The sequence below is a fragment of the Bombina bombina genome, chromosome 2, assembly GCF_027579735.1.
Source record: "Bombina bombina isolate aBomBom1 chromosome 2, aBomBom1.pri, whole genome shotgun sequence".
Lineage (NCBI taxonomy): Eukaryota > Metazoa > Chordata > Amphibia > Anura > Bombinatoridae > Bombina > Bombina bombina.
Genome location: NC_069500.1, coordinates 569,799,818 through 569,871,906, shown reverse-complemented (window position 1 = coordinate 569,871,906; position 72,089 = coordinate 569,799,818). Strand labels below are relative to the sequence as shown.

At 38.6% G+C, this 72,089-nt stretch overlaps 1 protein-coding gene across 1 annotated transcript; it reads left to right on the top strand.

The window, feature by feature from the left end:
- The first annotated feature begins 21,059 nt into the window (after window positions 1-21,059).
- Window positions 21,060-52,379, top strand: LOC128647182 (tigger transposable element-derived protein 1-like). The gene is made up of 2 exons (XM_053699967.1): window positions 21,060-22,355; window positions 52,227-52,379. The coding sequence occupies exons 1-2, from the start codon at window positions 21,060-21,062 to the stop codon at window positions 52,377-52,379; spliced, it is 1,449 nt and encodes a 482-aa protein (XP_053555942.1).
- The last annotated feature ends 19,710 nt before the right edge of the window (window positions 52,380-72,089 follow it).

Here is a 72,089-nt window from a genome sequence, read left to right as displayed (position 1 = left end):
GCAAATGTTTTTGTTCATTTAACTTAGTTTAATTATATATTCTGTGTTGTTGGATTATTTTATTAGGTTTATAATGCTGTTTAGCATTTAAAGTCTTCATTTCAAAGCTTTAAAAATAATGTATTAGGTGTTACTTATGACAATTTTGAGAGGGGCCTGGAACCTATCTCCCTTACTTCCCATTGACTTACATTATAAACTGGGTTTCAATTTACAACCATTCCTTCTGGAACCTAACCCCGGCGTAAACTGAGGGCTACCTGTATATATATACATACATACATACTGTATATATATATATATATATATATATATATATATATATATATATATATATACTGTATATATATATATATATATATATATATATATATATATATATATATATATATATATATATATATATATATATATATATATATATAGCTAGCATATATATATATATATATATATATATATATATATAGCATATATATATATATAGCTAGTATATATAAATATATATATATATATATATATATATATATATATATATATATATATATATATATGATATACAGGTAGCCCTCAGTATATATATATAAAAAGAAAACCAGGGCATTAAATAGTGCATTTACTTATTTACTGCAGAATAAACTGTTAAAAAAAAAAAGTTTAAATTTTTTTACAGAGCAGCACAAAATATTAAAGAAAAACTTATAAACACACTATTCAGGCCCCTTAAGTACCAGAGAGAGTTGCACATCTGCTACAGCCCTATCAAGCGCTTAGTGGGTTAAACAGTGTGTTTAATTAGACTAAAGCTAAATGAAAGTAAAAAAATATTTATGGCTTACAAGTTACAGATCACAGGGCATGGAGGTTTAGATAATCCTCACCTCTCTTCTGCCTGTGTGTAGGGAGAACGACACTGCACACTCCCACAGACTCCTCTCTGCGTGTTGCCCCTCCTCCACAGCAAACGGAGACCTGTGAATTGTAACAGGTCTCTGAAAGGGGGAGGGTTGTGCCGATCGTATCTCCCTCTTGTCAACCCCACGCAGAGAACTTAAAGAAAGCATGCAGTTCTTCACTTGCCCTGGTCAAAGTATAAGTAAATGCTACTGTAGGGGGCTATTTAAAATGTCCGGTTTTTCAATAAAAAAATTACCGGGCAGCTGGTTGAAAAAACGGACTGTCCGGTCAAATACCGGACACCTGGCAACCCTAGTACAACAAAAGCAATTAATTACATCTGCTTATAGATATAATGTCTATCTAACATTGATTTGTAAATCTGACTGAGGATAAAATCCATTTGAAAAAAATGTCAGTCTATAGTTGCCAACATTTAAAAAAAAAAATCCAGGGACACTTTGCAGCAGAGCTCAGCAAGCATGCAGGTTACTGGAGTATTGACAACCTACTGTTCAACTGCTCCACCCATTCAGTTCTGCAATCAAAACACACCCAGTAATAGTATAATTTAGACTTATCCATAGTTTATTATACAGATTACAACACCAAACTCTTACACCTACCCAGTCTCTGGAACACATTCTGGGCATATGGTTATTTTTATAACACAGCAGTAAAATTAGGCAGACAAATAATATGTGAACCCATTCAATAATAATAACACTATTGCATTAGGAATTAATTATATTTAAATAATAAACTACATCTATCTATATATGTATATGTGTGTATATACTGTATATATATATATATATATATATATATATATATATATATATATATATATATATATATATATATATTCCGGAAAAATAGTCGCACTCTCAGGTCTTTTAGTGAAAATCGTAGATAATTTTAATGAAACGTTTTCGGGGTATTCCTCCCCATCATCGGCATAAACATACAGTGCATCAAACAAACTTAAATAGAAGCATATTGCTCATCAAACAAATACGAAATACCTGTGTGTGAAAATTTTCTCAGTGTGGTGACGCCAAACAGTGTGTGTGTGGACCGCATATTCTGCGTTCCACTGTGAGGACCGGAAGTGTTAAGTGCAGTATTATATCCGGTATCCTCAGTTTTACAGAAAAAACTTATAATATTGTTTTACGCAAACAAACTTGCGGTGTTCATTTATAGTTAAGTTACTAAGTGTGCCGTAGTGCTTCATTGTCTGTGCCATTATTGACAGTGCATCACGTTCTTTGTGAATTATTCCAATTACGTGAATTTATTTTACTGATGCATTGTCCATTACTCATAAACTCTTATATGTGCACATTGTTCCCTATTATCTTAAATTACATCTCCCTTACTGAAGTATTACTAGTGTCCGTTTCGATCATCTCTATGACTGGTTCTATAGGACTCGCTGTCATATTCTGGTTGTCATAGAAACCGTTTGTTATGCCGGTTCTACTTGGGCGGATTGATCTATTAATTTACCTTTATCAGATTTAACTCTATCATATAACCAGTATAGGCTACCTTCGTGCCTTGCTATTAACATGGTTTTATGGACTTCATTCATTTATGTATCTCTTTTGCTTGTCCTAGAACATGCCTATTAGAGGTATATATAGGGGCTAAAGAGTATTCTCTGGCACTTGTTATGTGTACTATCTATGTATCATCCCGGTTATCGTTAGTGTACTTCTAAGATGTCAATGTGGATTGTGTGTTTGATCCACACAAATAGACCTAGATTACAGTGAAAAAAATAAAAGCATCAAACAATCTAACACAAATAAAAAATGAAAAGCAACCTAAACGCTGTTGCTACATTATACACTTAGCATTAGTAATGTATAATTGGTTTCGATTTTGTTCTAAATTATATCTATCCCTCTTATGCCTGTATACACTTTACGTATAATATACACATCTTAGCTCTCTTATTGTATATTAGAGAAAGCTATTATTGCCCTATTAGTCCATATAGTTATTCTGTGTCACATTGCTATATAGTAACTTCCATCCGTGATTCAATCTTTGGTTTCATCATAGTTAGATAGTCCTAGTACAGTGTCCCTAGTTTTTGGTGTTAGCACAACCTGACCCTGGGGTGTATGGGGTGTCTTCCTCAATTTAGTGGTTAATGTCATCTCTGACATGGTTGTATGTCCATGGTTCCTAGATCTGTGGCTTTTTTGGTGTTCCAGTTGGTTAATTTCTACACGTTGAGATTATCACCTTGGATTGGTGCAGATGGATGATCTCTATGTAATTGCTATGTATTTAAAGGAGGCTCAGTATTTTAAGACTGCATGAGAACTTGTTGGCAATTGGCATTAATAGACCGAGTGCTGCTGCATTGGAGGGAATCATTACCATGACTCCCCCAACAACAGGTAGTGCGCCCTGCACTAAATAGTCTATCCCCCAAGAGGCCTGACCCTCAGTGCATTGTCACATACTACTCGAGGTGTATTTGCCATGCCCCAGTGTGTGTCTCTGCTTAAATGAGCGCTTTAAAGTCTGGAGGTGAGTTTAACCCTCCTGGGGCTACAGTGCCCAATCTGTATATCCATTCAGCCTCTCTTCTAAGCAGGGCCTTGTTTCTATCACCACCCCTGTCAAGGGGGGGGATGTGATCTATCAGGATATACCTGATAGTGGACACCTGGTGTCTCATGTTGGCACAATGTCTAGCCACTGGTTGATCCGATCCTCCTTGATCCAATGCCAGCCGTATTGCCCGTCTATGGTTAGCCATCCTGTCGCGGAGTGTTCCGCTCGTCTTGCCCACATAGAACCGGGCACATGGACAGAATAACAGATAGACTACAAATGTTGTGGTGCACGATATTGAGTGCTTGATCTTGAATACTTTATTCGTGTGAGGATGGTGAAAGTTCTTAGTTGTCATGAGACCATTACATGTTGTGCACCCTAGGCACCTGTATGAGCCTTTGATGTTAATATGGGCAGTGTCCATGTAGCTTGATTTAGGGTCTGTGCGTACCAGGCTGTCCTTAAGGTTAGTTCCCCTCCGGTATGCTATCATTGGTGTCAGGTTGTGCGTAAAGGTCAATTTAGGGTCAGACTGTACTATTGGCCAGTGTTCTCTTAGTATGTTACCAGCTTGTGTTGTGTTAGGTGAAAACGTTGTTGCCATTATCAATTTGTTCGGTTTCTCTGTCAGAGTCCCCTTATATATCAGACTGTCCTGGGTGTGTGGAAGGACTTCTCTTAGGGTACTATCAAGTATCTGTTGCTTGTATCCCCGCTGCAAGAATTTGTCCCGCATGAGCTGCAACTGTGAGACCCCTGTAGCTTTGTTGGAATTATTGCGCACAACTCTAGTCATCTGTGATTTGACTATCCCTTTTAGTAAGGCTGGGGGGTGGCAGCTTGTTGCACTTAAAATGGAATTTTTATCAGTAGGCTTACTGTAGAGTGTGGTGCCTAAGGTATTTCCCTCTATGTAAATATTGAGGTCTAGAAATTGTATCTCCTTGTGATGGTGCGTGATCTTAAATCTCACTGGTGTAGGGGTATTGTTCCATTTCATAAACCACTCTAACAGTGCCTGTTGTCCGCCACGCCACACCATGAACACATCATCGATGTATCTTGCGTAGAAAACAACCGGCGATGTGTCAGTGCTCCATAGGAATTGGTTTTCAAATTGAGACATATATATGTTGGCATACGATGGGGCCATATTTGACCCCATCGCAGTGCCCGTAAGTTGCAAATAAAAAGATGTCTCAAAGCGAAAGTAGTTCCTAGTGAGGCAGTATTCCATTAGTGTCAAAAAGTAGTCAATAGGGGGTCCCTCATATAGTGTGCTGTCTATGAGGTGTTGTTTGGTAGCCATGAGTCCTGTATCATGAGGGATGATAGTGTAGAGACTGTTGACATCCAGGGTGACCAGGATGTCCCCAGTCTCCACACGCACATCCCTCATCTTCCTAATTAGGTCATTGGTGTCTGAAATAAATGATCTGGTGTGCACATATAAGAGTTTACGAGTAATGGACAATGCATCAGTAAAATAAATTCACGTAATTGGAATAATTCACAAAGAACGTGATGCACTGTCAATAATGTCACAGACAATGAAGCACTATGGCACACTTAGTAACTTAACTATAAATGAACACCGCAAGTTTGTTTGCGTAAAACAATATTATAAGTTTTTTCTGTAAAACTGAGGATACCGGATATAATACTGCACTTAACACTTCCGGTCCTCACAGTGGAACGCAGAATATGCGGTCCACACACACACTGTTTGGCGTCACCACACTGAGAAAATTTTCACACACAGGTATTTCGTATTTGTTTGATGAGCAATATGCCTCTATTTAAGTTTGTTTGATGCACTGTATGTTTATGCTGATGATGGGGAGGAATACCCCGAAAACGTTTCATTAAAATTATATACGATTTTCACTAAAAGACCTGAGAGTGCGATTATTTTTCCGGAATATTAATTGCATGTTGGCACCCGGGCAGATGACCATTGGAGGGTAACACTGTACAACTGATGGGATTTGATATTTATATACAAGTGTACCCCCTCAGCCTGATTTTTTCACTCAGTGAACTATAGTTTTGGAATTGGTTTTGAATTTCCCTGTCAGTGCATACACTAAAATATATTGGGATTTACGCTGTGCACTTCTATAACTAACAGCAAGCACAGGTATGGAGCCAGTATCTCTTACTCCTTTGACCCTTCCTCCTATTGGGACAACTACCATTGAACAAGATCCGGATGCAGGAGCACAAGCCCGCGGGGCCCAGATCGGCACAGTCACATACACCCCAGACGATGCGGCAAGGATCCTGTTCGCCCCTATCAATAGAGCAACGACTGGTGAGACCCCTGTTAATATATACCATAACCTATTAAAACTTAAAAAGCGAGAGATAGACCTAACACTACACGGTAGCTATCTCTCAGAATATCACAGATTGAATCATATCCCTAGGGGTTTTAGGGTAAAAAACATCCCTACAATAGGTCGAGATAACCCTGAATTTAGAAGGAAGTGGTGTCATATATTAAATAAGTGCTCCCTAGATCTGATCTTACTAGTAATAGAGGAGGTCACTACAGTACTTAATAAGGTCAAAAATGAGATAGTGGCATTTGAACAAATACATAATGAGACACTTGTAACAGATCAGCAAGAGAATTGGCTCACCAAACTACAGCAACAAGTTGACAAATATAAAACTGAACTAGCAGTATTTAAAAACAGAAAATTGGAGTCAGTGAAAGCAGACTACACTAATGGTAGAGTTTACAAGTGGTTAACTAATTCACTAGAAGGTAGAGCTAGGAGACCCTTCCGACCTAGGAGAGTACAATTTACAACAGTTGACACCAGCGGTGCTGATTCGTCAGAAACAGACACTAGCATTACAAGACACACACCCACATCACCAAATACATACCAAACTCAACCTCCATACCATCCCCCATATACACATAGGGGACAATCCACCCCAGATCATCATTTTTTAGGGGTTACCACGAGGTCACGCAGAGGAGGGGGAGGCACTCTAGACCACACATCAGGAGGGCAAGGGGGCAGGTACAGACCCACACGCCGCAACAGACGGAGGATATAGTGATCAACCTTAGTAAGCATGTTCTTACAACAGCAGAGAGCTCCATGTTGAATAAAGGTCTATCATTTATACCTAGTCACAATACTAATGAAATGGACCTTAAGTTAGACTTGCATAAGTTGAACCGCACAATGAAAATTAAAGAATATTTTCAAAACGCCCCAATAAGACCAGAACTTACTAATCCTATCTATAAGTGCAAAAAGCCTAGTACATTTGAGCCAACAAACAGTAGTGCTAGCACTAAGACCTTTATAAGGCTAGTAGCACAAGACATGGAAACACATAGAAAGTCCAACAAATGGAGACATAACCTCACATACACAGAAAGAGCAGCAATTAAAACCCTACAAAACGACCATGCTCTGGTCATCCGCCCAGCGGATAAAGGCGGGGCAATAGTCCTAATGGACTATGAGGATTATAAAGAAGATATACTTATGCAATTGACTGACAACAACACCTATAGAAAGCTACTAGGTGACCCTACGGTCAAATACAAAAAAGAACTGGATGGTATCCTTAAACTAGGATTTGAACAAGGATACCTAACGGAACAACTCTTTGAGTACTGCACCACAACACACCCAAGAATCCCAATACTATACACCACCCCAAAAATACACAAAACCCTACACCACCCACCAGGGCGGCCCATAGTCTCCGCAGTACAGTCACTCACACAGCCAGTGGCACAAGTAATAGATATTTTCCTTCAACCCATTGTCAAGACAGTCAGATCATTTATTTCAGACACCAATGACCTAATTAGGAAGATGAGGGATGTGCGTGTGGAGACTGGGGACATCCTGGTCACCCTGGATGTCAACAGTCTCTACACTATCATCCCTCATGATACAGGACTCATGGCTACCAAACAACACCTCATAGACAGCACACTATATGAGGGACCCCCTATTGACTACTTTTTGACACTAATGGAATACTGCCTCACTAGGAACTACTTTCGCTTTGAGACATCTTTTTATTTGCAACTTACGGGCACTGCGATGGGGTCAAATATGGCCCCATCGTATGCCAACATATATATGTCTCAATTTGAAAACCAATTCCTATGGAGCACTGACACATCGCCGGTTGTTTTCTACGCAAGATACATCGATGATGTGTTCATGGTGTGGCGTGGCGGACAACAGGCACTGTTAGAGTGGTTTATGAAATGGAACAATACCCCTACACCAGTGAGATTTAAGATCACGCACCATCACAAGGAGATACAATTTCTAGACCTCAATATTTACATAGAGGGAAATACCTTAGGCACCACACTCTACAGTAAGCCTACTGATAAAAATTCCATTTTAAGTGCAACAAGCTGCCACCCCCCCAGCCTTACTAAAAGGGATAGTCAAATCACAGATGACTAGAGTTGTGCGCAATAATTCCAACAAAGCTACAGGGGTCTCACAGTTGCAGCTCATGCGGGACAAATTCTTGCAGCGGGGATACAAGCAACAGATACTTGATAGTACCCTAAGAGAAGTCCTTCCACACACCCAGGACAGTCTGATATATAAGGGGACTCTGACAGAGAAACCGAACAAATTGATAATGGCAACAACGTTTTCACCTAACACAACACAAGCTGGTAACATACTAAGAGAACACTGGCCAATAGTACAGTCTGACCCTAAATTGACCTTTACGCACAACCTGACACCAATGATAGCATACCGGAGGGGAACTAACCTTAAGGACAGCCTGGTACGCACAGACCCTAAATCAAGCTACATGGACACTGCCCATATTAACATCAAAGGCTCATACAGGTGCCTAGGTTGCACAACATGTAATGGTCTCATGACAACTAAGAACTTTCACCATCCTCACACGAATAAAGTATTCAAGATCAAGCACTCAATATCGTGCACCACAACATTTGTAGTCTATCTGTTATTCTGTCCATGTGCCCGGTTCTATGTGGGCAAGACGAGCGGAACACTCCGCGACAGGATGGCTAACCATAGACGGGCAATACGGCTGGCATTGGATCAAGGAGGATCGGATCAACCAGTGGCTAGACATTGTGCCAACATGAGACACCAGGTGTCCACTATCAGGTATATCCTGATAGATCACATCCCCCCCCTTGACAGGGGTGGTGATAGAAACAAGGCCCTGCTTAGAAGAGAGGCTGAATGGATATACAGATTGGGCACTGTAGCCCCAGGAGGGTTAAACTCACCTCCAGACTTTAAAGCGCTCATTTAAGCAGAGACACACACTGGGGCATGGCAAATACACCTCGAGTAGTATGTGACAATGCACTGAGGGTCAGGCCTCTTGGGGGGTAGACTATTTAGTGCAGGGCGCACTACCTGTTGTTGGGGGAGTCATGGTAATGATTCCCTCCAATGCAGCAGCACTCGGTCTATTAATGCCAATTGCCAACAAGTTCTCATGCAGTCTTAAAATACTGAGCCTCCTTTAAATACATAGCAATTACATAGAGATCATCCATCTGCACCAATCCAAGGTGATAATCTCAACGTGTAGAAATTAACCAACTGGAACACCAAAAAAGCCACAGATCTAGGAACCATGGACATACAACCATGTCAGAGATGACATTAACCACTAAATTGAGGAAGACACCCCATACACCCCAGGGTCAGGTTGTGCTAACACCAAAAACTAGGGACACTGTACTAGGACTATCTAACTATGATGAAACCAAAGATTGAATCACGGATGGAAGTTACTATATAGCAATGTGACACAGAATAACTATATGGACTAATAGGGCAATAATAGCTTTCTCTAATATACAATAAGAGAGCTAAGATGTGTATATTATACGTAAAGTGTATACAGGCATAAGAGGGATAGATATAATTTAGAACAAAATCGAAACCAATTATACATTACTAATGCTAAGTGTATAATGTAGCAACAGCGTTTAGGTTGCTTTTCATTTTTTATTTGTGTTAGATTGTTTGATGCTTTTATTTTTTTCACTGTAATCTAGGTCTATTTGTGTGGATCAAACACACAATCCACATTGACAGCTTAGAAGTACACTAACGATAACCGGGATGATACATAGATAGTACACATAACAAGTGCCAGAGAATACTCTTTAGCCCCTATATATACCTCTAACAGGCATGTTCTAGGACAAGCAAAAGAGATACATAAATGAATGAAGTCCATAAAACCATGTTAATAGCAAGGCACGAAGGTAGCCTATACTGGTTATATGATAGAGTTAAATCTGATAAAGGTAAATTAATAGATCAATCCGCCCAAGTAGAACCGGCATAACAAACGGTTTCTATGACAACCAGAATATGACAGCGAGTCCTATAGAACCAGTCATAGAGATGATCGAAATGGACACTAGTAATACTTCAGTAAGGGAGATGTAATTTAAGATAATAGGGAACAATGTGCACATATAAGAGTTTACGAGTAATGGACAATGCATCAGTAAAATAAATTCACGTAATTGGAATAATTCACAAAGAACGTGATGCACTGTCAATAATGGCACAGACAATGAAGCACTATGGCACACTTAGTAACTTAACTATAAATGAACACCGCAAGTTTGTTTGCGTAAAACAATATTATAAGTTTTTTCTGTAAAACTGAGGATACCGGATATAATACTGCACTTAACACTTCCGGTCCTCACAGTGGAACGCAGAATATGCGGTCCACACACACACTGTTTGGCGTCACCACACTGAGAAAATTTTCACACACAGGTATTTCGTATTTGTTTGATGAGCAATATGCCTCTATTTAAGTTTGTTTGATGCACTGTATGTTTATGCTGATGATGGGGAGGAATACCCCGAAAACGTTTAATTAAAATTATCTACGATTTTCACTAAAAGACCTGAGAGTGCGACTATTTTTCCGGAATATTAATTGCATGTTGGCACCCGGGCAGATGACCATTGGAGGGTAACACTGTACAACTGATGGGATTTTATATATATATATATATATATATATATATATATATATATATATATATATATATACATACACCAAATGTTGGGCAAAAGAGGTAGCATTTCCAGTCACATTTCCAGGGACAAAAAAAATCCAGGGACATACAGCAAAATCCAGGGACTGTCCCTGGAAATCAGGGACTGTTGGCAACTATGTCAGTCTAGTAACTAGTTCATTAGAGTCTTTACAAGAGGCCTACTCTTGTGTTTTAGCAGAGTTGTTAGACTTGAGACCTTTCCTTCCAATCCTTTTGTATATTTTTTCATACAACAATAAAACGTCCATTGTAAAAAAGGGGATTAATGTATCCAACATCCAAAAGTGGAAAGAAAGGGAGAAAAAAACCAAAAAAAACCAAACCAATAACAATAATACATGAGTTATAGCTAAGACTTTTGTAAACATGGGATCTTCATAACAAACCCTTGGGGGTGTGGGTAAAAGCCGGATCCTACCAGATCCATGTCTAATTTAGACAGAGATACACAAATTTAACTGTTTTTCACACAAACACATCCATTCACTTTTGGATCCACCAATTTTTTACACAAAAACATCTGGGTCCTTTCAGAACCAACACTTTTTTTTTTACAGAAAAACAGCCGGATCCTGCCGGATCCATATCTAGTTTAGACAGAGATACACAAATGTAACTGTTTCCACACAAACACATCCAGTCACTTCTGGATCTACCAATTTTTTGCACAAAAAAAAATCTGGGTCCTTTCAGAACCAACACTTTTTTACAGAAAAACAGCCAGATTCTGACGGATCCATGGCTAGTTTAGATAGACATACACAAATTTAAGTGTTTTCCCCACAAACACATCCAGACACTTTTGGATTCACCAATTTTTTACACAAAAACATCTGGGTCCTTTCAGAACCAACACTTTTTTTACAGAAAATAGCCAAATTCTGACGGATCCATGTCTAATTTAGACAGATATACACAAATGTAAGTATTTTCCACACAAACACATCTAGACACTTCTTGCTCCACCAATTTTTTACACAAAAACATCTGGGTCCTTTCAGAATCAACACTTTTTTTTACAGAAAAACAGCCGGATCCTGCCAAATCCATGTCTAATTTAGACAGATACACACAAATTTAAGTGTTTTCCACACAAACACATCCAGACACTTCTGGATCCAACAATATTTCTGGATCCTTTCAGAAGCAACACTTTTTATAAAATGAACAGTCGGATCCTGCCAGATCCATGTCTAATTTAGAGGATCCATGTTTAATTTAGACGGATACACAAAAATGTAACTGTTTTCCAGACAAACACATCCAGACACTTCTGGATCCAACAATATTTTATACAAAAACATCTGGGTACTTTCAGAACCAACTCTTTTTTTTACACAAAGTCCAGCAAAGTCTAGATGAGTTTGTATGGAAAACATTTGGATTTTGTATGTCAGTCTAAATTAGATATGGATCAGGCAGGGTCTGTCTATTTTTCTGTAAAAAGAGTTGGTTCTGAGAGGATAAGATGTTTTTGTCTAAAATAGCATTAGTTCAGACAGTGTCTGGATGTTTTTGTGTGCAAAGCACTTACATTTATATGTGTCTGTCTAAATTAGACATGGATAAAGCTGGTTGCGGCTATTTTTCTGTAATAAAAATGTCAGTTCTAGTAGGATCTATTTGTTGTTGTTTTTTTAATAGCATTAGATCCAGTAGAGTCTAGATATGTTTGTGTTGAAAACATTTAAATATGTGTGTGTCTGTATATGTTATCCATGGATCCGGCAGGATCCAGCTGTTTATCTGTTAAAAAGAGATGGTGCTAGTAGAATCCAGATTGTTTTTGTCAAAAATAGTGATGGATCCACCAGTGTATAGATGTGTTTGCATGGAAAACACTAAATTAGAGATGGATCCAGCAGAATGCAGCATTTTTTTTCTTCGTTAAATAGAGACGGTTCTGGAAGTTACCAGATGTATTTGTATAAAATAGCATTAGATTCAACAGTGTCTGGATGTATTTGTTTGGAAAATTCCTGAATTTGTGTGTGTGTCTGTTTTAATAGGACATGGATCCAACTGTTTTTCAGTAAAAAAAAAAAGTCTGGTTCTGGTAGGATCCAGATGTTTTTGTGCAAAATATTATTGGATTCGGAAGTGTCTGGAAGTGTTTGTGTGGAAAACACATACATTTGTCTGTATCTGTCTAAATTAGACATGGAACCAACAGGATCCGGCTTTTTTTTGTAAAAAAAGTGTTGGTTCTGAATGGACCCAGATGTTTTTGTGTAAAACATTGATGGATCCAGAAGTGTCTGGATGTGTTTGTGTGGGAAACATTTACATTTGTGGGTTACTGTCTAAATTAGACATGTATCTGGCAGGATCTGGCTTTTTTTCTATAAAAAAAAGTGTTGGTTGTGAAAGGACCCAGATGTTTTTGTGTAAAACATTGATGGATCCAGAAGTGTCTGGATGTGTTTGTGTGGGAAACATTTACATTTGTAGGTATCTGTCTAAATTAGACATGTATCCGGCAGGATCTGGCTTTTTTTCTATAAAAAAGTGTTGGTTGTGAAAGGACCCAGATGTTTTTTGGTGAAAATAATTGGTGGATCCAGAAGTGTCTGGATGTGTTTGTGTGGAAAACACTTACATTTGTCTGTATCTGTCTAAATTAAACATGGATTTGGCAGGATCTGGCTGTTTTTCTGTAAAAAAGTGTTGGTTCTGAAAGGACCCAGATGTTTTTGTGTAAAAAAATTGCGGATCCAGAAGTGTCTGGATGTGTTTGTGTGGAAAACAGTTACATTTGTGTATCTCTGTCTAAACTAGACATAGATTCGGTAGGATCTGGCTGTTTTTCTGTAAAAAAAAAGTGTTGGTTCTGAAAGGACCCAGATGTTTTTGTGTAAAAAATTGGTGGATCCAGAAGTGTCTAGATGTGTTTGTGTGGAAAACATTTAAATTTGTGTATATCTGTCTAAATTAGACATGGATCCGACAGGATCCGGCTGTTTTTCTGTAAAAAGTGTTGGTTCTGAAAGAACCCAGATGTTTTTGTGTAAAAAATTGGAGGATCCAGAAGTGTCTGGATGTGTTTCTGTGAAAAACACTTAGGTCTAGATTTGGAGTTTGGCGGTAGCCGTGAAAACCAGCGTTAGAGGCTCCTAACGCTGGTTTTGGGCTACCGCCGGTATTTGGAGTCAGTCAAAAAAGGGTCTAACGCTCACTTTTCAGCCGCGACTTTTCCATACCGCAGATCCCCTTACGTCAATTGCGTATCCTATATTTTCAATGGGATCTTCCTAACTCCGGTATTTAGAGTCGTGTCTGAAGTGAGCGTTAGAAATCTAACGACAAAACTCCAGCCGCAGAAAAAAGTCAGTAGTTAAGAGCTTTCTGGGCTAACGCCGGTTCATAAAGCTCTTAACTACTGTGCCCTAAAGTACACTAACACCCATAAACTACCTATGTACCGCTAAACCGAGGCCCCCACCACATCGCCTACACTCGATTACATTTTTTTAACCCCTAATCTGCCGACCGCCACCTACGTTATCCTTATGTACCCCTAATCTGCTGCCCCTAACACCGCCGACCCCTATATTATATTTATTAACCCCTAACCTGCCCCCCTTAACGTCGCCGCCAGCTACCTACACCTATTAACCCCTAATCTGCCGAGCGGATCTCACCGCTACTATAATAAAGTTATTAACCCCTAATCCGCCTCACTCCCGCCTCAATAACCCTATAATAAATAGTATTAACCCCTAATCTGCCCTCCCTAACATCACCGACACCTAACTTCAATTATTAACCCCTAATCTGCCGACCGAATCTCGCCGCTATTCTAATAAATGGATTAACCCCTAAAGCTAAGTCTAACCCTAACACTAACACCCCCCTAAGTTAAATATAATTTAAATCTAACGAAATAAATTAACTCTTATTAAATAAATTATTCCTATTTAAAGCTAAATACTTACCTGTAAAATAAATCCTAATATAGCTACAATATAAATTATAATTATATTATAGCTATTTTAGGATTAATATTTATTTTACAGGTAACTTTGTAATTATTTTAACCAGGTACAATAGCTATTAAATAGTTAAGAACTATTTAATAGCTAAAATAGTTAAAATAATTCCAAAATTACCTGTAAAATAAATCCTAACCTAAATTACAATTAAACCTAACACTACACTATCAATAAATTAATTAAATAAAATACCTACAATTACCTACAATTAAACCTAACACTACACTATCAATAAATTAATTAAATAAAATACCTACAATTACCTACAATTAAACCTAACACTACACTATCAATAAATTAATTAAATACAATATCTACAAATAAATACAATGAAATAAACTAACTAAAGTACAAAAAATAAAAAAGAACTAAGTTACAAAAAATAAAAAAATATTTACAAACATCAGAAAAATATTACAAAAATTTTAAACTAATTACACCTACTCTAAGCCCCCTAATAAAATAACAAAGACCCCCAAAATAAAAAAAATGCCCTACCATATTCTAAATTACTAAAGTTCAAAGCTCTTTTACCTTACCAGCCCTGAACAGGGCCCTGTAAAAAAAACACATACAATACCCCCCCCAACATTACAACCCACCACCCACATACCCCTAATCTAACCCAAACCCCCCTTAAATAAACCTAACACTAAGCCCCTGAAGATCTTCCTACCTTGTCTTCACCATGCCAGGTATGACCGTCCGTTCCAGGCTCCGAAATCTTCATCTAAGCCCAAGCGGGGGCTAGACATCCATCATCCGACGGCTGAAGAAGTCCAGAAGAGGCTCCGAAGTCTTCATCCTATCCGGGAAGAAGAGTAGATCCGGACCGGCAACCATCTTCTTCCAAGCGGCATCTTCTATCTTCATCCGATGAGGACCGGCTCCATCTTGAAGACCTCCACCGCGGACCCATCTTCTTCCGACGACGACTTCCCGACGAATGACGGTTCCTTTAAGGGACGTCATCCAAGATGGCGTCCCTCAAATTCCAATTGGCTGATAGGATTCTATCAGCCAATCGGAATTAAGGTAGGAAAATTCTGATTGGCTGATGGAATCAGCCAATCAGAATCAAGTTCAATCCGATTGGCTGATCCGATCAGCCAATCAGATTGAGCTCGCATTCTATTGGCTGAACGGAACAGCCAATAGAATGCAAGCTCATTCTGATTGGCTGATTGAATCAGCCAATCGGATTGAACTTGATTCTGATTGGCTGATTCCATCAGCCAATCAGAATTTTCCTACGTTAATTCCGATTGGCTGATAGAATCCTATCAGCCAATCGGAATTCGAGGGACGCCATCTTGGATGACGTCCCTTAAAGGAACCGTCATTCGTCGGGAAGTCGTCGTTGGAAGAAGATGGGTCCGCGGTGGAGGTTTTCAAGATGGAGCCGGTCCTCATGGGATGAAGATAGAAGATGCCGCTTGGAAGAAGATGGTTGCCGGTCCGGATCTACTCTTCTTCCCGGATAGGATGAAGACTTTGGAGCCTCTTCTGGACTTCTTCAGCCGTCGGATGATGGATGTCTAGCCCCCGCTTGGGCTTAGATGAAGATATCGGAGCCAGGACGGATCGGATTGATACCCGGTGAGGTGAAGACAAGGTAGGAAGATCTTCAGGGGCTTAGTGTTAGGTTTATTTAAGGGGGGTTTGGGTTAGATTAGGGGTATGTTAGTGGTGGGTTGTAATGTTGGGGGGGGTATTGTATGTGTTTTTTTACAGGAAAAAGAGCTGAATTTCTTGGGGCATGCCCCGCAAAGGGCCCTGTTCAGGGCTGGTAAGGTAAAAGAGCTTTGAACTTTTGTAATTTAGAATAGGGTAGGGCATTTTTTATTTTGGGGGGCTTTGTTATTTTATTAGGGGGCTTAGAGTATGTGTAATTAGTTTAACCCCTTAATGACCGAGGACGTGCAGGGTACGTCCTCAGAAAAAAGGCAGTTAATGCCTGAGAACGTACCCTGCACGTCCTCGGTGTGGAAAGCAGCTGGAAGCGATCCTGCTCGCTTCCAGCTGCTTTCCGGTTATTGCAGTGATGCCTCGATATGGAGGCATCCTGCAATAACCTTAGATGGCCATCCGATGCAGAGAGAGCCACTCTGTGGCCCTCTCTGCACCGGACATCGATGGCCGGTATCGTTGGTGGGTGGGAGCCGGTGTGGGAGGTGGGTGGCGGCCATCGATGGCCCTTGTCATGTGGAGGGGGGCGGGATCGTGGGCGTGCAAGTCCGGGCGCGCGCGGGGGGGCGCGCACGTGCACGAGGGGGCGCGCGCGGGGGCGCGCCGGGGCAGGGACCGGGTGGGGACCGCTGCACTACAGAAAAAAATGTGTCCCAAAATAAAAGTGGGACGAGTAATTTTAAAAAAAAAACACCTTATTTGGTATTTAGGTGGTGGGGGTTGGTCCGGGGGGGGGGGGGGGGAAATAACAAAAATAAAAATTAAATAAATATTTGATTGTGCAAAATGGGTACTGGCAGACAGCTGCCAGTACCCAAAATGGCCCCCAATAAGGCAGAGGGGGAGGCTTAGAGAGCTGTTAAGGGGGGATCCTAAACACAGCATATGTAAATATGCTTTTTTTTTTTTTTCTTTTTTTAAAAAAAAAAATCTTTTATTTTAGTACTGGCAGACTTTCTGCCAGTACTTAAGATGGCGGGGACAATAGTGGGGTGGGGGAGGGAAGGGAGCTGTTTGGGAGGGATCAGGGGGTGGGATGTGTCAGGTGGGAGGCTGAACTCTACACTAAAGCTAAAATTAACCCTGCAAGCTCCCTACACACTACCTAATTAACCCCTTCACTGCTAGCCATAATACACGTGTGATGCGCAGCAGCATTTAGCGACTTTCTAATTACCAAAAAGCAACGCCAAAGTCATATATGTCTGCTATTTCTGAACAAAGGGCATCCCAGAGAAGCATTTACAACCATTTGTGCCATAATTGCACAAGCTGTTTGTAAATAATTTCAGTGAGAAACCTAAAATTGTGAAAAAATTAACGTTTTTTTTAATTTGATCGCATTTGGCGGTGAAATGGTGGCATGAAATATACCAAAATGGGCCTATATCAATACTTGGGGTTGTCTACTACACTACACTAAAGCTAAAATTAACCCTAGAAGCTCCCTACATGCTCCCTAATTAACCCCTTCACTGCTGGGCATAATACGCGTATTTTGCGCAGGGGCATTTAGCAGCCTTCTAATTACCAAAAAGCAAAGCCAAAGCCATATATGTCTGCTATTTCTGAACAAAGGGGATCCCAGAGAAGCATTTACAACCATTTATGCTATAATTGCATAAGTTGTTTGTAAATAATTTCAGTGAGAAACCTAAAGTTTGTGAAAATATTTGTGAAAAAGTGAAAAAAAAATTTTATTTGATCGCATTTGGCGGTGAAATGGTGGCATGAAATATACCAAAATGGGCCTAGATCAATACTTTGGGATGTCTTCTAAAAAAAATATATACATGTCAATGGATATTCAGGGATTCCTGAAAGATATTAGTGTTCCAATGTAACTAGCGCTAATTTTGAAAAAAAGTGGTTTGGAAATAGCAAAGTGCTACTTGTATTTATGGCCCTATAACTTGCAAAAAAAGCAAAGAACATGTAAACATTGGATATTTCTAAACTCAGGACAAAATTTAGAAACTATTTAGCATGGGTGTTTTTTGGTGGTTGTAGATGTGTAACAGATTTTGGGGGTCAAAGTTAGAAAAAATGTGTTTTTTTCCATTTTTTCCTCATATTTTATAATGTTTTTTATAGTAAATTATAAGATATGATGAAAATTATGGTATCTTTTGAAAGTCAATTTAATGGCGAGAAAAACGGTATATAATATGTGTGGGTACAGTAAATGAGTAAGAGGAAAATTACAGCTAAACACAAACACCGCAAAAATGTAAAAATAGCCTTGGTCCCAAACGGACAGAAAATGGAAAAGTGCTGCGGTCATTAAGGGGTTAAAATTGTTGTAATATTTTTCTTATGTTTGTAAATATTTTTTTATTTTTTGTAACTTAGTTCTTTTTTATTTTTTGTACTTTAGTTAGTTTATTTCATTGTAGTTATTTGTAGATTGTATTTAATTAATTTATTGATAGTGTAGTGTTAGGTTTAATTGTAGGTAATTGTAGGTATTTTATTTAATTAATTTATTGATAGTGTAGTGTTAGGTTTAATTGTAACTTAGGTTAGGATTTATTTTACAGGTAATTTTGTAATTATTTTAACTATTTTAGCTATTAAATAGTTCTTAACTATTTAATAGCTATTGTACCTGGTTAAAATAAATACAAAGTTACCTGTAAAATAAATATTAATCCTAAAATAGCTATAATATAATTATAATTTATATTGTAGCTATATTAGGATTTATTTTACAGGTATTTAGCTTTAAATAGGAATAATTTATTTAATAAGAGTTAATTAATTTCGTTAGATTTAAATTATATTTAAGTTAGGGGGGTGTTAGTGTTAGGGTTAGACTTTAGAGGTTAATACATTTATTAGAATAACGGTGAGCTCCAGTCGGCAGATTAGGGGTTAATGTTTGAAGTTAGGTGTCGGCGATGTTAGGGAGGGCAGATTAGGGGTTAATACTATTTATTATAGGGTTAGTGAGGCGGATTAGGGGTTAATAACTTTATTATAATAGCGGTGCGGTCCGCTCGGCAGATTAGGGGTTAATAAGTGTAGGTAGGTGGAGGCGACGTTGTGGGGGGCAGATTAGGGGTTAATAAATATAATATAGGGGTCGGCGATGTTAGGGCAGCAGATTAGGGGTACATAGGGATAATGTAAGTAGCGGCGGTTTACGGAGCGGCAGATTAGGGGTTAATAATAATATGCAGGGGTCAGCGATAGCGGGGGCGGCAGATTAGGGGTTAATAAGTGTAATGCTAGGGGTGTTTAGACTCGGGGTACATGTTAGAGTGTTAGGTGCAGACGTAGGAAGTGTTTCCCCATAGAAAACAATGGGGCTGCGTTAGGAGCTGAACGCGGCTTTTTTGCAGGTGTTAGGTTTTTTTCCAGCTCAAACAGCCCCATTGTTTCTTATGGGGGAATCATGCACGAGCATGTTTTTTAAGCTGGCCGCTTCCGTAATCAACTCTGGTATCGAGAGTTGCAGTTGCGTTAAATATGCTCTACGCTCCTTTTTTGGAGCCTAACGCAGCCATTCTGTGGACTCTCAATACCAGAGTTATTTTAAAGGTGCGGCCAGAAAAAAGCCAGCGTTAGCTACGCGGGTCGTTACCGACAAAACTCTAAATCTAGCCGTTAAATTGTTGTATATCTGTCTAAATTGGGGATGGATCTGGCAGGATCCTGCTTTTACGCACACCCCAAACCCAAACAACAACATAAATAACCGAAAAATAAGGAAAATTAAACCTGGATGCCAATGACTAATTGTGGTATTAGGGTGTGATTTATAAATCTCATCTTTGTTTTATTGACTTCTATTAATCAATCATGAATAGTGAAATAATTCTAGCTCTCAGAATTTTGTTTCATGTTATTGTTTTCTAGATCCCTCCTTTAGAATCCACTTTAAAGGGATATTAAACAATAAATAAATGCTAGATAGAATAATGCATTCAAGGAAAAGATTAGTCTGAGAATAACATGCAAAAGTTTCATTAGCTGTAAAGCTTTAGTGTCTATAAAACAATGGGAGCTGCCATGTTGTAACTTAGGTTACCTTCTCTACTGTGGCCAATTAGGAGCATGTTATCAATAGGTCACTATGAGTGTGCAGCCAATGGCAGTGTGGAATATAACAGTGTTCTGCACTTCCTTTTCTAACAGGAACTGAAAAGCACACAATTGCAGAATGGAATTATAGGAAAAGGGGACAAAAGAAATAATGAAAGAATATTGCAGCGTTTGTTTATATCTATTTATATATACAGGCATACCCCGCTTTACGGACCTTCACTTTACGGACACTCGCGAGTACGTACACAGCTATTACGGACCCTCTCTTTACGGACACTCGCGAGAACGGACAAAACCCGCCCCTGCGCACATGAAACAGTTAGTCTCTATGGTTCAGGAAGAGGTTGCCGCGCGCCAAGAAGATGTTGCTGCGCACCAGGAAGAGGTGGGGTTTCCGCTCACTGTGTAGAAGCCGCGCACAAACGACTTTGCAAGTTAAAAAGTGAAGTTAAAAAGTGAATCGTGTATAGAAGATTCCTACACCCAAATTGGTATTTTATTCCATACTGCCCTGTACAACTACATAGAACTTTGGGGAACATATACTGTATACAGTACTGATTGTAACACGCTTGGCACACACTGTGTATAGAAGATTCCTGCACCCAAATTGCTATTTTATTCCTGCCATAATACTGCACTGTACCACTACTTGTACATAGAACTTTGGGGAACATATACTGTATACAGTACACGTACAGTACTGATTGTAACACGCTTGGCACACAGTACAAATGTACCTTTACCTAGAGCTGATAATGGCAGATAAAAAGAAATGCCGTAAATCTATTACCTTGGATATGAAGCTTAAAATTATTAGATTGTATGATGAAGATGTAATTCAAGCTGAAATAGGCCGAAAGCTAGGCTTCACTAGGACCACAATTAACACAGTCATGAAAAACAGAGAAAAAATTGTTGCAGAAGTTAAAAGTGCTACACCTTTTAACACCACAACGATTCGAAAAAGGGATAGCATTGTTGCAGACATGGAGAGACTCCTAATACTTTGGATAGAAAATCAGACAACACGCCATGTTCCTGTAAACCAGGCAATTATACAAAGTAAAGCCTTAAGCTTATTCAATGACCTGAAGGCTAAGAAAGGTGAAGCAGCAAAGGATACTGAATTTGTTGCAAGCCGTGGATGGTTTGATAGGTTTAAGAAGAGGTCTAATCTACATAACATCAAAGTGCAAGGAGAGGCAGCTGCTGCAGATACTGAGGCTGCAGAAAGCTATCCAAGTGAATTTGCAAAAATTATTGAAGATGGAGGCTACTCTATGGATCAAATTTTTTATGTGGATGAGACTGGTCTATTCTGGAAGAAGATGCCTGCAAGAACCTTCATTGCAAGACAGGAAAAATCAATGCCAGACTACAAGCCAGCTAAAGATAGAATAACCCTTCTGTTAGGTGGCAATGCTTCTGGTACCTTAAAGCTAAAGCCTTTGTTTATTTACCGTTTTCAAAATCCAAGAGCTTTGAAGAACTACGTTAAAACTAGACTTCCAGTGCATTGGAGGGCAAATAAAAAAGCATGGGTAACTGCAGCCCTTTTTGAGGATTGGTTTGACACCTGCTTTGTTCCAGAGGTGAAAGCTTATTGCAAGGACAATAATATCCCTTTCAATATTTTGCTGCTTGTTGATAATGCTCCTGGACACCCTCGAACGCTAGATGAGCTCAACCCTAACATTAGAGTGGAATTCCTACCACCAAATACCACCTCATTACTGCAGCCCATGAATCAATGTGTCATAGCTGCCTTCAAGTTAAACTACTTAAAAAGAACAATCATTAAGTGTATTGCAGCAATAGACAAAGAAGAAGGTGCAGGGCAAGAAGTCCTATCGAAATTCTGGAAAAGCTACAACATCTTGGATTGCATTAAAACTGTAAGAGATGCTTGGAATGACATAAAGAATACCACAATGAAAAGGGCCTGGAAAAAATTATGCCCACAGTTAGCTGATGATTCTGAAGGTGTTGATGATTCTGTAGCTAATGTTACTGAAAATATTGTAGAGATGGCAAGACAGTTAGAGCTGGAAGTAGAGCCAGAAGATGTTGCTGAACTGCTTGCGTCCCATACTGAGCCCCTCAGCAATGAAGATCTTCTAGAACTTGAAGAGGAGAGAGAAGAAGAAGAAGATGTGCAAAATGGGGTTGAGAACATTGAACAGCCTGAAGGCTTCAAAAATTCTCTTTCAAGCTTTCCGTCATCTTGATAGCGCCATGGCTCTTTTTGAAAAGCATTATAGGGACTTTGAAAGAAGCTTCACAGTCAATGGTAACATTTCAGGGGCTTATTCCTGTTACAAAGAAATCTACAGAGAAAAGAAGAGAGCTACACTTCAAACCTCCATAGAGACTTACTTTTCTAAGTCCATCAGCACGCAGATCATCATCATCGACAGACAGTCATTTGGATACCAGATCATCAACTGACAGTCCATTTCCAGCTCTGGCATCACCACCCAATTCTGCTCCTTCTCTTATTGCTACTTGTAGTACACCCAATTCGCCAGCAAGAAAGCGTCTCGCCTTTGAAGAGTTGACTTGTGAAACAGAAGATACCAGTATGACTTCATCCTTACTAGAATAAATGCTCATAGCTGATCCTAAGCTTAGAAAATGTTGTGTTTATTTTGCAATACTGTACTGTACAGTAAAAATGTTCTCTTGCCCTAAGCTGATCCTAAGCTTACAAAATGTTGTGTTTATTTTGGCAATACAGTACAGTACAGTAAATATGTTCTCTTGCCCTAAGCTGATCCTAAGCTTAGAAAATGTTGTGTTTATTTTGCAATACAGTACAGTAAATATGTTCTCTTGCCCTAAGCTGATCCTAAGCTTAGAAAATGTTGTGTTTATTTTGCAATACAGTACAGTAAATATGTTCTCTTACCCTAAGCTGATCCTAAGCTTAGAAAATGTTGTGTTTATTTTGCAAAACTGTACAGTACAGTAATTATGTTCTCTTGTCCTAAGCTGATCCTAAGCTTAGAAAATGTTGTCTTTATTTTGCAATACAGTACAGTAAATACTGTATGTTCTGTTGCCCTAAGCTGATCCTAAGCTGATCTTAGTAGTGCTATCCAAATAATATATCAGTTTATGGCAGGGTTATAAACACAATACAAAAAAATAGCAACCCTAATCAACCATGCATCTACTAGACCATACAATTAATATAAATACCTGAATTCTTTTATTTAGTTAATATCCATGAACATATTGAAATATATTTGCAATAAAAGGAAACTAAATAATATTATAGGCGCTTGAAAACTATTTAAATATGCTATGCAAAATTCCTACACGCTTATCTTAAGAAACCAGCCTTATATACAAGTCTTTTAACATCCAAGCAATACAATTCTAAACAGTGTTTATAAAACAATAGGATAATATATATATTCTGCTATTTAACTGCAATTTATCCTAATACAATATTGACTTAAAACACCAGAACTTTCATAGATAAATCACTTAGTCTACCAAATACAAATTTAAATAATATCTAGGCTGGGGTTACCAATTTAAAATACAATTTATTTATTTGACTCTGCCAGGCCCAGCAATAGTAATTGTTTACTTTAAATGCTTGCATACAAATAGGTGGGCTAAGAGCTATCCAGGACAATGACACACAGTTTAAAAGTATAATCTGCTCTTTAAATCTATTAACTGTAAAGGCTATGCATATGACTTATCTTACAAAACCCAGAAAACTGTATCTTTAAACTGCAGTGACTTTAAAATATCACATGTAATTAGCAGCCCTTTTCTTATACTCTATATATATATATACGTTACCAAAATGAGATCCAACTTCAAGATTTTTTTCACACCTCATATAAAATAAGTGTAATTGCAATGGAATAGGAGTAGTATGGCCCACTTTGTTTTTATAGTTTGACTGTGTCCCACGCAAAACAGTTTCAGTCAGTTACAAAACTCTGCAGCCAGTGTGTCCTTCCTTCTGCATACAACTTATTAGTCTAATCACAGGTGTGAAATATGGGTGGCCCTTCGAAACCTTGTCCCTCTATTGGATAATCTGAATATCCCATTTCCAACAGCCAAAAAGCTTTCTGGCTGTAGTTCTCTCATGGCAACACTGGGTGGCATCACAGACAGACACAGCAACATTTGAAACAACTTAAATCAGTATTTCTATGAAATGGTTATTCATTTTATCATAATTTACTGCAACAACTATTCCCAATATTTGCTTTGGATAAGTTATATCTTAATGACTTTTCTGATCATTTTGATATGAAACATCACATATATCTAACATTATATTAAAATAATTTATATTTCATTTAGCCTAACAAAAAAAAAATGTATATTTCATAGTCATATCACATCAAAGTAACTTCCATATCTTCATCTCACTATATTTTAAGAGATGTATTTAAAACTTTATAAACATTTATTACACATTCATATGATATGACATTTCATTTCATGCAGGCATTCCATCTCTTTCTAAGTGCATAGATTGATGCTCATGACCAATGGTTGTCTGCAATAAAAATAGAAATAATTATTAGAAGGGATCCAAGCATTTCATATGTCTATGGTACAACTGAAATAAAATTAAGTATTATTAATCATTTACTTTTAGGCCCACAAACATCTATTTATATTCTTAAACACACAGAGGCTAAGATATTCATGCTTTCAAAATATGTATGTCTTGTATTTATTTTCTTATATGAATATCCCATGCAGCAATCATCCACCTAATACAATGTGCTTAATTTCAATATATATATCATGAATCATTCCAAACATGCATGGAAAACTGGCATTGTTCCCCTTGCAAAATGCATCCAACTCTATCTGTGTCACCTTCCCCCTAGCTGTGTATTTGCAACACATCTTACTTTGAAATCACAAAACTTAGGTGACAAATACCAGAGGGCTTCCAAGCATATTTTTCTCTCATCACCAAATGTCTTGGAGTTATAAAACTCTGCATATATAGTCAAATGAATAGGGTCACTGAGTTAGTTCCTTTAGAAAAAAAAATGTTTGTGTATTTTACACCTCAGGGGTCGTGCTTCAAAAGGCTATGCTGATTTTCAATCCTGATAAACGTGTATTCATCCAGCTATCTGGTAAGGGGGTTGGGACCCCCTGTGGATTAGAAGCTGTGTTCAACAAACTCATGTTCAATTAATCCTGAGGTCTCATCTAACATATACAGTGTATAAAATATACATATATATATATATACATATATATGTATACATATGTAATATTCATTATAATATTCATATACTCTGACATAAATCCCCCTTCCAACTTCAAATAGATGTAGGACACATGTATTTGAATTGGCTTAAAGTCAGTGGTATTTGATGAGTATCAACCATATACCTCATAGACAGTCTCTTATGTAGAAAGTTTGTTATTTTGAGCCTTCATGTTTATCAGTTGGTCATCTTTAAACTACAGTCGTTCTTTAGTTCATTTTGGGAAATGACACTTCATTCTCCCTCTATGACTTGTAGTTGGGATCTTGGATGACACGCTCGCAATTGATTGATATGGACCCATTTATCTATGAAACTTTCATTTTTGGGGATCCTTATTTTATAGGCCACTGGAGATATTTTGTCAGTAATGACAAAAGGACCTTTCCATGAGGGAAGAAATTTCTTCTCCCTAACCTGATCTCTTCCAAAGTTATAAAGATAAACTTTATCATTTATTTCATATTCCTTTTTGGATGTTTTGAGATCATAATAGGTTTTAGTGGCAATTGCGGCTCTTTCTAAATTCCTTTGAGCAAATGCGAATGCATATTGCAGGTGTTTTCTTAGGTTTTCCACATATTGTTGTGTATTGGCAGCGTTTATCAAGTTTTGGTCTGATGTACGGTATAGCAGATGCTGAGGTAGAACCATTCTTCTACCAGTCATCAGCTCAAAAGGTGACATTTTGGTAGCACTACTTGGAGTTGCTCTTAATGCCATTAAGACTAGAGGTAGTTTTACATCCCAGTCTTTACCCGTTTCACTCACAAACTTTTTGAGGATTTTAACAATGGACTGGTTGTAACGCTCTACACCACCACTTGAGGCAGCTCTATAAGCAATATGGAGATTTCTTTTAACCCCTAGTATTTTCCACATTTTTGTCATCACTTCGCTAGTGAAGTGGGTCCCCCGATCTGACTCGATTCTTTGGGGCAGACCAAATCTGGAAAAAACATGGTTGATGAGCAATGCTGCACATGTTTCAGCACTATTGTTAGGTGCACTAATGCATTCTACCCATTTAGTGAACAGGCATGTCACGATTAACATGTATTTGTTACCTCTTGATGATCTTGTTACTGGGCCAATAAAATCAATTTGTATATCTGACCATGGCATTACCATCCCCCTTTTCTGCAATGGCGCTCTATGTGTTGGTGCAGTGGGTTGAAACTGTGGGCAGATTAAACACCCTTGACAGCAGGTTTGAACATCTTTCAACATGTGTGGCCAAAAAGCATAATCACGCAATATTTCATACGTGAGTTTGGCACCACGATGACCAGATGTGGGAGCATCATGGGCATGTTGAAGCATTAGACCTCGGAACTTGGTGGGTACTACCCACTGCTGGATGCCAGTTTTGGAGGTTCTAATTAACAAACCATCCTGTAATTTGAATTGTGATTTAGATTTTATTAAGATTCTCAGATCTTCTTTGCCAATACAATCATCTTTTGAGATGGGGTTGCTTTCAGGATCTTCTATGTGTTTATAGAAGATGCCTACAATGGGGTCTTCTTTTTGACTAGTGATCAGGTCCTCACTAGGAGAATCCTGACTCCATTGTACCAAATTAGGCTCACTCTGTTGTTTTGCCTGGTTTCTGGTAATGGCTTCTACCTGAATTGCACCCATTAAGTGGTCAATATTAAGGAGTTCTCCAGTTATGGCTCCTTGTTTGGCTAATGAGTCCGCAAGGTCATTGCCTTCCTTATCAGGACCTAGAACTCTGGAATGACCCTTGGTCTTTTTCCAGTGTATGGTTAAATCATTGGATACTACCAGATTATCAATCTCGCAGAACAACTTGCCATGCTTGACTGGTTTGTTATTGCTTTTCTGCATGCCATTTCTTTTCCAAGTTGGCAGGTATTCAACAAAACTGTCACGCACATAATTTGAGTCAGTTATGATCACAAATTCATGAATACCATGTTCAGTAGCCATTTCAATGGTTTTGAAAACAGCAGTTAGTTCTGCAACTTGACTGGATCTTGGTCCAATGTTGAAACCTATAGATATATTTGGGAATCCATTTGCCCCAGTTATACCAATGCCAGCGACTAATCTGCGCTCATTATCAATAGTGGCATGGTAAGAACAACCATCAACATATACCCAAGGTAATGTTTGACAATTTTCCTCATTGTACATTTTATATGGGGAAAGCAATTGTTCTTCCAGAAAATCATTTTCTGATAATTCTTTCCCAGGATCTCTAGCAGTACAGTCGTGGAGCTCAGCAAGCCCTTGTGCGACTGGATTCTTTTTATTCTGCTTGTAGCGAATTTCTAATGGCCAGCCTTGCAAGAAAAGAGTCCACGCTGTTATGCGGCTATTAGACAAATTCCCATCTCTTATTCTCTCACTTTGCAAATATAGCAAAGGCTGGTGGGCCGTTTCTACAATAATTTTCTCGCCCTGTATATAGCTGCGGAAATTTTGTAGAGCCCATACGGTAGATAAGAGGGCTTTTTCGCAATCGTTAAACTTTATTTCTACTGGGGATAGATTTTTGCTCGCATAAGCAATGGCTTTGTTCAAATTATCATTCTTTTGGTATAAAACAGCACTCATGCTTAAATCTGTGTACCCTGTTTCTAAGTAGAAAGGTTTGCCACCTTCAGGGTACGCTAAACAAGGTGCTTGAGTGAGTTTTCTCTTCAGCTCTCTGATGGCTGTCTCTTGAGACTCACTCCAGTGCCATTTCACCTCTTTCTTTAGGAGAAGTAGTAGTGGTTTAGCTAATTCCGCATAATTATCAATGAATTTGCGAGAATAATTTGTCATACCCAGGAATGATCTCAATTCCTTTAAGTTAGTTGGGTTTTTAGAATTCACTATCGCTTCCACCTTTTTCTTCTGGGGATTTAATCCGTCAGAGGTAACTTCATGTCCCAAGAAGTTTACATGAGTGCGGCACCATTGAGCTTTTTGCAGGGATAATTTGACACCTGCCCTTTTAAGTTGGCGGAGGACGTGTTTAAGCTCTGCGACATGTTTTTCAAAGTCTGTGCTTTTGATTAAAACATCATCAACATAAGATAAGGTCCCCCTTTCCAGTGCATCAGGCATAGCCTTATGCATGAATACAGCAAATTCATGTCCAGAATTTATGTATCCAAAAGGAAGTCTCTGGAATGCATACTGAACCTTTTGGAAGGAGAATGCTAGCTTATATTGGTCCTCTTCATGTACCTTTATGGTCCAATATCCCTGTGCACAATCAATGGCAGTGAATATTTTGGATCCCTGCATTTGTGCTAGGCACTGGTCAATGTATGGTACAGGCCAGCCAGACATGTATACTCGTTTGTTTAGCTGTCTTAAGTCAGCACACAAACGCCATTGTCCATTGGGTTTAAGGACACCTAGAATAGGATTATTATAAGAGCTGTGCACCTGTCTGATAATACCTCTTTCTTCCAAATTCCTTATGATCTCTGCAAGAGAATCATATGAGGCTAAGTGAAGTCTGTATTGTTTGACAAATACAGGTGGCGCATCAGGATCTGTTTGTATCCTTGCAATGTGCAAGTCTGTAGTACCACAGTCATAAGAATCCTTAGCGAAAATATCCTTGTACTCCATCAGGAGTTCTCGCAGCTGTTGGCGTTCGTCATCGCTGGAACAGCCATTAGCTAAGGATATTTGCTCTTCGACTATTTGCTGAAATCCTGGAAAGATTTCAGGCTGTCCTATTTCATAGGCTTCTTCCAATCTAGAGGTGAGATCCCCTTGGTTATAGTTTACATTGCTCCCATGACTCTGGGAATTGGGGTAATCTTGCTGTTTGATTGGCTGATCAAATACTAGAGAGGCTTCTTCAATTTTACAGATGCCTTCCTCTGAGCTGAAGGGATAAATAGACTGAATATTAAATAGACCCTCTGGCGTAGATGCAAAGGATTGTTCTATTAATTGTTCCTCAGTTAAGTATCCTTCAGGTATTAGCCCAATTACATTATTTTGGAATCCAAAAGTGTAATAACTTGATTCCATTGCATATCCTATGGTAGTTCCCTTGGATAATATTATATCCTGTGGGGTCATGTTATGCACAACAATATGTATTGGAACAGTTCCAATATTCACCATAGGAGTGTAGGTTACTGTGACACCCAGATTTTGTATTCTATGGGAGAGGCAAATCAGTGTTTCAGAAGTTTTTAATTTCTGACCTCTCTTTACCTGTAAGGGTAAAAGAAATTTATCAGCCCCAGCAGGAATTATAACATCGATAGATACCTGCATATTCACAGCATATGGCAATTGCTGGTTTGATTTTAGGGCTGCATTTTCATCCTGAAATACTTCAGGGTCCCCCTTTAACCTGCTCCAAAGGCAAGAATTAATCAGATCTATTTGTATGGCATATCTATGTAAGATATCATTGCCAATGTATATTTGATTATGGGGAATATTTAAAACTAAAAACAGGTGCTTCACTGACTTATTACCTATAGAGATAGATAATAAGCACTTAGCTGTGATGTTATAGCTTTCAGACCTGTCATCCAGGTCGTTGACACAGTGGTCTTGGGGAGAAAGATATTTAATCACTTTAGGTTCAGCAATCTGCGCTAATAAACCTTTGCTTATATAGCTAGCTTCCTGTTTTAAATTTATTTTAGCATACTTGGTTTTACCAAGGTCATGCACTTGTATAGGGATAAATATATCCTCTTTAACTCTCTCAATCCCTGTGAGGTATTGAGTGTGGCCTCCCCCCTTAGGGATTTTATGATCCCCCTTGTGGAGTGATATGGTTAATACATCGCCATCTAGGGAAATATTCGCTATCTTTCCAGGCGATATTTTAAAAGTATTACCATCAGAGCCACTAAAAGGAGTCTGATCATCTATTTGTAGAATAGTGATTTCAGGTACAGAGTTATTCCTGAAATGAATCTCCACAGCATCTGGTTTCTCTTCCACCACGTGACAGCTATGTCGGGTGCGAGATATACCAGATTTTTCATAATTGATAGGCCGTTTAACTTGTGACCAAATTACATTATTTATGCAATCAATTATGGTGCTTAATCGTTTCAGGAGATCACTACCAATAATTAAACGATCAGTGGGCAGATCCACTATAATGACAGGGTGTCTTATGACCCTGTTCCCCAATTTAAATTTTAACCATGCAGTACCGTAAACTTTTAGGGAGTCACCCCCAACACCTATTAGAGAACCGTCAAATTCTTTTATTTTAGGTTGTGGGGTGTTAGCTCATTTAGCTGTGTGTAGTACCTGTGGGATAAGATAGTCGCCTGTGACCCAGTGTCAATTAATCCCCTGATAGGGTTGGAGACTGAATCTTGCAGCTCAACTAATACATAATATCTTCCTGCAGTTTCTACCATTTCACACATAAAATTGGCATTCTCACACATCTGTGGGCTTCGCCACGTGTTACCTGAATTCGCCGTGTCATTCGATGCAGAGGAACCTTCATACCCACCTGTTTCCTCTATGACAGGGTCGGCTGGATTCTTTTGTACTGCATCTGTGGAGATAAGGTTAGGAGAGAGCTGCAAGGGAAGAGTCTTGTTAATTTTTCCCGGATGAGGTTGCCTGTCATCACAGCTAAATTGTCCGTTTTCGGTCTGTGGGGAGAGAACATGATTAGTATCATTGATATTTATTATTACATTTTGTATATCTCTCCCCTCCCCTTCAGGTGACACTGCAGTATTTATGACTGCGCCTGTGGTCCACTGCTGACCACTGGCTGTACCCCTAAAAAAGTATTGTTCGGTTGCTGAGCCGTAGATTTTTGACTCATATTAGCGATTTGTTCGCTCAACCGATTTAACTGGGTAAACAGCATATCTACCTGATTGTATAAGTTACCTCTACCCCTGGGCCTATCTCTTGGTGCCCCATTGTACTGATTCCTGGACCATTGGGTTCCCTCAGAATCAGGGCCGCTATTTCTATTCTGGCGTGGTTGCCCCTGGGGTTCAGCTTGTTCAGTATTAGTACTTTGGGAGCATTATATACCTGGGGTGTCTGGTTACCCTGAGAATATCTTCGCCGCCTATTGTATCTACCCTTGTGCGGATACCAATTATTTGGTGAGTATTCTCTTTGTGAGTAATTATTCACCTGATTATGTCCCCCACTTTGGTTATAGTCTCCCTGCGCCTCAACCTGTGTAGGGGGAGGGGCAGAATTAAACCTCTGTGGAGATGGCCTGTTTTGACTGGCCACCTCTGCATAAGTCCTCTTTTTAGATTCCAAATTGAGGGGGCTAGGTGACACCCTAGTTTCTGCCACAATTTTGGTTTTTGACTCCTTTTTAACCCCCTGCTCACTGGACTGCTGAATAGAGTATAACTTTGTACTCTCTTTGATCAGCCATTCCAATGAGCAGTCCTCATCAAAATCTCTAGCTAAGTTGATTTTGATGGGTGTAGGCAGTGCTTCAAAAAATAAATTTACAAATTCTGAGCCATCAAATTTGGGATTATCTTCAGCCATACTCTACGCATTTTTCAGTACAGAAAGGAATTCGATTGGACTCTGATTCGCACGACACTTTAAACGATATACCGCTATTTTAGCGGCAGTTTTAGTGCGATATTGCCCGAATTCTTTTCTGCATTGTCGTTTTACCCCATTCCAGGAATGAATATTCATATCCTTTAGTGAAGCAAAGAATTTGTGATGCTTACTGTCAAATACCCAGGGCAGAAATTCAATTTTCAATTTATCACTTGTAACATTCATTATAGCTAACGCATTTTCAAAAGCCTGTAAATGATCAATTACAGATGTTGTTCCCTTATTGGAGAATATAGGTACTGCGCGTTGTACGAAGGTGATTATTTTATGGGAATCATAGACTTTATCAGACTTACTCTGGACTTCTCTGTTAGAGTTTCCCTCCCCCGCGCCAGCTGCGCTACAGCTGTCCTCTGGATTTACATCCTGAGGGGATTGTCTATTTGGGAAATCTATTTCTGACCCGTTAGGGGTCATTTGTCTATGTTGTTCTATATATTTTTGTACCTCGTCCCTGACGCGTTCGCTAAAGGAGTTAGCATTATCTGTATTATTCTCATTGTTAACATAAGGGTTTTCATTATGGCGATATGACTGTAAGGATTCCGCTTCATGTTTTACCTATGCTTTTCCCATTCACCTTATGTATGGATTCCGCTCCATGTTTTACCTATGCCTTTCCCATTCACCTGACTTCAGCCTTACCTGTACTTAAGGCATCAGCTGACTGCAGACAGGTGCTTAATTATTAAGTTTCTAGACTAGCTCTGAAGCGTGTCTGTTTTCCACTTGCTGTGTGTTTTTTCTGAAAACAAACCAGTCTGCTTTTCTTCCAATTACTGAATCAGCTACTACCTTGGGATTACTTATTTTTTACTGCCGGTTCATATGCTCATTTTGCCTACAGAAAGTTTTACAGAGGCGAGTTTTTCTTTTTAGCGTGCACGCTACAACAGAGACTTATTTCATACTGCAGTGTGTTTGCTGCCGTCTCCCTCTGAGTTGCTATCTCATCTGAGCCACTGAAGCGTTTCTCACACACCGGACTTCAACCTCTCTTCCACTGCAACACAGCGCAACTCTTCTACAAACAACCTCCCACGGACTAAGTACAAGGACATCTCAGAATTAATTCCGCTTTTATTACACACCATCCGGTGACTGGGGGTAAGCACTGTAGTTACTTTAAGCTGTGCTGTACAAATAAACCTTGAACTTTGCTTTTCCCTGCTGCTCTACTGACCGCAAGACTATCAGCACATGTGTATACCGTTCTGTGACAAACTAACTAACAGTGTCTAAAACTGAGAGTTACACTTCACACTGAACTGTTATATCTTACTCCAGCACTAATAGCAACACTACCTGCTTTCTGGAACTCTGCTTTTCTTTATCAAGATTTATCGTACTGGGAGCTAGCTGAACTCTAAAGATTGCTACTAAGAAATTGATTTATTTTTTATATTTCTTCTGATCCAGCCTTTGTTTATGTCTATACTATTGCTGTGACGTTCAACAGCATATGTGATTTACATCATTCGTTGCCAGACAAGTTTCTGATCTGCAATTCAATTACTTGAGAATAACAACTTCACTGAAAGCAGCTTGGTCTATGCTGTTCAATAGTCCATTTGCCAAAAGTGATACAAATCATTTATTTTGCATACTCTGCAGTTGTGATCCATCCTCACTCTCTACTAAATCCTTACAATTACCTTTTTAAATCGCTAAATTCTCTCTGGCTTTGCGCAAGCTGTTTATTTAAATCTTGTATCTGTGCGATTAAGTCTGTATTATGCTTATCTAAGGCTGTTAGGTTTTGGGCAAATTCATCCATTTTATTTTTGGCTATTTTTAAACCCTCTTCGCGTCTGCGCGAGGAACGAATACTATTTTCTAGCTCCTGTATTTGCAATCGTTTGTCTGTGACACAAAACGACATTTCGTCAATTATGCATATTAAAAGGGGCCAGGATTTTAGTATTAGTTCGTCTCGCTTTTTGGGAGCTTTGCATTGATTAATCATTAATAATTCCTGGAAGAATTCATTCTCTTCATTCCACATATTATTATTAACGGTAATATTTTTAGCCCTAGTTTCAAGCGTATCCATAAAATCATTTAATTCACCCGCAATATTAAACTTCCCTTTAAGGTAACTTAAGATATCTTTCTTAAGGACCTGACCTTTAGTAATAGGTATGGTTATGGGACCAATTTCATTGCTATGTATAGAATTAAATGAGTCACTTCTGGCTACAGACATTATTATATTGGTTTAGTACTTAGTTAAACTAAAACGCTAATACAATTTTTGCCAATAAAAAGAGAGAAGGAAAAATTTTATATTTCAAAAAAAAATATTATGAATTTTGAAATATGAAAAATTAATATTTCGAAATATGAAAAATTAATATTTTTGATTAACTTTGAAAATATTAAAAAACAATATTTTTGATTAATTTTGAAATATAAAAAATTAATATTTTTATTAATTTTTCAAAATTAATCTTTAATAATATTTCAAGATATTAATGTCAATCTCGAAATATGAAAATTAATATTTCAACTTCTCAAAAAAAATAATATATTTTCAAAATATTAATATTGAAATATGATTTTATTTTTCTTTTATAATAATTTCTATTTACTTACAAATATATTATATCAATTATTATGAATATTATTAAATCTCAGAAAAGTGCCTCCAATTATTATGTCAGTATATTTATAAGAATCTTAGTAGTGCTATCCAAATAATATATCAGTTTATGGCAGGGTTATAAACACAATACAAAAAAATAGCAACCCTAATCAACCATGCATCTACTAGACCATACAATTAATATAAATACCTGAATTCTTTTATTTAGTTAATATCCATGAACATATTGAAATATATTTGCAATAAAAGGAAACTAAATAATATTATAGGCGCTTGAAAACTATTTAAATATGCTATGCAAAATTCCTACACGCTTATCTTAAGAAACCAGCCTTATATACAAGTCTTTTAACATCCAAGCAATACAATTCTAAACAGTGTTTATAAAACAATAGGATAATATATATATTCTGCTATTTAACTGCAATTTATCCTAATACAATATTGACTTAAAACACCAGAACTTTCACAGATAAATCACTTAGTCTACCAAATACAAATTTAAATAATATCTAGGCTGGGGTTACCAATTTAAAATACAATTTATTTATTTGACTCTGCCAGGCCCAGCAATAGTAATTGTTTACTTTAAATGCTTGCATACAAATAGGTAGGCTAAGAGCTATCCAGGACAATGACACACAGTTTAAAAGTATAATCTGCTCTTTAAATCTATTAACTGTAAAGGCTATGCATATGACTTATCTTACAAAACCCAGAAAACTTTATCTTTAAACTGCAGTGACTTTAAAATATCACATGTAATTAGCAGCCCTTTTCTTATACTCTATATATATATATACGTTACCAAAATGAGATCCAACTTCAAGATTTTTTTCACACCTCATATAAAATAAGTGTAATTGCAATGGAATAGGAGTAGTATGGCCCACTTTGTTTTTATAGTTTGACTGTGTCCCACGCAAAACAGTTTCAGTCAGTTACAAAACTCTGCAGCCAGTGTGTCCTTCCTTCTGCATACAACTTATTAGTCTAATCACAGGTGTGAAATATGGGTGGCCCTTCGAAACCTTGTCCCTCTATTGGATAATCTGAATATCCCATTTCCAACAGCCAAAAAGCTTTCTGGCTGTAGTTCTCTCATGGCAACACTGGGTGGCATCACAAACAGACACAGCAACATTTGAAACAACTTAAATCAGTATTTCTATGAAATGGTTATTCATTTTATCATAATTTACTGCAACAACTATTCCCAATATTTGCTTTGGATAAGTTATATCTTAATGCTTTTCTGATCATTTTGATATGAAACATCACATATATCTAACATTATATTAAAATAATTTATATTTCATTTAGCCTAACAAAAAAAAAATGTATATTTCATAGTCATATCACATCAAAGTAACTTCCATATCTTCATCTCACTATATTTTAAGAGATGTATTTAAAACTTTATAAACATTTATTGCACATTCATATGATATGACATTTCATTTCATGCAGGCATTCCATCTCTTTCTAAGTGCATAGATTGATGCTCATGACCAATGGTTGTCTGCAATAAAAATAGAAATAATTATTAGAAGGGATCCAAGCATTTCATATGTCTATGGTCCATCTGAAATAAAATTAAGTATTATTAATCATTTACTTTTAGGCCCACAAACATCTATTTATATTCTTAAACACACAGAGGCTAAGATATTCATGCTTTCAAAATATGTATGTCTTGTATTTATTTTCTTATATGAATATCCCATGCAGCAATCATCCACCTAATACAATGTGCTTAATTTAAATATATATATATCATGAATCATTCCAAACATGCATGGAAAACTGGCATTGTTCCCCTTGCAAAATGCATCCAACTCTATCTGTGTCACCTTCCCCCTAGCTGTGTATTTGCAACACATCTTACTTTGAAATCACAAAACTTAGGTGACAAATACCAGAGGGCTTCCAAGCATATTTTTCTCTCATCACCAAATGTCTTGGAGTTATAAAACTCTGCATATATAGTCAAATGAATAGGGTCACTGAGTTAGTTCCTTTAGAAAAAAAAAATGTTTGTGTATTTTACACCTCAGGGGTCGTGCTTCAAAAGGCTATGCTGATTTTCAATCCTGATAAACGTGTATTCATCCAGCTATCTGGTAAGGGGGTTGGGACCCCCTGTGGATTAGAAGCTGTGTTCAACAAACTCATGTTCAATTAATCCTGAGGTCTCATCTAACATATACAGTGTATAAAATATACATATATATATATATATATACATATATATGTATACATATGTAATATTCATCATAATATTCATATACTCTGACACAATAAATATTTTCTTTTGCCCTAACCTTATAGTATTGTGTTTATTTTAGTTATAAATGTATTATTTATATCAGTTATGCCTATAAATGACTATTATAATGCAGTACATGCATTGAGAAGTGAAAAAAAAGTATTGCTTCACTTTAAGTACATTTTCGTTTTACATACATGCTCTGGTCCCATTGTGTACGTAAATGTGGGGTATGCCTGTATATATATATATATATATATATATATATATACACACAATTTATCATTTTATATGACTATCTCAAAGTGTTTAATTTCCCTTTAAAAGGGATATAAAACAGCCTGTTCATTCCTGTAATAAAAAAGCACTAAGCAGTGGGTTAAATTTAATAGAAAACATTACAATATGTATTATATATTATTGTATAAGGATTTTACCCTTTATTTTTATTTTTTTACTTGATCTGGGTCCATTGATTCCTGTCACAACCATACAAAGGTGCTGGGGTCTCTACAGATAGGAATATGTAGCTTTATGTCATAAATCTTCTAGAGTAACTTGAGCTCATTTACTGTTCATTAAATACCAGAGAAACGAGCACTGCTGGCCCCAAGCGGAAACAGAAACTGATCCAATTAGCAGTGCTATTTGTATAACTCAGATGTGTAACTAGCGCTGCTGATTGAATCAGTGGCAGTTTCTGCTTGAGACCAACAGTGTTCTGCAGGTCACGAGTACAGTATTGGATCAATGGCAGTTTCTGCATGTCACGAGTAGTATTTCTATTATGTGTTAAACCCCCTTTGCAGGTAGGGTTGCCAGGTGTCTGGTATTAGACCGGATTATCCGGTATTTCAGGTTACTGCCCGGTAATATTATTTCCAAAAAAACGGACATAGCCTTAGGTAGTTAATATGCGTGTTTTTAAAATGTTTTTACTATTTAATTCTGTGGCCGCCAGAGTCCAGGCCGCATCCGTCTATACCCAACTAGTACCGTAAATAACCCAGCAGTAAGTTACTCCCAGTCCTGGCAGCCAGTGTCCACCGGTACCCATTCTAGCCCTAGACTCCTCGCTCAGCTGTAGCAAAGCCGCCCTCTGCCTCAGCCTGCGCCATGCGTGCTGCCTTGCTGTGTGAGTGTGAGACTATCGGACGTCACGTGATCATGCGTGTGATGTCACGACAGCAAGAAGACCAAAGGGCTCTGCGCTGTCTACAGAAGTCTACACATGCATTGCTGCCTGCTGCTGTCTGCTGAGAGTCCTGTCTCCTCAATGTTTGACCCACACTGTCCCTGTGCCTTGTGTAGAGGTTTTTATGAGATATAATAGTTTTAACTAGCAAACTCAGGTATGTAAGTTGCATTCTCTACAAGATTGCTTTATTTGTTGACGCAGTGGTAATAATTTATCGCTACATCTTCATAACAGAGTTGAATAAAGACTGGGTAACAGGCATTCATTGTTAGTCCTTAGTAAAGGGTTGAATCATTTATAAACTAGAGATGAGCCAGATTCAGTTTGCTTAATGAGTGTTCATATATATATATACAGTGGGGCAAAAACGTATTTAGTCAGCCACCAATTGTGCAAGTTCTCCCGCTTAAGAAGATGAGAGAGGCCTGTAATTTTCATCATAGGTATACCTCAACTATGAGAGACAAAATGTGGAAACAAATCCAGACAATCACATTGTCTGATTTGGAAAGAATTTATTTGCATATTATGGTGGAAAATAAGTATTTGGTCAATATCAAAAGTTCATCTCAATACTTTGTTATATATCCTTTGTTGGCAATGACAGAGGTCAAACGTTTTCAGTAAGTCTTCACAAGGTTGTCACACACTGTTGCTGGTATGTTGGCCCATTCCTGCATGCAGATCTCCTCTAGAGCAGTGATGTTTTGGGGCTGTCGCTGGGCAACACGGACTTTCAACTCCCTCCAAAGGTTTTCTATGGGGTTGAGATCTGGAGACTGGCTAGGCCACTCCAGGACCTTGAAATGCTTCTTACAAAGCCACTCCTTCGTTGCCCGTGTGGTTTGTTTGGGATCATTGTCATGCTGAAAGACCCAGCCACGTTTCATCTTCAATGCCCTTGCTGATGGAAGGAGGTTTGCACTCAAAATCTCACGATACATGGCCCCATTCATTCTTTCATGTACATGGATTAGTCGTCCTGTTCCCTTTGCAGAGAAACAGCCCCAAAGCATGATGTTGCCACCTCCATGCTTCACAGTAGGTATGGTGTTCTTTGATTGCAACTCAGCATTCTCTCTCCTCCAGACACGACGAGTTGTGTTTCTACCAAACAGTTCTACTTTGGTTTCATCTGACCATATGACATTCTCCCAATCCGCTTCTGGATTATCCAAATGCTCTCTAGCATACTTCAGACAGGCCCGGACATGTACTGGCTTAAGCATGGGAACACGTCTGGCACTGCAGGATCTGAGTCCCTGGCGGCGTAGTGTGTTACTGATGGTAGCCTTTGTTACATTGGTCCCAGCTCTCTGCAGGTCATTAACAGCCCCCCCCCCCCCCCTGTGTGGTTCTGGAATGTTTGCTCACCGTTCTTGTGATCATTTTGACCCCACGGAGTGAGATCTTGCGTGGAGCCCAAGCTCGAGGGAGATTATCAGTGGTCTTGTATGTCTTCCATTTTCTAATTATTGCTCCCACAGTTGATTTCTTCACACCAAGCTACTTGCCTATTGCAGATTCAGTCTTCCCAGCCTGGTGCAGGTCTACAATTTTGTTTTTGGTGTCCTTCGACAGCTCTTTGGTCTTCACCATAGTGGAGTTTGGAGTGTGACTGTTTGAGGTTGTGGACAGGTGTCTTTTATACTGATAACAAGTTCAAACAGATGCCATTAATACAGGTAATGAGTGGAGAACAGAAGAGCCTCTTAAAGAAGAAGATACAGGTCTGTGAGAGCCAGAAATCTTGCTTGTTTGTAGGTGACCAAATACTTATTTTCCACCATAATATGCAAATAAATTATTTCCAAATCAGACAATGTGATTGTCTGGATTTGTTTCCACATTTTGTCTCTCATAGTTGAGATATACCTATGATGAAAATTACAGGCCTCTCTCATCTTCTTAAGTGGGAGAACTTGCACAATTGGTGGCTGACTAAATACTTTTTTGCCCCACTGTATATATATAATCTATAGAGCTTTTTTAAATTTACAGTAAATCTGTGGTAATGCTTTTCACTAGGCAGTACATGGTAATTTAGTAGCAATAAAAGAAAGAAAGTTTATTCCTGAATTCCTGAATTGCAAGCTGATGGCAGCACATACAAGAGTTTGGTGTGCAAAGAGTATATCACAAAGGTAAATACTGTATAATGGAGGTGCAGGTGGACGTACTGATCTCCAACTACCTATTCCTGGCTTTATTTGTTTTTTAACATTGTGTTAAAAGTCAGACAGATCAGTTTATACTTAAGCAAATTGTACAGTGTTTGTCATTGTATGATTAGGTCCTTTGTAAGCTCAGCTGAAGCTTTTCACTTTCCAGTTAATGAGTTTACTAATTCTTAAAGTGAAAGTCAATCCTAGCGTTTTACAAACGCTAGGATTGACTATTGAAACAAATAAAGGGGACTTTCATTCATGAAGTATAAGATACTTCATGTAGAAAGCTCCTTTATTTGTTTCAATCGATCGCCATTCTTAGCTGCTACAGCAGCCCACGGCTAAAAAACGCTTTCACCTATTAGCCAATAGTCGTGCAGTAAATCCGGATCCCATGGGCGCCAAGCCAGATTTACCGTACGGCTATTGGCTAAGAGGTGAAAACGTCACCTCTTAGCAAAAAATATTTTAGTCGTGGGCTGCTCTAGCAGCTAAGAACAGCGATCGATTGAAACAAATAAAGGAGCTTTCTACATAAACTATCTTATACTTCATGAATGAAAGTCCCCTTTATTTGTTTCAATAGTCAATCCTAGCATTTGTAAAATGCTAGGATTGACTTTCACTTTAATTTAGGAATATGCAACTAGGGTTGCCTGGTGTCTGCTATTCAACCGTACATGGTTTTAGCTGTCCAGCAAAATATTTATAAAAATCCCTGAGTGTCAACTAAATATAAAAGGACTCATATGCCTAAACTTATATATAGAGCAGAAAAAAGTGAGGTGTAGTCAAGGGGATTAAATAATTTATGTTTACATATGAATTACTGCACAGTTGTGGAAAATATACATCATGGGATCAAGAGTGAGGACTAAGGTAGAGCTTTAAGGAGAGGGCTCATTGTGTGACTCCCACTTACCATTGTCCCCAGTTACCGACAGATCGTCCAGTATTTATGTGGAGGACAGCTGGCAACCCTATTTGCAGGTGTTATACACATGAAGGTGCATGGTCGCTAATCTTAAAATTATATGCTCTAACAAATAAGTGTAATTTTTCAACTATAATGGCCCTTTAAAGTATAGTTTTAAAAAGGTTTTATATAAAATACAAAATAAGTGGTTTGAAAACATTTAAAATTAATAAAGAGGTGAACAGTAAAAGCATAACACAAGCAAAAGCATTAGGAAAAAATATACAATGAAAGACCACTTTTTACTGTTGCCAAAGAAAGCAATCAGTTAGTATGTTTATAATGGCAATAAAAAGTTCTGACACTGCTTATTCCCCCTTTTCTCTGCTGATTGAGAGAAAGTTGGAAATGAAAGGAAACTAGAGTCCTAGCAAAATGCAGAAGAATGTAATCAATAAAAAACTCTGCAAATAGTTTTAATGAAAAACATCTAGCCTGATCAGATATTCCTTAGCCCCTTAAGCCATTACGAAGTATATATACGTTGTGCGGTACTTTTGCTTATCGTACCACACAACGTATAAATACGTCGGAGCTGTAGAAAACACCAGCAGTCTCGGCTGTTAAGTTACAGCCAAGAGCTGGAGTTCCTGAACTCATGGCATATGTCTTCATATGGTTCCATATGAAGACAGATGCCAGATCATTACAGACAGTGACACTGTGTGTGTCACCGTCTACAACAATTATCTGCTGGTGCCAGCAGGAGGTGTGGGAGAGAAACAGGGAGGCGGGTGGACGGTCCAGCAGCGTAGGGGAGTGGGAGGAGGGAGGGAGTGGGATGGCCCTACAATGCAGGGTAGAGAGCTGTTTAGAGGGATCAGGGAGTGGGAAGTGTCAGGTGGTAGGGTAATCTCTACACTAAAGCTAAAATTAACCTTACCTTACAAGCTACCTGTTTAACCCCTTTACTGCCAGGAATAATAGAAATTGGGTGCGCAGCTGCAATTATCATTCTAATTACCAAAAAGCAATGGCAAAACCATGTATGTCGGCTATCGTTTAAATGCCATGGCCTACCTAAGTATTGTTGCTGACCATGTCCATCGCTTTATAACTACAGTTTACCTATCTTCTGATGGCTACTTCCAGGAGGATAATGCACCATGTCACAAAGCTCAAATCATCTCAAATTGGGTTCTTGAACATGACAATGAGTTTACTATACTCCAATTGCCTCCACATTCATCAGATCTCAATCCAGTAGAGCATCTTTGGGATGTGGTGGAATGGGAGATTCGCATTATGAATGTGCAGCCGACAAATTTGCAGCTGCGTGATGCTATCATGTCAATACAGACCAAAATCTCTGAGGAATGTTTCCAACACCTTGTTCAATCTATGCCACAAAGAATTAAGGCAGTTCTGAAGGCAAAAGGGGTTCCAACCCGGTACTAGCAAGGTGTACCCAATAAAGTGGCCGGTGAGTGTGTATATATATATATATATATATATATATATATACGTATATATATATAGTTTTGACAGGTAAATAAAAAAACAAAACAAGGTTCTATGTCTGTTTAAATGGAGTGAAGGCAAAAATGCTAAAAATTCTGTTATTTTTGGCAAGTTCTTCTCTGAAAGTCCCAGTAGTGAAGGGACTAAATGAAACAAACAAAAGCAAAGTAAGGTTCATATCCAATAGGCTTCACATGCAAAAACTATAAAAACTGGAACAGCAACCTGATTCATCACCGCTATTAACCCTGTAGTGCAGCTTCACTATCCTGGCATAGTTCCACTATAGAAACCTCCACTAACCCCTCAACACCCAATACATCTCCCTACCCTTTACCCCTCCCAGTAAATTCCCATAATGGGGAAACTCACACCTTTATTTTGTCTGTACTTTTCTGTTTTCCACTTTATATGCTTTCTCCTATTTCTTTATATGACCTCATATATGCCATTTCCCCCTCTTCTCATCTCATCTCATCTTCTATCTGTAGCTACAACCACTCCCACCTTTCTGAGGTAAATTCCAAAATTCCATTTTCTTTATTTAACAGGCCAGGCTTCTGTTATTAAGTTTGCTTCCTTCTCTTTGTATTATTTGGTAAAGGAACAGACAGGCACTTCTGAGAGCTAGCTGAACATCTTGGATGAGCCAATTATAAGAGGCATCTACAAATCAGCAGCAATCTTCCAGTAGTGCATTGGGACCCTTGTACCTTTCTAGGTATTCATTTCAATAAATGATACCAAGAGAACAAAGCAAATGAAATAATAGAAATAAATTGGAAAGTTGTTTAAAATTTGTGCCAGGTACCTATATAATGTAGCAGGGCATAGTGGTGTCCCATGCCTGTCTGCAGCTGATATACAGTGATCATCTGTTCCAGGTACAATGTTTGCAGAGCTGGAGTAGTTCTATACTTATATACTGTAGCAGGGCATAATGGTGCTCAATGCCTGTCTGCTGCTGCTACATATGGACCGCATGTGCAGAGCTGTTGTAGTTCTATACTTATATGTTATACTGCAGGTGAGTAGAAAATTCCCTTTCAATTGCCTACTGGGTATAACCTGAATATCTACAAATAGAGTTGACATGGTTTGTAGGTATAAAACACAGGTAGTAAATCACTTTTGGCTAGTTGTAAGATACTTAGAGAAAAACAAGTACTGTCTCTTTAAGAGTTTATATTACTGACATGCACAATGTTAGTCATTGTTACCCACACTACATGCTCACTTAATTTGGCATTTTCCTGTTTTTTTTTGCCTAAAAACCCCTAGAGTATTACCAGTAGGGCAGGTATGCAAATTCTGATTCTCTGTCATGCCTGGAGTTGAAACGGGGTCTTCAGTTTGCTGGGTTGTTACCTTGCTGTTGTGCCACTTGCTACTACCTTGTTTTTATTATCAATTTCTTGTTTTTTGTTCTCTTTGGTTCTACCTACCTGCAGCTGTGGGTCATTTGCAATTGTCATCAGCCTATTTAAACCCAGCCCTTTCCTGTTTTCTTTGCCCATTTATTGAGCTAGTCTCTGGGTGTGTTTATTTTGTTTTTGCTTTAGTATATAACTTATTGCCTGTTTACCTGATTATAAGCTTGCCTGCTGTTTTTTTTTTACTGTGTCTGCCAGATCTGGATTTTGACCATTATTTGTGACCTGCTTTTGCCTTTTGCCTACTGATTCTGCATTTTTTAATTTTTTTTATGTTTTTATTGAGTGTACAAAATACGAATTTAAACGCAAATGCCAATACGTTCCACAAAGATAACTGTGTGTTAAAGGTTCTCTTATGGCCGTGGTACCACTTGATACTTAGCAGTATTTCTTTCCTAAGATATGGTGAGTCCACGGCTTGAGTAATTACTGTTGGGAATATCACTCCTGGCCAGCAGGAGGAGACAAAGATCACTCCCTTACCCACAACCCTCAGTCATTCTCTTTGCCTTCGATGCATGGAGGAAGTGAAGTTTAGGTGACTGCTACTACCTTGTTTTTATTATCAGTTTCTTGTTTTTTGTTCTCTTTGGTTCTACCTACCTACAGCTGTGGGTCATTTGCAATTGTCATCAGCCTATTTAAACCCAGCCCTTTCCTGTTTTCTTTGCCCATTTATTAAGCTAGTCTCTGGGTGTGTTTATTTGTTTTTTGCTTAAGTATATAACTTTCATCTAGATTGTAAGTTCCCACGGGAATAGGGCCCTCAATTCCCCCTGTATTTTGTCTGTAAAATTTTGTCTTTTATCATATTGTTTCTCCATTGTACTGTTATCCTTGTACCTATGGGCAGCGTTGCGGAATCTGTTGGCGCTTTATAAATAAATAAATAATAATAATAATAATAATTGCCTGTTTACCTGATTACAAGCTTGCCTGCTGTTTTTGTACTTTGTCTGCCAGATCTGGATTTTGACCATTATTTGTGACCTGCTTTTGCCTTTTGTCTACTGATTCTGCATTTTTTATTTTTTTTTATATTTTTATTGAGTGTACAAAATACGAACTTAAAAGCAAATGCCAATACGTTCCACAAAGATAACTGTGTGTTAAAGGTTCTCTTATGGCTGTGGTACCAGTTGATACTTAGCAGTATTTCTTTCCTAAGATATGGTGAGTCCACGGCTTGAGTACTGCTGGGAATATCACTCCTGGCCAGCAGGAGGAGGCAGTTAAACTGCTAAGTATCACTCCTTTACCCACAACCCTCAGTCATTCTCTTTGCTTTCAATGCATGGAGGAGGTGAAGTTTAGGTGTCTGAAGAAAAATTTTGATTTCATCTACAAGCAAGTTTTGAGGTATAGCCGTATTCCACGTCATTCCTTGCAGTTGGGTAGTGGTGGCTTTAAAGCAGTTAGGAACTTGTAAAGAGGTACTTACTGCGTTTTCCTAACAAATGCTCATTTAGAAAGCCAGAGTTGGCTACTCTGTTCTTTATTTTTCAAATGTCTCTGTGAGGAACTGTGTCCTCTCATACCTTGTAACTGTCTACATACCGGACAGCAGAGCAGGTAAGAGCTTCCAGTTGGGGAGACCATGCACTTAACAAATTAAAAACACTGCTTTTTTATTGGGACATAGATAATCCTGTTGTATAAGTTACATTGGGGCATGAAGCAGGCACTGTAGCATGCATGAGACTAACATTTAAACTCTAAAATGTTTTTATTAGGCTTTATTTTCTGACACATATTTACTTGATAAAACAATACAAGTTTAAACTGAAAGTAAGACTGTATTTCAGCAGCTTATTCATTTCCCCTTTGTTTTAAAGGGACAGTCAAGTCAAAATTAAACTTTCATGATTCAGATAGGGAATTCAATTTTAAACAACTTTCCAATTTTATTACAAGACCAGAGACTCCTATTTTGCATTAATTTATTTTACTACTCAGATGCAGCACTTTAAAGAATAACAAATATCATCAATATAATGATATTAAAACAGAACAGATAATAAAGAATAACAATAAGTAGCTAAGATGTGAGCTAACTTATAACTCCAGGAAAAAAGTGACCAATCAGAGTAGGAGTAGTAACCATAAACTGACCAATACGCAGCCAAACCTTCTCTTTCTTTTGCTGCTCATCTCTGAGATAAGTCATGCAAAATATTTTCTAAAAATTTTAAGTAGTAGTTTTATTGTGATATTTATTGCTTAGTTGCTTACTAATTACTTAGTGCATTAACGTTTTTGTTTGCTTTATTGTGTTTTTGTTTGTTTTTGGTTATATTTATTTGTTGGTCCGTGTATGTGGTCCTCCTTTCCCTCCCCCCTTTTTCCTTCCTTACCCCTTTTCAGAAATCTCATCTATTCTGTTTCCTGTTCAGCTGTTTTTGTTCTTTTCTCTGTGTGTGTAATTCTCATTTTCTCCTTGTGCGCGCGGCACCCGCCACCATTTTGTGGGCTGTCTTTAAGGTCTTTTCCCGCCCTCTCCTTGCTGACGTTTCAGACATGCATCACATCATCTCTGGTCAAAAAAATTTACATTTTTGTTGCAATTTCTACATCCGTTTGTTTAAAAGCTTGACAGCATCACATAGTTATTTTCTTAACAGATAGTTAGTTATATTTTAGACTATGTTGTCATCTTGTGGTTATAGATAAATTTACTGTCAGAGAAATTTTGTCCTTTCGTTTTTACAACATTATTTTTGTGTGGTATTCTGTTTCAAATATTTTATTGTTAAAATGGCTGAGCCTTCTTAATGTGCTCAGCCAATCAGAATTTTCCTACCTTAATTCCGATTGGCTGATAGAATCCTATCAGCCAATCGGAATTCGAGGGACGCCATCTTGGATGACGTCCCTTAAAGGAACCGTCATTCTTCAGTTGGACGTCGTCGGAAGAAGATTGATCCGCGCTGGAGGTCTTCACGATGGAGCCGTTCCTCATCGAATGAAGATAGAAGATGCCGCTTGGATCAAGATGGTTGCCGGTCTGGATCGCCTCTTCTTCCCGGGTAGGATGAAAACTTTGGAGCCTCTTCTGGACCTCTTCAGCCGCAGGATTATGGATCGCCAGCCCCCGCTTGGGTTGGATGAAGATATCAGAGCCAGGACCGATCGGTGATACCGGCAAAGTGAAGATAAGGTAGGAAGATCTTCAGGGGCTTAGTGTTAGGTTTATTTAAGGGGGGTTTGGGTTAGATTAGGGGTATGTGGGTGGTGGGTTGTAATGTTGGGGGGGGGGTATTGTATGTTTTTTTTTACAGGCAAAAGAGCTGAATTTCTTGGGGCATGCCCCACAAAAGGTCCTTTTAAGGGCTGGTAAGGTAAAAGAGCTTTGAACTTTTTTAATTTAGAATAGGGTAGGGCATTTTTTTATTTTGGGGGGCTTTGTAATTTTATTAGGGGGCTTAGAGTAGGTGTAATTAGTTTAAAATTGTTGTAATATTTTTCTAATGTTTGTAAATATTTTTTTATTTTTTGTAACTTAGTTCTTTTTTAATTTTTTGTACTTTAGTTAGTTTATTTAATTGTAGTTATTTGTAGGTATTGTATTTAATTAATGTATTGATAGTGTAGTGTTAGGTTTAATTGTAGGTAATTGTAGGTATTTTATTTAATTTATTTATTGATAGTGTAGTGTTAGGTTTAATTGTAACTTAGGTTAGGATTTATTTTACAGGTAATTTTGTAATTATTTTAACTATTTTAGCTATTAAATAGTTCTTAACTATTTAATAGCTATTGTACCTGGTTAAAATAAATACAAAGTTACCTGTAAAATAAATATAAATCCTAAAATAGCTATAATATAATTATAATTTATATTGTAGCTATATTAGGGTTTATTTTACAGGTAAGTATTTAGCTTTAAATAGGAATAATTTATTTAATAAGAGTTAATTTATTTCGTTAGATTTAAATTATATTTAACTTAGGGGGGTGTTAGTGTTAGGGTTAGACTTAGCTTTAGGGGTTAATCCATTTATTACAGTAGCGACGAGATTCGGTCAGCAGATTAGGGGTTAATAATTAAAGTTAGGTGTCGGTGATGTTAGGGAGGGCAGATTAGGGGTTAATACTATTTATTATAGGGTTATTGAGGCGGGAGTGAGGCGGATTAGGGGTTAATAACTTTATTATAGTAGCGGTGCAGTCCGCTCGGCAGATTAGGGGTTAATAAATGTAGTTAGGTGGAGGCGACGTTGAGGGGGCAGATTAGGGGTTAATAAATATAATATAGGGGTCGGCGGTGTTAGGGGCAGCCGATTAGGGGTACATAGGGATAATGTAGGTGGCGGGGGTGTACGAAGCGGCAGATTAGGGGTTAAAAATAATATGCAGGGGTCAGCGATAGCGGGGGCGGCAGATTAGGGGTTAATAAGTGTAAGGTTAGGGGTGTTTAGACTCGGGGTACATGTTAGAGTGTTAGGTGCAGACGTAGGAAGTGTTTCCCCATAGAAAACAATGGGGCTGCGTTAGGAGCTGAACGCGGCTTTTTTGCAGGTGTTTTTTTTCAGCTCAAACTGCCCCATTGTTTTCTATGGGGATATCGTGCACGAGCACGTTTTTGAAGCTGGCCGCGTCCGTAAGCACTGCTGTTATCTAGAGTTGCAGTGGCGATAAATTATGCTCTACGCTCCCTTTTTGGAGCCTAATGCACTGAAAACCCAGCCATTCTGTGAACTCTAAATACCAGCGGTATTTAAAAGGTGCGTGGGAAAAAAAGCATGCGTAGCTAACGCACCCCATTGGCTGCAGAACTCTAAATCTAGGCTAAGGTTTACTGATTGCTTAGGAAACCCCAAATTTAACCCAGATGAAATGCATCATCCTCTCTCTGCCGAGTGGTGCCCGTCTATTGATGTGGCTAAATTTATAGATTTTCAACTTAGAAATAAATAATGAGGGCTGAGTGTCCTCGTCCTTTACTCCCAAAAAATGTTTCTATTACCTCAGAGGTAGACCCTAACATTTTAAAATTCATTGGAGCCCCAGGTTACAAGTTAAAGAAAGGTATTGACAGATCGTGGAAAATCTGTCAGGATAAATTATTGGATACTGTGGGTCCTATTACTAAATTATTTGAGATGTCTAAACAAGGTGTTGCAGAGAATTCCCCTTTGGACCCTTATATAGTTTGAGAATGGGTTCAAAGGCTTCTCTGTTTTGTAGGTAACACTAATACCGCTATGTCACTTGAGAAGCGACGCAACATTTTGAGAAAAATTTACCCAAAAATCTCTAATTTCGCCTTTAACGATCTTGCCTCCGATGATAATGGGCTTCTTTTTGGAGATTCTTATCGAAAAGATTTAAATCAATACGTTAACACTTCTTCGGATTTAAATAAAGTCAAAACGTCAGTTAAGAAATTTTTTTACCCCAACCAGAATTTCTCTGACAGGGCCGGGAAAGGCAGAGGCCGCTTTCCCGGCCGTCACCCATACTTATCCAGGTCTTAATATTTCCAATCCCATCAGTCACACTACCCTGCCCAATATCAATCTCAATCCCAAAGAAACTTTCAAGAACCTCCATCCTCTTCATTCTTTCCATCACAAGCCCGTCCATGGAACCAAAGAGGTTTCAGAGCAAGATCAAGACAAGCTCCAGGTAAATATGTTATTTCCTCTCCATGTTTTTTCTTTCCTAGACAGAATTGGTGGCAGAATTGCCTTGTTTGCTCAAAATTGGTTTCCAATTACAGCAGATCCTTGGGTTCTGCAAGCAGTAACAGGCATTCACATAGAATTAATTTTCCTTCCAGTTCAAATAAAATTTCCTCATCCCATCCAATTTTCTCAAGAAGACAAAATTCTGGTCCAAAACAAAATTTCTACAGATTTTTAAAAGCAATTCTCCCCATACCTCAGCCTCACAATATCTATTTAAGCAACTTATTTCTGGTAAAAAAGAAAAACAATCAGTTCAGACCAGTTATAAATTTAAAGTCCCTAAATGCTTATGTTGTTTACCACCATTTTAAAATAGAAGGTATTCATTTGCTGAGAGAATGTTTAAGAGAAAACGATTGGTTGTTGCGTCTAGACCTTACAGACGCTTACTTAACTATTCCCATAGCCCAAGAACATTGGACATTTTTGACGTTCTGTTGGGAGGATCAATTTTGGAATTTCACTTGCCTTTCATTCGGTCTGTCCTCTGCCCCTTGGATTTTCACCAAATTACTCAAACCCGTGGTGGCTTGGTTGAGACTTCGGGGTGTTTGTCTAATAATTTATTTGGACGACATTTTAATTATGGACCAGAATTTTCTCTCTCTTCAAATTCATTTGTCTTCCACAATTACCTTATTGGAATCCTTAGGTTTTATTGTGAACAAAGAGAAATCAGTTCTCTCTCCGACCAGGTCTTTGATTTTCTTAGGTTTCCAGATAGATAAGGTTCTTTCTTCCTTGAGTCTCCCTTCAGACTAGGTGAAGAACATCAAGAAAGAAATTTCCAAAACGTTATCCAAAGATTCAGTTCCTATCAGAACTATAGCCAGAATAGTAGGTTTACTATCATCCTCTATTCAGGCTATATTCTCTGCCCCTTTACATTATCGCAAGCTTTAGAGATTGAAAATCCTTCATTTGAGGAAAGGATATTCTTATTCTCATTTGATTTCTTTATCCCCAGAAGCCAAAGAAGAACTTTCTTGGTGGATTTCTCATTTAGAAGCCTGGAATGGGAGAGCCATTTTCTGCAAAACCCCAGATGTTATCATAGAATCCGACGCCAGTCTTTCAGGCTGTGGAGCTCGTTACGGTCCCTCATTACAGGTGGCAAATGGACTCTGGAAGAGAAACGCTATAATTTCAATTGTTTAGAATTATTGGCTGGCTCGTTTGCAGTCAAAAGTTTTGCCAAATGTTCTTCTCCAGTCTCCATTCTCCTGCATATGGACAATATTTTTGCGGTGCAGTATCTCAATCGTTTGGGAGGCACCAAATCCAGGGATCTGTCAAATATCACCAAAGATTTTATTCATCTTTGTTTGGACAGGAATATTTCAGTCAAGGCAGAATACATTCCAGGTCAATCGAATTCAGCGGCGGATTGGGGATCTTATCATTTGATGGATTTCAGCGACTGGAAATTGGACAGGAGCCTTTTTCTCTCTCTCCAATCTCTCAGGGGTCCCTTTTGTTTGGATCTTTTTGCATCCAGGACCAATTTTCAGTTTCTTCCTTATTTCAACTGGCGTCCAGACCCGGAGGCAGCAGCCATAGATGCCTTTCTTCATCTGTGGCCTCTCCAGGGAGTTTATGCATTTCCTCCCTTTATGATGATTCCGAGGACAATTTCAACTGTTCACAAGGATCTTCTATCCTTAACGATTGTGACCCCCCTTTGGCCGACTCAGTCATGGTATCCCTCCCTTTTGGAGATGTCTATCAATCTTCCAATTTTGTTCCCTTCTTCCCCATCTTCTCACGGATCCGGAAGGCAATTGTCACAATCTGTGTAAGGGACAATTTCAGCTTAAGTAGAATAAGACTGAAACTTAGGTTTCAAGTGGATCGCAACTACAGACTAACGGTTTGTACAGTGCCTTTAAATGTTGGTTTGTATCACTGTCTGTTTACAATCTCATATGGATGTTTAGAAGTTGTGGAGCAAGACAGTGAATTTGCTAAAGTGGAAGTTAAGACTTCTCAAGAGGAGAATATAGAGTGAGCAGATGTTTCAGTAATCTCAGTTGTGCTGTTTTGAGAGACTAGAATGTAACTGCAGAATGTTGCGAAGTAACGGCAACTTAATAGCAATAGCTTCGCTTTGTTCAGAGGTGAAGTGGCTGTAAGATTGACAGATGACGTCACAGGAGGCGTGTACCCGCTTTGCGGGTTCCGGAGTTAGATCGGAGGGTAAAGATTGTGAAGTCAGAGTATAGCTGATTGTTGCATATAAGTTGAAATAACTCTGTACCTTGGTCCAGTCTGAGAAGAGAGACAGTAGCGAAGTGGATGTGAGGGAAACCTCGGTAGAATTCTCCGAAACTGGAAGTGAGCCCTTGTCAGTTCTGAGAGAATGGAAGTTTGCAGAGCTACGGTTTGGTTTCAAGTTATCAGTTGCTGATCGAAACAGATGATCATTCAGAGGTAGGGAGGAACTTTAGCTCTCGCAATGTTGGCATAAGGATGCTATTCAAGTAACAATGTCACTAGGAAGATAATCAATACGGTGACTGGAGCTTAGGAATCTAACAGCAGTAAGACTTCTAGACAAAATACTAAGCATCAGGTAAGAGGTGCGCAGGTGTTAAGAAGAGGAGTTGGGAGGAGTTTAGGGAGGTAAAGATGCAGGAGCAGAAACTCCTAAAATGACCCCCTCCCCAAGTGATCTGTACCACAGCTTAAGGACCAGGACGGTCGGGGTGTCGATGGTGATAAACTGAGAGTAATTTTGGGGCATGTATATTATATGCCGATTCCCAAGTATCTTCCTCAGGCAGGTACCCTTTCCATCTGACCAAGTACTGTAATCGTCCACTAACTATTCTAGAATCAAGTAGGGAATCAACCTTGTATTCTTCCGAATCAGTAAAATTACTTTTTGGGGTAGAACTACACTGGGAAGTCTCATAGCGGTGTAGGGTTTCAAGAGAGAGACATGGAAGGTAGGATGAACTCTTAACAAGCAAGGTAACTCCAGAGTTAATGCATTTGGATTGATCACTTTCTTTACCGGAATAGGTCCGATAAATAAACCACCAAGCTTTTTGCTAGGAATCTGGAGTTTGAGGTTCTTTGTGGACAACCAGACTAAATATCCCACAGAGTATTGTGGAGGTGTACGTCTTCTGAGATCGTAGTACTTCTTTTGACTTTGTTGAGATGAATGGATATTTTCTTTTAGGTCATTGAAGATTTTCATTAAAGTACTTGTCAGATCATAAGCTGTAGGGCAATTGGTGTTACTACCGGCACCCTTCATGGAAAAAGGAATGGATGTAGGATGGAATCCATAATTTGCTTGGAATGGTGTCATTTTTGTTGAGGAGTTGAGAGAATCATTGAAGGCAAATTCTGCCATGGGTAAGTATTTCAACCAGTCATTTTGTTGGTAAGAACAATAACAGCGGATGTATTGTTCCAAGCATTGGTTTAAGCGTTCTGCCTGTCCGTTTGTCTGTGGATGAAAGGAGGTTGTGAATCTATGATCGATCTCTAGTTGATCACACAAGGCTTTCCAAAACCTAGAGGTAAATTGGGTACCTATGTCTGTTGTTAGAATGGAAGGAAGTCCATAAAGTTTTACGATATTAGTAAGAAATAGTTGGGCAGTTTCTGAAGAAGTGGGAAGCTTGTTATAGGGTATAAAATGGGCCATTTTTGTTAGAATATCGATTACAACTAAGATGGTATTCATTTTTGATGATGGTGGTAGATCAACGATGAAGTCTAGTGACAGATGTTGCCATGGTCGCTCAGGTATTGGTAAAGGTATCAAGAGTCCATAAGGAGATCTTTTCTCGGATTTTGAGGTAGCACAAATAGTACATGATTGTACATAGTTCCGGTTGCACAATAAAGAGACAGGAGCACCGGCTGACGTGAGATACAGTATTTATTCCATAGATAACGCTGTACGCTTAAAGGTAATAGTTCATAGAAAGTAAAACCTCCAATTATTACTGCAAGAGACACTGGCAGCAGCTGGTTGCCCAAAATGATGGTAGGAGGAAAGAAAACAGCTGACGCGTTTCGGCTTTTCGGCCGTAATCTTAGCTGATAATAGAAGTTAAAACAAGCGCCCTTTTTCAAAGGCCTTTCCTCATACCATTGGACAACCAATCGAGCCAATCCTTGCTCTTGAGTAATTTACAAGCATGTGTATGAAAGAACTTAAACATAAACATAAACATGATAGGCTCATTCTCACTTAGTGATTCCTAACTTTACATATTGCCTATACAACTGTGAATACAATCTAAGTTTCTGCATTTACAGCTGGACGTCTACACTCTTGCGTCCTTGCGCTATCATGACATATATATGGTTTGAGACTTAACTATTTATTGGAAAGGTTAGCACCCGGATTCTAGTGCTACTATGGGGAGAAGGGTTGGTGAGGCGGGAGGCCCATTGTCCTGTGTACAATGTACATATCACGGTCCCTGGTAAACTTGTCATGGTAGCACAAATATATACCGGTAATTATTAACAAACTACCATATCACTTATCCAAATGTACGTTGCCTACGTGCAGAGGATCAGATATAGAATATAGAGAGATCCACTTTAATGGGGCAAAAGGGGTGTGTGTACTATAGTGAATAGGCAAAGCTGCATAAACGGGCAGGTGAAGTTCTTTGACATCCCACAGCCCGATGTTAAATTGCAAATTGCTGCTTGTATAGTGCATGCACGGACAGTGAGCCTTGGCTGGGTAGTTTGAGGTGGCCATTTTGCTGCACACTCCTGGTTGAAACAGCCCGGTGGTGAATACATATCACTGCTTATATAGTACATACACGGACAGTGAACAAGACTGTATAGTTTAGGGTTGCCATTATACTTCACATTCCTAGTAGGAACAGCTCGTAATTGCAGGGTTAGAATAATTGGTACTGTGTACTCCCTGTTTTATTGGTCACTTATTGCCAATAGTTTATTAAATCAAAGGCTGAATTTAATCCTGAAGGTGTTCTGGTCTTTAGTTTAAAGATCCAGAACACCTCCTGTCTACCCAGTGCTTTTTCCCTGTCCCCCGGGAACACTTTCAATGGCCTTCCATCTGAAGCTCTCTGCACTTTTGTCATGTTTAGCGCAAAGTGTTGCACTAGAGGAGTGCTTGATTTACCATTCCTGATTGTGGAGAGATGTTCCCTTATGCGGGATCTTATCTCCCTTGTGGTCAACCCTACGTACTGGATCTTGCATAAAACACATGTTATAAGATACACAACATATTTAGATCTGCACGTAATACATGTTTTTATTGCAAATTGCTGTCTGGTGACTGTTGACTGAAGAAATTTGCCACAGTCAACTTTTTCACATGCTACACAGTCTCTGTAGTTGCACCTGTGCATGCCCTTTACCACTAACCAAGCTGACCCGCTTAGTTCATCCGTTTTCAATTTGGTGGGTGCCACAATATTCCCAATGGTCTTGTTTTTTCTGTAGGAAAATTCGGCAACCCTTTTCGGATATCCCTGCCAAATCATCATCTGCTGAGAGCATATCATAATGCTTCCTGATGATTTTGCAAATTAGTGGGTATTCCACCGAGTAATCAGTAATAAAGAAGGGGGCCCGGTCACAAAGTTTTTCCTCTCTCTCTTTCTTACCCTTAGGTTTCTATGAACTATTACCTTTAAGCGTACAGCGTTATCTATGGAATAAATGCTGTATCTCACATCAGCCGGTGCTCCTGTCTCTTTATTGTGCAGCAAGAGTTAATTGGATTCCCTTGCAGTGAGCACGGATGTAGGTACTCCCCTGGCGGAGTGCCTCCTCCCCCCTCAACTTTGGATTGGACGCCTTTACTCACACCTGGTTGTGACGTCTGGAGACACTAGCCGCATGCATCGGAAGAGGTTACACAGCTGATTGACTCGAGGAGTTCGGCATCACGGACCAACGAGAGAAAGTCCTGACGGTTGATGAGCCGATAGAGCCCTAAGTCCTGAGGTCAGACCGGAAACGGATCAGCTCCAAAGAAACACCCGCATATGTTCGGATGCGGCAAGTCGGCTGGTTACAAGGTCGCCAAGTTTTGTTTTGTATTGTACTGTGTGGGACTTTTTGCCATTTTATTTGTACATAGTTCCGGACACAATTCCTCATAGATGGCCACCAATAGTGCCTGGACAGATGTTCTAAGGTTCTTAATTCCCCTGCATGACCAGAGAGGGGAGTCCTTAACCCTAAAGCTCTAAGGCTTTATCTACTTTTTAGTAGATAAAGCCTTAGAGCTTTAGGGATGTATAACTTGTTTTTATGGTAGTACAACCCATCATCTCTTTTTATGAGATGAGTAGAGGGTAATTGTTCATCTGAGGTTAAGGACTTCTTTAGTTCTCTGATGAAGTATGAGGTAAATCCGAGAAACTTTTCTGAGGGAATGATACTAGACGAGGATGGATGATAATAGGGTTTTCTGTCTTTACGGGAGAGTGCGTCTGCTTTACCATTCTTGCTTGAGGGTCTGTAGATAATATGGAAGTTAAACCATGTGAAGTACAAACTTCAATGAACCTGACGGCAAGACAAGGTTTTGTTGGATTGTAAGAATTCTACATTTTTGTGATCGGTATAGACGATGATCGGTTGTATAGTCCCTTCTAAGAGATGTCTCTAATGTTCGAGAGCTCGTTTTATAGCTAGGAGTTCTTTTTCTCCGATTGGATAATTGATCTCAGCGGGACTTAGTACCTTGGAGAAAAATGCGATTGGATGCAAAGGTTCTGTTAAAGATGTTTTCTGGGATAAAATCGCTCCAATAGCGTAATCGGAAGAATCTACTTCGAGGGTATATTGTAACTTAGGATCAGGGAATCTTAGAATAGGAGTGGTGGTGAATTTTGTTTTGAGGAGTTCAAAGGCCTTTGTGGCTTCAGCAGTCAACTGTACATTAGTATCTAAGTATAGTTTGTACATAGTGTTCAGGAACACATCCAAAGACCCTAATATGGGGTCATCATTCTCAAAGAAGGAGTCTGCCCAGACCCTGGGCTCGGCCCTTAAAAAGGAAATTATGGTCAATAACTTGATCCTCTCAGTACTGTAGGTCTTTGGCTTTAAGTTGAAAAGTAATAAACAGGCATTTTTAAACTGGCGATACATTTTCCTTTCTCCTGTAAAAGGCTCTGGCAAAGACACTGTAGGTTCAAGCGTGGGATCTGGATGCTGAGTTTTCTGGGACATAGAATCCCTAATAATCCTCCTGGATTAGAATAAGACTGAAACTTAGGTTTCAAGTGGATCACAACTACAGACTAACGGTTTGTACTGTGCCTTTGTTGGTTTGTATCACTGTCTGTTTACAATCTCCTATGGATGTTTAGAAGTTGCGGAGCAAGACAGTGAATTTGCTAAAGTGGAAGTTAAGACTTCTCAAGAGGAGAATATAGAGTGAGCAGATGGTTCAGTAATCTCAGTTGTGCTGTTTTGAGAGACTAGAATGTAATTGCAGAATGTTGCGAAGTAACGGCAACTTAATAGCAATAGCTTTGTTTTGTTCAGAGGTGAAGTGGCTGTAAGATTGACAGATGACATCACAGGAGGCGTGTACCTGCTTTGCAGGTTCCAGAGTTAGATCGGAGGGTAAAGATTGTGAAGTCAGAGTATAGCTGATTGTTGCATATAAATTGAAATAACTCTGTACCTTGGTCCAGTCTGAGAAGAGAGACAGTAGCGAAGTGGATGTGAGGGAAACCTCTGTAGAATTCTCCGAAACCGGAAGTGAGCCCTTGTCAGTTCTGAGAGAGTGGAAGTTTGCAGAGCTACGGTTTGGTTTCAAGTTATCAGTTTCTGATCGAAACAGATGATCATTCAGAGGTAGGGAGGAACTTTAGCTCTCGCAATGTTGGCATAAGGATGCTATTCAAGTAACGATGTCACTAGGAAGATAATCAATACGGTGACTGGAGCTTAGGAATCTAACAGCAGTAAGACTTCTAGACAAAATACTAAGCGTCAGGTAAGAGGTGCGCAGGTGTTAAGAAGAGGAGTTGGGAGGAGTTTAGGGAGGTAAATATGCAGGAGCAGAAAATCCTGACAATCAGGTTCTCCAAGGCTCTCTTCACCTAGTGGCATGGACGATCTCAGGGGACCCTGGACTCTCAGAGACCTTTCTGATGGAGCTAAGTCACTCATTCAAGAGTCTTGGGCCCCAGGTACTCGTAGATGCTACTTTGCTGCCTGGTCTAAATGGACTAGCTGGTGCTTGCGGAGAAACTTGGATCCCTTTTCTTCAGATATGACTGATATTATTAATTACCTGTCTCATTTTTTTGATTCAGGTCTAGCTTATAAAACCATCAACGTTCATCGTTCGGCTATTTCTGCCAGACATAATTTGATTAATAATCTTTCTGTCGGTAAACACCCTTTAGTTTGTAGGATGCTTAAGGCCATTAGATTAAAACATCCTCCGATCCCTAAATATGAGTTTTTCTGGGATGTGGATCTAATTTTTTCTCTTTTCAAATCATGGCCTAATAATGTTTCTTTGTCCCTAAAACAACTTTCGTCTAAGCTCGCTACTCTTTGTTTAATATCTTTTAGAAGAGTTTCTGATGTTAAGGCTTAGATTGGAATGCTAAATGTTTTTCTTTTTTCTGTCCCGTAGAACTAAGACTCTTTCTACTTCTATTTTTTATCCTTACCTTCCTTCTGAACCTTTTCTATGTGTGGTTGAATGTTTGAAATCTTATGAATCAAGAACCTTGTCTTTCAGAAAACCTTCTAATAACCAACTTCTTATTTCTGTCAAGGTATCTGTAGATGTCAGTGGACAATACATATATATATGTATATATATATATATATATATATATATACACATGTGTATGTGTATATATATATATATATATATATATATATATATATATATATATATATATGATAAAATAAATATGCAATCTCTCAAAAAGCATGCTCATGTTATCACTGGGTACACTCAATGTATTCCACATTTGAGAACAAAGGATTGCTTTCAAAGATTTCCTGCTATGGTGTGAAGCTAAAATCCCTATCAGATTGTCACTGACCCCTTTTTCTACCCTGAAACATTTGGTCATTAAGTCAGACAATTTGTTCCAAAGAGATGGTCATCTATATTTTGTGTATTGCAAATCTGAGATCAGACATAGGACACTCTTTCCTGATTGACAGAACATCTGAGAACAGAGATTGTCAGATGGATGACCTCATGCAGTGATATACAGACACAATGTCTGAGAAATCACTGGATTTCTTTTTAGACAAACAGATTCGAAGAACCAGTTCTTAGCTGAACAAACATTTTCAAAGGAGTCGTATACACATAGGTGCTAAATTGATACCTGCTGTGGGTTGAATCCATAAATTCTAGACGGCATGTCTAGATGAAAAATGGCTAAACAGAGACAAATGTAGCATTGCAACTAAAATTCATTTTAAAATACAGCCTATATAATTTTGAATACTGTATTAAATGTCTACATAGGGATCTGGGGAAATGCAATTCATATTGTAATAAATTAAATGAATAACTGCATTAGTATATATAAAATGCTTAAGTTATTTCAAAATAAATACAGTTTCTTTGTGTTCCAGGAAGCTAATGGAAAATGACAGGAAGAACATTAATGGATATAAGATTGTCTATTTGTATAACATTAAAAATGAATATATGTATATATATTCAGACAACATATTAAATATGAATATAAAAATCTGGGAGATTATCTAGGCCTAGAAAGTTGAAAACCTGAAAGTTAAGATTCCAGCATGTCTTAACCTATCTATTTTTGGAAGCATAGAATGTTTTACGGATTTAAAATGAACATTTTTAACAACATTATTTCTTTCATTTCAGACATCTAAAGGACAAATTGGGATACATATGTTGAGTTAATAAATAACAATGCAGTCAATTTAAGATGTCCATTGAATGTTAGCCATGAGCATGGATCTGTGAATTCAAAAATTGTTGGGAATGTGAAATATGCTGTGTTTGTATAAATATATATCAGGATTTTAAATGCTATAATTCTGGGGGAGAGCGAATAATAGACAGTGTAATTGTTTATTATTATATTACCCCATCTATAATCAATATTGTAAGTGATTAATGCAATAAGTTATAGTATGTTAAATAATCATTATATAGGGAGATATTTGGATTAGCAGTGATTGATGGTGAGACTGTATTTGCTGGTTGTCTGCTGCCCCCTAGGGGATTGGAATTGGTATAACAGCCAAATAAATTTACTATTGGAATCCATACAGAGCGAATCAGGGAGGCCACGCCCAGATAACCAATGAGAGGGACAAGCTCCGTGGGCGTAACCAAAAACAGATCACCAATGATTATATATAAGAAAAGCTGAATGCAAGAGAGAGTCTTGAGTCTTTTGTCTGCTTGATTGATAAACTGCTGCCATACTTGGGGACAGATCACTCTAAGCAAAACGCTGAGACTAACTTCTTGATCTATGCAATAACTTTTCCTTCATATGAGATGATCTGAAAATACTTGAAAAGATTGGAATACTAGATTGGCTCAAGTTGGTGATGTATGATCGTTCTATATCGTAAATATTTAAATTAAATGTATTCTTAGACTATAGTCAAATTGCAGTCAGTAGATTTAAAAAGGGCATTTTGTATTTTAACTTGCATTCAAAGTCATTATTGCTAAATAATTTATTTTCTAGACAGGGTTTTATACTCCAGATTTATAAGTCAGTTATTATAGTGAACTCTCTCAGAATTGTACATAAACTTGTTATTGCGATTATATCCCTGTTAGTATTTAATTAAGCATAGTAAGTGGGTAATCCATATTGAGCATTGAACTAGAGTTATTGGTTAATAACAGAAGATTCTGGTATTTCATTGTGATATTTAAATGCAACTCTGATTTGGGAGATTATTGTGAATAAGGTAACTTATATGATCTTTGCATAGCATATTATAATAGTTTAAACTTGTATAGTTTTGATTCATATCTGGTTCTCTATAAATATAATTCAATGTGTCTATAAATTGTAACTAATATATTGTTTTGTATATGCATTTTTATTGGGGGTTTATTTTAAAGAATAATTATTAAATATATTGTATTATAACCCGGCCATATACTGATATTTCCTTTGTTCCTCCTCATGCTCCTATCACTTCAACTTCCATCGCCAGGTGGGTTAAATGGGTCATGAAAGAAGCTGGGATTGATATTTCTTTCTCAACTCATTCGGTCAGAGGTTCTGCTGCCTCAAAGGCCTTTTTGAAATCTGCTCCTCTCCAACAGATTCTGAGTGCTGCAGATTGGTCTTCGGACACAGTTTTATTTCAGACCCATTCAACATGCCTCGCTTAATTTATTTTCTTAATGTGCTTTAAACTTGCAAAATAGGAGTCTCTGGTCTTGTAATAAAATTCCGATTATCCTAGTTTGTGAAGGTATAATCTAGTTTTTATTAAAGACACAGAGACAATTAATAATATATGACCATAAAAATATTTAAGGTGTGAAAATTACTTGTTTCTGGTCTTGTAAATAAAATTCCGATTATCCTAGTTTGTGAAGGTATAGTCTAGTTTTTATTAAAGACACAGAGACAAGTAATTTTCACACCTTAAATATTTTTATCCACCCTTTTATGGTCATATATTATTAATGAATTTTGTTTTGACAGTTTCCATCTGAACGGAATCCTTTTCTCATCTCCGGATTTCTACCTTCTGGACAAGAGGAGTCTCCCGGACAAGTTTTAATTCTTCAAGCAAGTTCTTCATTTCCAAGATGTTCTCCAATCAGATCTTCAGTTTTTTCTTCACATGTTTAATGCTATGTTGTTTGGGACTGTTTGGACTTTTTATTGTTCTTTCAAATTCTTCCATCGTGAGCATCAGTCAAGAAAGAGGAGGTTTGTCTGCGTATTGGTCAGTTTATGGTCACTACTCCTACTCTGATTGGTCACTTTTGTCCTGGAGTTATAAGTTAGCTCACATCTTAGCTACTTATTGTTATTCTTTATTATCTGTTCTGTTTTAATATCATTATATTGATGATACTTGTTATTCTTTAAAGTGCTGCATCTGAGTACTAAAAGAAAGTAATGCAAAATACTTGTCTCTGTGTCTTTAATAAAATCTAGATTATAATTTCTCAAACTAGGATAATCGGAATTTATTTTTATCATCAAATTTGCTTTGTTCCCTTGGTGGTATTTTTGAAAAGCTAAACCTAGGTAAGCTTAAACTGATTTATAAACCGTTGAAAACTGCCTCTTAGCTCAGAGCATTTTGAAAGTTTTTCACAGTTAGACAGTGCTAGTTCATGTGTGTCATATAAATAACATTGTGCTCACTCCTGTGGTGTTATTTAGGAGTCTGCACTGATTGACTAAACTGCATGTCTGTCAAAAGCACTGAGATGAGGGGGCAGTCTGCAGAGGCTTAGATAGAAGGTAATCACAGAGGTAAAAAGTGTATTAATATAACATTGTTGGTTATGCAAAACTGGGGAATTGGTAATAAAGGAATTATCTATATTTTTAAACAATAAAATTCTGGTGTAGACTGTTCCTTTAAAACAAAACGATGCAATATTTTAAACTGTCAGGTTTGAAAAAACTGTTATTTCTGGTACTCAGTGTACCAGGAAGTAGTGCCTCTCTGTGTCGCAGCAGTAATTTGAGCTCGGCAGTTGTGGTCACATGACCGGCTTTACTTCATAACGTTTCTGAGGAAAAGGTTGTTTTTCTCTATTTCTGGGTGATTCGGTCTTAATTGGTAGCAGTAAGGCACCTCAGTAATTGAAGTGTGGGGTTGCCTGAGGGGTATTTTAGAAGTTTATTTGATATTTATTAAATGTTTTTCTTAACTTTTCTCACATAATTTTAGCTGGGGATATATCCTAGTTTGGGATAAAATTTAAAGTGTATTTTTTCCTTGGCTTACTTTAATAGAATATTAAAATCTTTTAAACTTATCTGTACAAGTTTATTTACTTTTTTACAACATGTCTGATATGGAGCAAGAGTCTGCTCTCATGAATTCATGCTTATTATGCAATCTTGCAATCTTGTTCTTCATGTGTCAAGAAAACCTTGCAAAATAAAGATACAATTTTTGAGCCTAATGTCTCTCAGGATGATGCTGTTAAAATAATGCCTCAGCTTTCTCCTGCTACTTCCCAAGCCTCAATATTGCCACATGCAGTGCCCTGTGGTTCCTCTATAACTCCTTGGCTAAAGCCTGCCGCTTCCACCTTAAAATGATCTCTAAAATTAGACATTTCCTTACACAAGACACAACTAAGATTTTAATCCACTCTCTCATCCTTTCCCATCCATCTTGAATACTGCAACTCCATCCTCTTGCCTCCAGGATTAAACACAAAATCTTCACTCTGACATACAAAGCTCTCAACTGCACTGTTCCCCCCTACATTTCAGACCTTGGCATCTATTTATCAAGCCGTCAATTTACTTGCATTCGACGGCACCAATACGCTCGCCTAAGATCGCCTAACATCACTGCCGCGGACCTGAATACGTTCTCCAAAATTACCAAAAAAGCTGTCAAAAAGCCGCACACCAAGTAAAGTATGGTGCGTTGAGCAGCATACTGTTGTTAACTAACAGTCATCGATCTCGCTGCTCTTCCCCAGCTTTATTGGTACCCTGTCACTAAACACCCACACTATACTATACTGTTTTACCCCCTATACCGCCTCTCCCGGAGCCCACCGCAACTCTAATAAATGTATTAACCCCTAAACCGCCGCTCACGGACCCCGCCGCAATGTAATAAAGTGTTTAACCCCTAAACCGCCGCTCCCGGAGCCCACCGCCACCTACATTATATTTAATAACCCCTAATCTGCCCCCCCCTACACTGTTGCCACCTACATTATATTTATTAACCCCTAATCTGCCCCCCCTACCCCGCCGCCACCTACCTACATTTATTAACCCCTAATCTGCCGCCCCAACGTCGCCGCCACTATATTAAATTTATTAACCCCTAAACCTAAGTCTAACCTTAACACCCCCTAACTTAAATATAATTTAAATAAATCTAAATAAATGTTCCTATCATTAAATAAATTATTCCTATTTAAAACTAAATACTTACTTATAAAATAAACCCTAAGATAGCTACAATATAACTAATAGTTACATTGTAGCTAGCTTAGGGTTTATTTTTATTTTACAGGCAAGTTTGTATTTATTTTAACTAGGTACAATAGTTATTAAATAGTTATTAAGTATTTAATAACTTCCTAGTTAAAATAAATACAAATATACCAGTAAAATAAAACCTAACCTAAGTTACAATTACACCTAACACTACACTATAATTAAATTAATTCCCTAAACTAAATACAATTAAATATACAATTAAATAAAATTATCTAAAGTACAAAAACAAACAAACACTAAATTACAGAAAATAATAAACAAATTACAAGATTTTTAAACTAATTACACCTTATCTAATCCCCCTAACAAAATAAAAAAGCCCCCCCAAAATAAAAAAAACCTACCCTACACTAAATTACAAATAGCCCTTAAAAGGGCCTTTTGCAGGGCTTTGCCCCTAAGTAATCAGCTGTTTTACCTGTAAAAAAAAATTTACAAACCACCCCCAACATTAAAACCCACCACCCACACAACTAACCCTACTCTAAAACCCACCCAATCCCCCCTTAAAAAAACCTAGCAGTAACCCCTTGAAGATCACCCTACCGTGAGAGGTCTTCACCCAACTGGGCCAAAGTCCTCAACGAAGCCAGCAGAAGTGGTCCTCCAGACGGGCAGAAGTCTTCATCCAGACGGCATCTTCTATCTTGATCCATCTGGCGCGGAGCGGCTCCATCTTCAAGACATCCGACGTGGAGCATCCTCTTCATCCGACGTCTTCTTGAACAATGACGGTTCCTTTAAGTAACGTCATTCAAGATGGCGTCCCTTCAATTCCGATTGGCTGATAGAATTCTATCAGCCAATCGGAATTAAGGTAGGAAAAATCCTATTGGCTGATGCAATCAGCCAATGGATTGAAGTTCAATCCTATTGGCTGATCTAATCAGCCAATAAGATTGAGCTCGCATTCTATTGGTTGTTCCAATCAGCCAATAGAATGCAAGCTCAATTCTATTGGCTGATTGCATCAGCCAATAGGATTTTTCCTACCTTAATTCTGATTGGCTGATAGAATTCTATCAGCCAATTGGAATTGAAGGGACCCATCTTGGATGACGTCACTTAAAGGAACCGTCATTGTTCAAGAAGACATCGGATGAAGAGGATGCTCCGCGTCGGATGTCTTGAAGATGGAGCCGCTCCGTGCCGGATGGATGAAGATAGAAGATGCCGTCTGGATGAAAACTTCTGCCCGTCTGGTGGACCACTTCTGCTGGCTTCGTTGAGGACCTCGGCCTGGTTGGGTGAAGACTTCTCACAAATGGGCAATCTTCAAGGGGTTAGAGTTAGGTTTTTTTTAAGGGGGGATTGGGTGGGTTTTAGAGTAGGGTTGGTTGTGTGGGTGGTGGGTTTTAATGTTGGGAGGGTGTTGTAATTTTTTTTACAGGTAAAAGAGCTGATTACTTAGGGGCAATGCCCCGCAAAAGGCCCTTTTAAGGGCTATTTGTAAATTAGTGTAGGGTAGGGCTTTTTTTTATTTTGGGGGGGCTTTTTTATTTTGTTAGGGGGGTTAGATTAGGTGTAATTAGTTTAAAAATCTTGTAATTTGTTTATTATTTTCTGTAATTTAATGTGTTTTTTTTGTACTTTAGATAATTTAATTTAATTGTATTTAATTGTATTTAGTTTAGGGAATTAATTTAATTATAGTGTAGTGTTAGGTGTAATTGTAACTTAGGTTAGGTTTTATTTTGCTGGTATATTTGTATTTATTTTAACTAGGAAGTTATTAAAAAGTTAATAACTATTTAATAACTATTGTACCTAGTTAAAATAAATACAAACTAGCCTGTAAAATAAAAATAAACCCTAAGCTAGCTACAATGTAACTATTAGTTATATTGTAGCTATCTTGGGGTTTATTTTACAGGTAGGTATATAGTTTTAAATAGGAATAATTTATTTAATGATAAGAATATTTATTTAGATTTATTTAAATTAAATTTAAGTTAGGGGGTGTTAGGGTTAGGGTTAGACTTAAGTTTAGGGGTTAATAAATTTAATAAAGGGGCGGCGACGTTGGAGGTGGCAGATTAGGGGTTAATAAATGTAGATAGGCGGCGGCGGTGTAGGGGGGCAGATTAGGGGTTAATAAGTATAATGTAGGTGGCGGCGGTGTAGGGGGGCAGATTAGGGGTTAATAAGTATAATGTAGGTGGCGGCGGTGTTGGGGCGGCAGATTAGGGGTTAATAAGTATAATGTAGGTGGCGGCGGTGTAGGGGGGGGCAGATTAGGGGTGTTTAGACTCGGGGTACATGTTAGGGTGTTAGGTGTAAATGTTACCATAGGAATCAATGGGATATCGGGCAGCAGCGAACATAAGCTTTCGCTGCTTTCAGACTCCCATTGATTCCTATGGCATCCGCCATCTCCAGGATGGTGGATTGAAAACCAGGTACGCTGGGCCGGAATAGTGGCGAGCGTACCTGGTAGCAAAAGTAGTCAGATTGTGCCGAATTTGAATTCGGAACATCTGTAATGACGTAAGCATCGATCTGTGTCAGACTGAGTCCGGCGGATCATATGTTACGTCACAAAATTCTACTTTTGCCGGTCTGTAGGGTTTGATAACTAAGGGGAATCAGGCTCGCCACAAATACGCTGCGGAATTCCAGCGTATTTGCGGTTGACGGCTTGATAAATAGATGCCCTTGTCTCTAGATACTCTCCCTCCCGTCCCCTTCGCTCTGCTCACAATCTCCTACTCTCCTCCTTTCTTGTTACTTCCTCACATTCCCGTTTACAGGACTTTTCCAGACTGGCCCCCATCTTGTGGAACTCCCTGCCTCGCTCCACAAGACTCTCCCCTAGTTTTAACAGCTTCAAGCGCTTCCTAAAGGACTCTACTATTCAGGGATGCATACAACGAACACTAACCTTTCCTAACTCCATTGCTTTCCCCTTGAACCCCTTAGAATGTAAGCCTATGAGCCCAGCTGTTTGCAGACCGCCTTCATAAGAGCCGACTACAACAGTGCAACTCTCGGCAGGGCCTTCTACCCATTTGATCCCTATAAATGTTATCCTGTATACCAACTATGTTTATAGCGCTGCAGAATCTGTTGGCGCTCTACAAATACCTGTTAATAATAATAGTGGCTTTATTTAAAAGCAGAAATTGCTGCCCATGTATCTTTAGCTGTATCTGCGGCATTAGCTGCCATTCCCAGATTACAGGGAAAATGCAACAGGAAATCTAAAAATTCAGAAAGTAAGGTGCCTGTCCTCAGTTCTGCTTTCCAAGTTGCCATTTATCATAAGTCTGATGAGGAAGATACATCGGGACTTTCTAAAGGTGAAATCTCAGATTCGGACAGTATAATTCCTTCTTCTGAGACTGAGGTGGTATCCTTTAGATTTAAGCTTGAACACCTTTGTGTTGTGTTAAAGGAGGTTTTAGCTACTTTAGATGACTCTGATACCCCTGTCGTTGTCACTCCTAAGAAATCTAGTAAACTAAATAGTTTCTTTGATGAACCTTCCACTTTGGAGGTTTTTCCTGTGCCAGACCGTGCTATGGAGATTATCTCACAGGAATTGGAGAAACCAGGAGTGTCTTTTTCCCCGTCTCCCATTTTTAAGAAAATGTTTTCTGTTGAGGACTCCATTAAAGACCATTGGTATACTGTACCCAAAGTTGAAGGGGCCATTTCCACTCTGGCTAAGAGAACCACTATTCCTATTGAGGATAGCTGCTTTTTTAAGGATCCGATGGACAAGAAGCTGGAGGCTTATTTGAAAAAGATTTATGTCCACAGGCCCTTCTCAAAACCATCCTGTAGAAACTGAAGGATACATGGAGTCTTCACCTTGTGGCAAGGAAACTCACATTCTGCACAACAAGAGAGATAAGCCCTCCACACCTTATGGTAAAGACGTCTGGTAATGGGCTTTAATGCTTAAGTATCAATCACCGCCTCAGAGAATCCTCGCTGGGATAAAATTATTTGTTTAATCCCTATGCAATCAGCATCAGATAATCTAGATTTTGATAGAAGAATGAACCCTGCTCCCGAAGGCCCGGCCTCTGAGGCAGTTGCCATGGAGGAGCAGACAACATTCTCACAAGGTCTGCATACCAAGTCCTGCGTGGCAATGCAGGAGCTAACAGGATCGCTGAAATTCCCTCCTGTTTGATTTGAGCTATTATTCGAGGGACCAGAACAATTGGTGGAAAAAGATACATTAGATTGAAATGCCAAGGAACTGCTAAGGGGTCCTCCAACTCCACCTGAGGATCTCTCAATCTCGACCCGTATCTCGGTAGTTTGGCATTGAGACGGAAAGCCATCAGATCTATCTCTGGACACCCCCATTTGTGGGTGATCTCGCAAAAAACCTACTGGTTTAGAGACCATTTCCTAGAGTGAAGAGTCTACCTGCTCAGAAAATCCGCTTCCTAGTTCTCCACACCTGGAATGTGGATGGCTGATATTTGACATTGGTATGTCTTTGTCCGTTGAAGAATATGAGACACTTACCGCATTGCCAGAGAGCTGCGAGTTCTGCCATAGTGGTTAACATAAGCGACGGTAGTAATGTTGTCCAATTGAAATTGAATATAAGGGATGGAACGTAACAGGGTCACGACAGAAGAGCGTTGAAGATGGCCCTCAACTCCAGAACGCTGATTGGGAGAATTGCTTCCTCTATTTGCCAGGTTCCCTGAGCTCTCAGAGAACCCCACACAGCATCCCAGTCTGTCAAACTCACATCTGTTGTTAGAATTTCCCAGGATGAGCACAGGAAGCACATGCCTTGAAGAATGGGTTCCTGAGACAGCCACCAGGAGAATATCTTGTCTCTGGATACAGAGATATCACCTGAGACAGATGAGATAAATACGCATGCTGACAGAATCTATGATGATCCCTAGGAAGGTCACTCTCAAACTTTTTTCCAGGTTTAATTTCCAGCCATTCTTCCGGAGATACCAGAGTAACTTCTCTGTATGAGATGTTGCTAATTGTAAAGATATAAAAGATCCCATAGACAGCAGCACTCACCAATCTTATCCAATTTTCTCATGTGAAAATTGGATAAGATTGGTGAGTGCTGCATTCTATGGGAACTTTTATATATGCAAATAGAGGTTTTGGTGTAGAGCCTTAGACAGATTTTCACCTTAGCTGATTCACATTGTGCTGGACTTTTATTGCTATTTCTAAATGTAAAGATGGCACCTGAACCAAGATGTCGTCCAAGTATGGGGCTACTGCAATGCCCTGTAATCTGACTACAGTGAGGAGAGCCCCAATACTTTTGTAAAAATCCTGGAAGCCATAGCTAGGCCGAATGGGAGAGCTATGAATTGATAATATTTTTCCAGGAAAGCAAGCAAAATATATTAACCCCTAAACCGCACTTCCCCGACATCGCTGACACTAACTAAATCACTAAATAATGTGGTTAACCCCTTTAACCGCCATTCCTCAACTTTGCCGACACTAACTAAATAACTAACTAAACCTATTAACCCCTAAACCGCCATTCCAAAACATTGCCCACACTAACTAAAAATATTAACCCCTAAACCACTGTTCCCAAACATCGCCGACACAAACTAAACCTATTAACCCCTAAACCGCCGTTACCAAACATTGCCGACACTAACTAAACCTGTTAACACATAAACTGCAGCTCCCCGACATCGTCAAGACTAACTAAACCTATTAACCCCTAAACCGCCATTCCCAAACATCACCAACACTAGCTAAACCTATTAACCCCTAAACCACCGGCCCCCACATCGCAACAACCTAAATTAAACTATATTAACCCCTAACCGTAACCCTAACCCTAAACCTAACACAACCTAACTTTAACATAATTAAATTAGAGCTAAATTAAAGTTACAATTATTAACTAAAAATATCAAAACTAAATACAAACTTACCTGTAAAATAAAACAAACCTAAGCTAGCTACAATATAACTAATAGTTATATTGTAGTTAGCTTAGGTTTTACTTTTACTTCACAGGTAAGTTTGTATTTATTTTAACTAGGTAGACTAGTTAGTAAATGGTTATTAACTATTTACTAACTACCTAGTTAAAATAAATACAAACTTACCTGTGAATTAAAGTAAACCCTAAGCTGCCTTACACTAAAACCTAAGATTACAAAAAAAACTAACATTACAAAGATAAAAAAAAATTACCATTACAAAAAATAACAAATGAAATTATCCAAAACAATAAAAATTATTTCTATTCTAATACCCTGTTAAAAACAAACAAACAAAAAAAAAAAACCCTAATCTATAATAAACTACCAAGGGCCCTTAAACTGGCCTTTTGTAGGGCATTGCCCTAAAGTTAACAGCTCTTTTGCTAAAAAAGAAAATCAAACACCCCCTAACAGTATACAATTACAAACCCCCACCCCCCAAACCCACAAAATAAAAATAAAGTTGGTAAACCCTAATCTACCCATTGCCCTAAAAAGGGCATTTTTATGGGCACTGCCCATTAAAAATAAAAAATGACTATTCTAAAAAAAAACAACCACCACAAAAAAAACATTAGACAAAATAACAAACTAAGGCCTAGATTTGGAGTTTGGCGTTAGCCGTGAAAACCAGCGTTAGAGGCTCCTAACGCTGGTTTTAGGCTACCGCCGGTATTTGGAGTCACTCAAAATAGGGTCTAACGCTCACTTTTCAGCCGCGACTTTTCCATACCGCAGATCCCCTTACGTAAATTGCGTATCCTATCTTTTCAATGGGATCTTTCTAACTCCGGTATTTAGAGTCGTGTTTGAAGTGAGCGTTAGACATCTAACGACAAAACTCCAGCCGCAGGAAAAAAGTCAGTAGTTAAGAGCTTTCTGGGCTAACGCCGGTTTATAAAGCTCTTAACTACTGTGCTCTAAAGTACACTAACACCCATAAACTACCTATGTACCCCTAAACCGAGGTCCCCCCACATCGCCGACACTCGAATAAATTTTTTTAACCCCTAATCTGCCGACCGCCACCTACGTTATCCTTATGTACCCCTAATCTGCTGCCCCTAACACAGCCGACCCCTGTATTATATTTATTAACCCCTAACCTGCCCCCCACAACGTCGCCTCCACCTACCTACACTTATTAACCCCTAATCTGCCGACCGCAAAGCGCCGCCACCTACGTTATCCTTATGTACCCCTAATCTGCTGCCCCTAACACCGCCGACCCCTATATTATATTTATTAACCCCTAATCTGCCCCCCACAACGTCGTAGCCAGCTACCTACAATAATTAACCCCTAATCTGCCGACCGCAAAGCGCCGCCACCTACGTTATCCTTATGTACCCCTAATCTGCTGCCCCTAACACCACCGACCCCTATATTATATTTATTAACCCCTAATCTGCCCCCCACAACGTCGCAGCCAGCTACCTACAATAATTAAACCCTAATAAGCCCCTGAAGATCTTCCTACCTTGTCTTCACCTCACCGGGTTCAATGATCTGTCCAGAAGAGCTCCTCCGATGTCCTGATCCAAGCCCAAGCGGGGGGCTGAAGAGGTCCATGATCCGGCTGAAGTCTTCATCCAAGCGGGAGCTGAAGAGGTCCATGATTCGGATGAAGTCTTCATCCAAGCGGGAGCTGAAGAGGTCCATGATCCGGATGAAGTCTTCTATCAACGGCATCTTCAATCTTCTTTCTTCCGGATCCATCTTGCAGACCTCCAACGCGGAACATCCTCTTCTCCCGACGCCTACTAGCCGAATGACGGTTCCTTTAAGGGACGTCATCCAAGATGGCGTCCCTCGAATTCCGATTGGCTGATAGGATTCTATCAGCCAATCGGAATTAAGGTAGGAATATTCTGATTGGCTGATGGAATCAGCCAATCAGAATCAAGTTCAATCCGATTGGCTGATCCAATCAGCCAATCAGATTGAGCTCGCATTCTATTGGCTGTTCCGATCAGCCAAT

What these genes read in the sequence shown, in the direction of transcription:
- LOC128647182 (XM_053699967.1), top strand. Translation starts at nt 21,060, where the DNA reads ATGGCAGATAAAAAGAAATGCCGTAAATCTATTACCTTGGATATGAAG. An exon ending in CAAGACAGTTAGAGCTGGAA is followed by an intron (nt 22,356 to 52,226) that starts GTAGAGCCAGAA and finishes ACCTTGGTCCAG; the next exon opens with TCTGAGAAGAGAGACAGTAG.